At 39.6% G+C, this 72,089-nt stretch overlaps 1 protein-coding gene across 1 annotated transcript; it reads right to left on the reverse strand.

The window, feature by feature from the left end:
- Window positions 1-21,416: 21,416 nt before the first annotated feature.
- Window positions 21,417-60,505, reverse strand: IRX4 (iroquois homeobox 4). Its single transcript, XM_077491936.1, has 6 exons — window positions 60,275-60,505; window positions 54,480-54,628; window positions 53,713-53,964; window positions 52,946-53,052; window positions 31,036-31,364; window positions 21,417-22,987 (listed from the first exon to the last, which is right to left on the reverse strand). Exons 2-6 carry the CDS (start codon window positions 54,522-54,524, stop codon window positions 22,239-22,241), a joined length of 1,482 nt encoding a protein of 493 aa, XP_077348062.1. The 5' UTR covers window positions 54,525-54,628; window positions 60,275-60,505; the 3' UTR covers window positions 21,417-22,238.
- Between the last annotated feature and the right edge of the window lie 11,584 nt (window positions 60,506-72,089).

Below are 72,089 nucleotides of genomic sequence, written 5' to 3' on the forward strand. Positions count from 1 at the left end.
GATGAACTCACTTACTTAGAGGAACAATGTTAAGATCAGCAGTATCCCTGAGTCTGTCCAAGCATCTAGCCTAACCCCATATTTACAGCAGTTTTTTAATACCCTGGTCCCCATGCTATCTTCGCTAGATTTAATCCTACATTGGGCACATCGCCTCCATAAACCAAAACATATCTCAGACACGGCTCTACATGATAGCATGTTAAAGAGCACATACTCTTGGTGGCTAAACTGGCTACCCCCTTTCCTCAACCCTACTTGTAATTAGTGGTTTTCACTGATATCTCCCCAGATACAACACAGGGGTAAGGAATTTGCCCCATAACTAAAGTTCTTCGTGACCATCATGTTCCCTACAAATGGGGTCTCCATAAGAAACTTCCCATTAATTTTAAAGGCAAGACTACCTCCATCTCCCATTCTATAGAGGGAACCACACTGCTACATAACTGGGGCCTGTTAACTGCTTCCTCCGCCAACACTGAGCCTCATCATTGCAACCATCCTTCTCAGATCTCTGTTTCTTTGGAATCAGCCTCTCCTATTTCAGCTAGTGCTTTTACAGTATTCACGCGCATTCTTTTTCTTCTTAACATGTTGCTCAGATTTAGATTCCTCTGGCAGTTTTGGCACATGTTTGATTTCTCTCCCCCACCACATAAAAAAAATGAATTCTTTAAATTACATGTTTGTGCGATGCATTTATTATGGTGTTATGGAACATCACAAATTTCACACAGTGTCAACAACACTGTATTCTGGAATCAGATACTGTAAGTTTGCTTGTATCAGGACAGTACACAAGCACAAGTAGGCAGCAAAAAGAAATGGACAAAGTAGATTTTATCATGCAGTAAAAAAGGATGTATTACCTCAGAGACAATAGCCACAAACATTTTCTTAGTGATTGGATAGTATGTAATTCATTTGGTTAGATGGCAATATAAGAGGGAGAGACAAGGCAGTTTTTCTTTAAAGTAAAGTGAATTATTTGAGAGACAATATTGGCAAATATTGTAAAGTGTCTGCACAGCGCAGCTCCATCATTTAGCAACTATATTATAGCCACCCACTAGTCTAGTGATCAAAGTCCAGCCCCACCTGCAACCCCTCCCATATCATTTAGTGGACATTTCCTGGCCTAGATTGCCCCATAGTGGTAGATTCCCAGCCACATTTTTAAAAATATTTTTATGTTTTTTTAATCATTTTTCTGGTACAAAATAGTTTGCCTCCCAGGTTCTTGGCAGCCAGTTGTATTTTTTGTACCATTTATTTCATTATAGTTAGGGTACTGGAGGCATAGCTGCTTTAAAATTTACAGCCATAGGCTGCCCGCCTCACCACACTTAGGGGAAAAGGCAGGCAGCAGAAATAATTAAATGTCGAATAATATGGCCATAGGCTGCCCACTCGTTCCTAAATAAAGGCTGTCCAAAAAATGTTAAAAATTACGGACAAGCCCAAAAAAGAGAGGTATAGGGGCTGTCACATGGAGGTAGTAGGTGGCGAGCCTTTTCCTTACCCTCTCTTCCATCCTCCCTCTAATTCTCTTACCCTTTATCCATCACCTCTTCTTCCACGAAACATAAAAAAGACGTTTGGACTTTGTGTGAGGCAAATGATAGGCAGTTGAATAAGGAAATATTTGTATAGTGACTAAATGAGTCACTAAATGAGTTTATTGTCATAAAGATGGTATAGAATCTCACTCAATATGAAATACATTAGGAGCCACTACATATCTGTAAATATTGAATGAAGTATAGTTCATAGGCACATAACCTTAAAAATAACACATTCCAGTTACCAATGTATGGAGAAAATACTCTATATACTCTATATAAGGACATTACCAATGATAAAAGGAATAATAGATATTCATCCCTCTGCTCCTTCTCTTTTTCTTTCCCCTACCCCTCCCCACCTCCCCACCTCTACTCCACCACCTCCTCCTCTCTCTACTCCTGCTCCCCTTCCTCCTTTACCTCTTCCTCCTTCTCCCTTACTTTTATGTGACTATGGAAAGTATTCCTCTAAATTTTACAAGGTAAAACATCCCCCTTTCATTCCCCTTTAGTGCTGCTCGTCCTTCCCCAGTGTAAAGCCTTGAAACTCAAATCAGCATTTGCCAACACCCACCCCACATCTCAATTAATAACCTTCCCATGCAGGTTTTTTGCTGAAGTAGAAGAAAATAATTGTTCCCAAACACCTGTATCCCAATTTGGCACTTTACTACTTCCATACTGGCAAGCAAAGAGTAGCAGCCTTCTTATAGTGCATGGCCTGGGCAGTCCCACATTAACATGTTTCTACCTTTACATTTGTTTGTGTATTTTTTGGGGGTAAAAAAAAGAATTTACAGATTTACGATTTTAAATTATTATTATTTTTTTTTCATTTTTATTTACTTTAAAACCATCCATACCCTGCTCAAGAAACACTGTTAAACATGTTCATTCTAATGGACTACTGGGTTTCAATGCTGGGGGTTGACAACTGGTTGGAGGTGGTCCAGTATGTGCTTAAGGTATTAGCTTGCTCTGCTGCACATGTGGGCAGTCAGTGCAGCAAGGAGAAATACCAAATATTTACTGCAAATAATACTTACATTATTACATTTTATATATTATTAACTTAGAAAAAACAAAAAAACACTTTTACCTGCTAGTCTTGCTGCTGATGCTACTGACAGTATTTGTACCTCCTGACAAGCGGCGGCCAGTCCATAAGGGGAGCAGGGGCGCTGCCCCCTAATCTCCATGCACCAGCCCCTAATCTCCATGTGGGGCACCATCTTCAAAAAGGTTGGGCTCGGGGTGCAGACCACTGTGACCCGAGCCCACCCATTTGTGACATTAGCAAATCAACATTTGCTATTGTCTTCCTGCTTCTCCTCCCGGCCAATTAATACAGGAAGTGATTCTTAAAGTGGTTGTAAACCCTTACAAACCACTTTTACCTACAGGTAAGGCTAGATTAAGGCTTACCTGTAGGTCCAAGAAATATCTCCTTAACATGCACGGTTAAGGAGGCATTTTACAAAAATAGGGCACCGCTGTCTATGGCGCATGCACACCGTAGACAACGGCACAGGCGCACTGGGCGCGCCACAAGTAAAGGCAAACATGCCTTCACTTATGGCTCCTGTGCGCATTCGCCAGCGTGCTGACGTCATCGCTACTCCAGTCACTCACAGCACCGGAGCAGTGATACCCGGAAGAAGATGGACGATACGTGCTACAGGGGACAGTGGTGACATCTCTGGCTCCTGTGTCAGGTAAGTGACACATAGTGGGCTACTATGCATAGTAGTCCATTATGCTTTACCTTTGCAGGGAGACACAGAGGAAGTAAACCCATCAGGGTTTACTTCCTCTTTAAGACCAGATTGGCCCAGAGGGGAAGCGGCAGGATTGGCCAGGAGGAGAAGCCAGGGAAGCTGCCAAAGCCACTAGCAACCTGGATAAGGTAAGTGCGGGGCTGGCAAGTGAATGAGCAATGTATTTGTTTGCTGCCCCTCCTGACACTTCTCCTCCCTCTCCTTCCTTTTGTCCAGAATCAATTTACAGTACCTTCTCAAAGCTGAAACTTTCATTTTGTTGTAAGAAACCTCTCACAGTCTTCTGTCTTAGCATTTGGCCTTGTTCTCACAGTCTCATGTGTCATGCTTACCCCTAATGTAGGTGGTCAGGCACTATAGTTGGCTGCTGTGTTCTTCAACTATAGCAGCCCCCTTACCCATAAGGCAAGCAGGCTTACTGATACTCGGTTGCCCCCAGATCTTATACACAATACTATAGTGCCTGGTTAACCCACTGGGACAGGCACAAACTAAGCACAGAAAACAGGTACTGGTGGTTGGCAGACAGGCAGAGCTCTGAGCATAGTTAAAATCTGATCTAAAGTTGTCAACAAGGGAATCAAAACAAGCTGGCAGGGCTAAGATGCAGGTCTAGGCACAGGAACAAGGCAGGTAAACAGGAAGCTTGAAGCATGTGTTGCAAACACTATTACAAGTAAGACACTGAGGGTTTGTCAAGCTTAAAATAGGCTTGGTCTCCATCCAGAGGCTGGCTACATCAATCACCTTGCACGTGGACAAGTAGACAGGGAGAATGCAGATCAGCCAAAAATTTGGGGCAAATAAATGATGAAGAAAGGTTGATTTGCAAGCAAATATACCCCATCTTTAGATTATACTATATATAAAATACTTTAAGCTGCTTGAATTTTTTGCATAAAGGCTAAAAGAAACATGTAGAAACACACTTATCTTAAAACAAGTAGTAGCATAGGAAGTACATAAATCAAAGTAAAACCTTTTGCAGAGGTTAAAAGAGCTATCTCAGTTGCGTATTATTACATACTTTCAAAACAAAACAAGGAATTCCTTACTTGATTAATGCACTGAAACAAGAAAGATAGGGTTGATATCTTTATTTTGCAGCATTGCATACAGGGTTGATTTACTATTGTAGAGACTATTCACTTGGCAATGTGAATGTTCGACTAGCTTGCTGAATAATTTATAGCTTTGCTTGCTTTAATCATCCAATAGTTACATATTTACATAGTTGGCAAAGTTGAAAAAAGACACAAGCCCATCAAGCCCAACCTATGTGTGTGATTTTATGTCAGTATTACATTGTATATCCCTGTATGTTGTGGTCGTTCAGGTGCTTATCTGATTGTGTGCAAGAAAAAAATCTTATTTTTCAGCTTCCCTTGCACAAGGTTGGACATGTCACCTGTTTTCGCCACCGACCCCCACACGGCTGCGTGAGCCCTGAAGGTGGTTTTATTCGGTAAAGTCCATTAGGTCCACTGACTCCACAATCTAAAGTTTTTTTTAATTAATTTCAAATGGCATTTGCCATGTCATTGAATGTATCAATGAAATTTTTTGGGCTCATGCAAGCATTAGTTTGAAAATCTACCAGTGTTTAGCCAGCTTTGGATTGAAGCACCAAAGCAAATGTTCCAACAGGAGTATGGAGGGTCAACTGTTTTAGCATGTCATTTCCCTCACTGATATCCCATCCATAGTTTTGCAAGAGACTGGACAGTTAAAGCATCCTTCTCTAAAGGTTCTGGTGGTAATATTTTTTTATTCAAGGTCCCAGGCCTGTATATCTGTCTCAGCCATTCAGAGGAAGGTTTGCTATACCTGTTGTTTTTAATTTTTTTGATTTATTTTTTACTTTTGTAGCACCCTCTACTTAAGGGTAGGTGTCATATTGTAGAATTGGTGGTGTAGGATCTAGTATAGGTAAATTTAGCCAGGCCAGCAGTCTTTTTTACCAGGCCCGGTTGTTGTGATTCCAGGTTGGAAGTGTTAGAATAGTAGGGGGTGTGGCCACTACACTTGGGCTCAGAGATACCACCTCTGCCTGATGGTGAATTGTACCAGCAGGAGAGGATGGGCTGAAACCTGAGTGGTAGGAAGTTTAGGTGGGAGTCCTGACCAATCATTAACTTGTGTGGTCAAAAGTAGGTCTCCTATATAAACGGGGGTCACATGCTTCTAAGTAAGGAAGTGCTTGGGGGCCCAAGTGTGGACAGAAGGCCTGGGGCCCGGGAGAGCAAAGAAAGAATTCAGAGTGCTTCAGGAGATTCAGGCCGGATGCCTGGAGTGCAACAGTGTCAGCAGGAAACACTGGGAAAGAGCTGGACATCCCCATGCAGGGATGTGGCGGACGAGTGAGGAGGAAGTAGGAGTAAAACGGAAGAAGATAACTGGGTGATCGACTTTCTGTGAGTGAAACATGGACTGTTGATTGGGAGAGAACAGGTCAGTGGAAGCCCAGAGAAACTAATGCAGAAGTGCTTGGAACTATATACTGTGAGTCTAAGGACTGCAGCGTAACCTATAAGACAGTACATCCTATGACTGAGGGATGTTGGCGTGTGAGTCATGGAAATAGGCGGTGATGGCCTGTGCCTCTATGCCCAACACTCAAAGGAAATCTATCAGTCCAGCAAAGGGGATTATTCAGAGTAATGCCTTCTTGTTTAGCTTGGGAGTGCTGCACTAAAGGAGACAATAGAATCAGGAAAGGATCGTTCTAACGGAGTCTAGTAACAAAGCTATGGCTATGGATATACACTCTCATATAGTGGGGTCTGGTGGAGCATCTCATATCTCTCCGGGAATGACCCCAGACTTATTCCGCGAATAAAGAGTAATAAAACTAAAACTTTGACTGTAGGTGTCATGTGCGTGTTATGAGAGAATGGAAGTGGAGTGATTGGCAAGATGATAATGAACAACCCAACAGCCCCCATGGGGGTACCGCTACACTTTGGAAGACAGAAACCTAGGAACTACAACAGGGGAATTTAATATATGAAGCCCCCAAGTTTTAATGGAGACCTTCACTACCATTTTACTAGAGCTAACATCAGCATGAACAGCCAAAGTTGTTTTAGCCATACTTTTCCTGTTTCTCACAGGAGTGCACTTTTGCACTCCTGTGACCCAGATTCAGCTGACAGCAGACTAAAGTCTACTGTCAGTTGACATCACAGAGCCAGTCCATTATTGCCGGGATCCACCTAGATGCCTGATGAGCAGCTGGCTCAGCCTCTCATCACGCCGCTGAGAGCCTGAGCCAGCCGCTCCCTCCACAGCGATGCACTCCAGTGAGTGCTGGAGGTGCGGAGGACAGAACAGTGACTAACAGAACAAACCCGAGAACTGTGCAATCAGTGGTCTTTGAATATTCAGTTCTCCACGTAGATCTGGTGTGGGAAAATAAATCTACATACCCATTTAGGTGGATGCAGCATTGATCCGATTCTGCATCCACCTAAGGGGGTATGTAGGTTTATTTTGTTGAAATCTCTCACCTCTCTTTTAAAAAATATGTTTTTTGTTTACTTACATTTACTGTTTTCTACTGAGTGAGGCACTGGTGATGTATCCCTGGCTTCACAGGTTCATCCTGGGAAGGCTACATCATCAGGTCACGTGCACTCACAGGTCATGTGCTTCACAAGGTCACCTTCTTCCTCAGGTCATGTGCACTCACATGTTCCAGGAGGCATACCCAAAGTTCTAGGAAGTAAAGAGAGATTGATTCCTCCGCCCTTAGTGAAAATGGTCACTGTGAGAAGAATCAAGAGAAAAAAAAGAAAGAGGTTTGCAAAAAGCCTGCAATTTTCTATAACTATCCATTTGCAGATTGCCATTACTAAACATTTCTAATAGATAAAGCCCCTTTCATGTGCAGTTTTTCAAGCAGACCTGATCAGGCTGGCTCTAATCCAATCTGGTCAGTTAAAAAAAAAAACTGGAAGGGAATCCTTCCACTTCCAATAAGGTGGATCGAATCGGAGTCCATTTACACCCAACCGCCCATACTGCTCTGCATAAACTGAGCAGACACAGACCTGCTGATTTAATCGGAGTCAGCCCCGTGTGAAAGGGGCATAATACCTGCAGGTTCTAAAAAGAGTATACTACCATTACAGCTAGTTTTGATAATATTCACAGTGTTAATGGATGCCTCACAATGGTTTATACGTGTATTCATTAGAGAATATGACATGTAATGCCTTAAAATCAACCTATACGATTTCTTCAAAAATACTGAATCATCAAGATGGTGAGATTAAAAGGTCCTGAAGTATAAAAAAAATAACCTAATGCTGATTTTAAAGTAATTGTAAACCTCTGAAATGAAAAATGAACAGAGCATAACTTTCTGTAGTGTGTAGCAGCCTCAGCACAAAGCACCTAATGTGATTTCTGTTTCCTCTCTCTACCTTCTGCTATCTGCATTACAAAAACTTCCAACAAGTTATTCTGACACCACAGAATTTTGGAAGATGACCCCTCTCCTCTCCAGCACACAGAAGGTGACTGGGAGCCTTAGCTGTGCATGTTTCCCTAAAAGACTGTGTAGAAGGGGGTGTGTCTTTTCCCCCTACTCAGGTTTCAGATTACACTCAGCTCTCCTCTTCATGCTGTGCAGTGTGTGACATCAGATTTCTGCTCCCTGTCTGCCAGAGCTGACAAATAGCCTTTGATCTGTGTGTTTTAGAAAGCTGCAGAAAAAAAGGGAAAATTTATGTAGGAAGATTTTTTTTAATTTGTGTATCACCTGAGGCTACAACCACTTTAACCTTAATGCTAACACTAAGGCCCCTTTCACACGGGACGGATCAGTAATGATCCGCCCCGTGATGATCCGCTTGCTCAGCGGGGATCGCTCAGTTGTCCCCGCCGAGCCAGCGGATAACAGGGCGGTCCCTGCACACTGTGCAGGGACCGCCCTGTCAGCTCTCTGCTCTCTTCTATGGGGGATCGGATGAGCACGGTCCGTCTGTCCGTGTTCCTCCGATCCGCTCTGCAGATGGATAGAAAAATAGGATTTTCCTCCGTCTGCAGAATCGGACAATAGCGGAGGCGGACGATATGGGGTGTCTGCGGATGTTCATCATGTTCATCGGCAGACACCCGCTATCCCATAGGGATGCATGTATGTCCGTATTTCATCCACAAACAGATGGATGAAATACGGACATACGGTCCGCATGTGTGAAAGGGGCCTAAGGAATCACTTACACCATAGTGCATGCATTGATGCGTACATAATATGCATGCTTCATCATGCATTTTTTAACTTGTGTTCAAATGCACTGTACCACACTGCTCTGTGCTGTACTGGAGTATATTTTTAAATTGGAATGTGTTGCACTGTGAGAAAATGCAGGTTGAGGTCAGGACAGTGCAGGCCAGTCAAGTTCCTCCACCCCAAACTTGCTCACCCATGTCTTTATGGACCTTGCTTTGTGCACTGGTCCAAATCATTTGGTGGAGGGGGGATTATGGTGAGGGGTTTTGTTTCTGGGATTGGGCTTAGTTTCAGTGAAGGGAACTCGTAGCATGCCAAGATATTTTGGAAAATGTCATGCTCCCAACTTTGTGGGAACAGTTTGGGGATGGTCCCTTCCTGTTCCAACATGACTGTGCACCAGTGCACAAAGCAAAGTCCATAAAGACACAGATGAGCGAGTTTGGGGTGGAGGAACTTGACTGGCTAACTAAACCTTATGGACAGCCTTCCCAGAGTTGAAGCTGTTATAACTGCAAAGGGTGGGCAAAGGCAATATTGAACCCTACGGACTAAGACTGGGATACCATTAAAGCTCATAGGCATGTAAAGGCAGGCGTCACAATACTTTTGACAATATAGTGTATATATATATATATATATATATATATATATATATATATATATATACACACTATATTTATACACTATATATATATATATATATATATATATATATATATATATATATATATATATATATATATATATATATAGTATATATCATCAATTGCATGTAAGGAATGTTATTAATATCTAATTTATAAACAAATTGATCTTAATATCCCTTTAAAGCCTTGTTCACAAGGGACAGGGTGTACTATTCTGTACACTGATGAGGGACTCTGTTTACCCACAAGGGGATGCACAGGTGTTTGTGCATTCCCATGCAGCCAGTCCCATTTATGTCAATGGGTCATGTCAATGCAACTGGTGTGTCCCTATTGACATCAATGGGAGTGCGTGAATGGGCATGCACAGAACACCCCTGTGTGGGTAAACACAGTCCTGCATGGGTGTAAGGTATAGTACACCCCATCCCGTGTGAACAAGACCTAAGAGTGACCATAGATGACTATAGATGGATATAGGTCTTTCAGAAAATTAGGTAAGGAGGAACATCTCTGCTTATTCCCCACTGCACTGGAACCTGCTATTAGGTGTCCTGATCCTGAGAAAATAGGCAGAAAGGATAAATATATAGTCAGTTTCCCAATCTGGATTAGAAAGCATTGCAGAGATTGTGCAATGTAAAGAGTTTGATTCCAAACCCAAAAGTTGCATCAGGTCATCAAATTGTAAGTAGAATGAGACCATTCTAACAACCACTGATATGAATGTAGAATATGTAAAACATTGTGTAAATGTGAGCACTATATACAGTAAACAGCTGTAATAAATACATAAATAAATACATAAATGAATACATAATACATGCCCTAGAACATGGATGGCTTTGCAGCCTTATGATTAACTGCAAGTTTATGTAAAATAAAGGGATTTATTTACTAAAACAAGAGAGTGCAAAATTTGATGCAGCTCTGCATAGTAACCAATCAGCTTCCAGGTTTTATTGTCAAAGCTTATTCGAACAAACTGAAGTTAGAAGCTGATTGGCTATCATGTACACCTGCACCAGATTCTGCACTCTCCAGTTTTAGTAAATCAACCCCAATATGTCTAATGCAGCCAAGAAAGCCAAACAACCAAAGTTCTTGTTGCTAAAAGCGATCTAGCAGTAAATATAGTAATAGCATATAAACCAAAAAGAAAATCCCAACTGTTCATACATGAAACAGCTTGTCATACTCTACCTTCATTAACTCTGTGACCACTTAATAATAGTATTTAGGATTTCATGTATTACATGAAGGAGGGTTTCTAACTGTCTCCATAAACTTTTATAAGGCATGCTAGCTATCATACACCATGCCTAAGGTTTTTTTTTTCTACTGATGTGTCATAAATAAAATAGCTGAACAAATATGCAGTATAATTTTATGTCTCTCCATGTTATTTAATAGCAGCCATGAAACCCTAATTTATTGCCAGAGCATGCTACAATATGACAGTGACATTCTGTTGCCAGTTTTTTTTTCTTTTTATGAATTGACCTACACCACCATCTCATTAGATCATCAAATATATACATTGCTAATAAAGCCTCTGCATGTTAATAAGAATATCATTAAGCGTAGTTTTTCAGTTACAATCATTACCATATTTTTCCACTGGTCAAGGCTGCTTAGAGAATCAAGGAATAGCAACCTCTGTGACATTAATGACATGTATGTGTCCTCCTGAGGCTTCTTGGGAGAAAAAAAAGAAAAAGAAAAGAAAATAATTGGCTGCCTTTTAAATATCATTTAAAGGATCTGGTTTCCCATAGTGGAGAATGTATTGTGTCAAAGTCTATTACCTTGCTGGACGCCTATCCCTTAAGTTAGGAAAAAATGGAAGCATCAGCAGAGGTTTGAGAGGTCGATAAAGCTTTTAGATTTGGAGATGTTTTCAGGGGAACCATTTCCTGCGGCTAAGAGTTGTTAATGGAGCTTAAGGAATTATCTTATGACTCGAGCTCTGAGAGCAGTTTATTTCCCCGCTCCTGTTCCCTTGTCGAGGCTGAATATGCTGCTGTCAGAGTCGCTTAATGAAAAGTAACGCGTCGCTGATTACAGTTTTATTTGGGCTCTATGTAAAAAGCGCTGTTAATTTAGCATCTTCTCCTCTGTGTGTTTGAATTTGCCTCGACTGAATGATTAAGAGTCTCTCAGTTTCAAACTCTCACTCTTATCCCCCCTCACCTTCTTCCTTATGCTTTATTCAAGCCCCAGTATATTGTGTTCTGCAGGACTGCCCTTCATACAGCAATTGAAAGATAATTACCAGGTTTGCACAATGGAGAAAGAAAGAAAGAGAGAGAGCGAGAGAGAGAGAAAACAGAGAAAGAAAGAAAAAAAGAAAGAAAGAGAGAGAGAGAAAGAATGAATAAAAGAAAGAAAGAAAGAAAGAAAAAGAGAGGGGGCGAGAGAGAGAACGAGAAAGAGGGGGAGAGAGAGAATGAAAGAAAGAAAAGAGAGGGAGAGAGAGAAATAAAGAGAGAGAGAGAGAGAGAGAGAGAGAGAGAGAGAATGAAAGAAAAAGAGAGGGAGAGAGATAGAGAGAGAGAGAGAGAGAGAGAGAGAGAGAGAGAGAGAGAATGAAAGAAAAAGAGAGGGAGGGAGATAGAGAGAGAGAGAGAGAATGAATGGAAGAAAGAAAGAAAGAAAGAAAGAAAGAAAGAAAGAAAGAAAGAAAGAAAGAAAGAAAGAAAGAAAGAAAAAGAGAGGGGGGAGAGAGAAATAGAGAGAGAGAGAGAGAGGGAGAGAGAGAGAACGAAAGAGAAAAAGAGAGGAGAGAGAGAGAGAGAATGAAAGAAAGAAAAAGAGAGGGAGAGAGAGAGAGAAATAAAGAGAGAGAGAGAGAGAGAGAGAGAGAGAAATAAAGAGAGAGAGAGAGAGAGAAATAAAGAGAGAGAGAGAGAAAGAAAGAAAGAAAGAAAGAAAGAAAGAAAGAAAGAAAGAAAAAGAGAGGGAGAGAGAGAGAAATAGAGAGAGAGAGAGAGAGAGAGAGAATGAATGGAAGAAAGAAAAAAAGAAAGAAAGAAAGAAAGAAAGAAAGAAAGAAAGAAAGAGAGAGGGGGAGAGAGAGAAATAGAGAGAGAGAGAGAGAGAGAGGGAGAGAGAGAGAGGGAGAGAGAAAAAGAGAGGAGAGAGAGAGAGAGAGAGAGAATGAAAGAAAGAAAAAGAGAGGGAGAGAGAGAGAAATAAAGAGAGAGAGAGAGAAAGAAAGAAAGAAAGAAAGAAAGAAAGAAAGAAAGAAAGAAAGAAAGAAAGAAAGGAAAAGAGAGAAAGAGAAAGAAAGAGAAAAAGAGAGGAGAGAGAGAGAGATAATGAAAGAAAGAAAAAGAGAGGGAGAGAGAGAGAGAGAAATAAAGAGAGAAAGAGAGAGAGAAAGAAAGAAAGAAAGAAAGAAAGAAAGAAAGAAAGAAAGAAAGAAAGAAAGAAAGAAAAAGAGCGAGGGGGGAATAGAGAGAGGGAGAGAGAGAGAGAGAGAGAGAGAAAGAAAAAGAGAGGGAGAGAGAGAGAGAAATAAAGAGAGAGAGAGAGAGAAAAAGAAAGAAAGAAAGAAAGAAAAAGAGAGGGGGAGAGAGAGAGAGAGGGGGGAAAGAAAGAAAGAAAGAAAGAAAGAAAGAAAGAAAGAAAGAAAGAAAGAAAGAAGGAAAGAAAGAAAAAGAGAGGGAGAGAGAGAGAGAGAGAGAGAGAGAGAGAGAGAGAAATAGAGAGAGACAGAGGGAGGGGGGAGAGAGAGAGAGAAAGAAAGAAAGAAAGAAAGAAAGAAAGAAAGAAAGAAAGAAAGAAAAATGGAAAGAGAGTGGAGAGAAAGAAAGAGAGCAAAAAATAAAGAGTGAATAAGGGAGAAAACAAAGAGAGGAAAGAAGGAAGGAAGGGGAAAAAGGGAAAGAGAGAGAGGGTGAAAAAGAGAGAGAAAGAAAAAGGGAGTGGGAGAGAGAGAGGAAGAAAGACAGAGAAAAAAAAAGAGAGAGAGAGAAAGAGAGAAAAATAAGAAGGAAGGAAGGTGGGAAGATGAATGCAATTAGAAAGAGGGAGAGGGAAAAAGAGAGAGAAAAGGAGAAAGGAAGAAAAAGAAAGGGAGAGAGAAGAGAGTGAGGAGTGAGAAAGAAAGACATTGAGAAAAAAAAAAGACACAATACAAGAGAGAGAGAAAGAGAGAAAAACAAAGAGAGAAAGAAAGGAAGGAAGACGAAGGCAATAAGAAATAGAGAGATAGAATGAGGGAAACAAATAGGAAGGAAGGAAGAAGCTTTACACTTTTTTCATGCAACTGGTGTGTGGATATAAAGCCCATTCATTGGGGCAAACTGATGGACCGGAGGAGTTAGTACTTGATGAAATCAATAAAATCCCACTGGTTTAATAAATAATATCACCAGGATCCAGCGTGTAGTTTTGTAGGAATATGAGTTTTAGTAAGAAATAAATGTATAAATGTTATTACCATGAGTGGCTGGGTGCAGGTCCATTTATTTGCTATATTAAAAATTGTCTGCTTTCATTGCTCTGTCGCATTGGGGCTTCTGAGATCAGAGGAGCATTCTGCATCGCAGGTTAATATTACTGCAATAATATCACTTGTACATTTTGCAGTGTGAATACAAAATACAATGGTATATTGGGCTGGGGTGTACAGGCCTATAATATGTATATGTACAGTCTGCTGTAAAAGGAATCATAAACGCTTATACTGAAGTGTAGCATTAATTGCAATGTGCACTGGCTAGGTTTTGTATTCTCATGATAAAAAAAAAAAAAAAAAGAGAGAGAAAGAGAAAGAAAAAGAGAAAGTGAGAAAGAAAGAGAGAAAAAATGCATTTGCCTAGTCTTGTTTAATTCGGTGATAGCCGAGTCCCAATACAAAAGGCACACACACATTGAAAAGTGAATCAATGTCCTAGCAGATTGTTGTGGTTTTGGACAATTGTGTGACTATTAGCATTTGGAGCAAGGACTGGGTTTAGGTTGTCATCCTGCTGGCTAGGTCAGCATTAACATTCCTCCTTGCCTCCAGCAAGCCCTCTTCTCTCTGGAGAGTACACTTTTGCTATTACTGTCAGGTACCCTTGACTCTCTTTTTTGCCCTTTTATCTGTTACAAGAAATTCGAGTTCTTCTGCCCTTTTCACTTGAAGACGTGGCTTTCTGTAAAGCCTACCCCTGCCACTGAGATCACAAGGTACAGATCCTCTAGAAATTGAGGGGTTTACTGTCAAAATGAAAATTTCACTTCAAATTATCTTGGCTGATGCACATTTTCCAGGGCCGGGGGCTGCTCTCTGAGTCTTTTGACAGCTAGATCAGCGGAGAGGTTCAGTGATCTCGATAATATCATCCAGGAGAGCGAAAGTCAATACAATGACAGCTTATATGACTGCATACAATCCAATTACAGCTACCTGTACAGCTGTGCAAAGAATCTGATCTACTGCTACCAGCTACATTCTTTAATTGCCAGTCACAAGTACATGGAAATAAGTCTTTGGAAATCAATGTTTTAAGTGAGTAAGCATTGTCAGGAGCAAATAAATATGTGAGGCTTAGAATAGAAATAAATCTGATAGAGCCCCTCCATGCCTGTATCTGTACTCTGTACATTGCTGTATACCAGATACAGGGCCAGCTCAGCCCTCTCTATACACTCACATAGTTAGAAAGTGAGAGATGGTCTTAGTGGCTTATTAAGAAACTTGCTCATTCTCTCCAGTCACTCGTAAAAAGGAAAGAAAGAAACACCACAGTCTTTTCCTCTCTCTTGGCTGCACTCTTATTTTAATGTCAGAAACGTTAAATCATCTATCCTGAAATGTTAAAATATTCATGCAGGTTCATGGAAACCCCATATATGCTAAGGGAGGCATTAGACTCAAAACGGTGATAACATCAGGACTTAGGAAGATGTGAAGTCATTGTCAGCAAAGTCTACAGAGGAGCAAGTGTGAGAGGGCTACAAGAAAAGAATACACTATATATATATATATATATATATATATATATATATATATATATATATATATATATATATATATATATATATATATATATATATACACACACATACACACAGTGTGATATTCAGAGTGCTAATATATAGATGGTGAAAGGCAGTGGTGATACTACTATGATGATTTACTCAAGAACACGATGGATAGATAGAAAGGATAGATAGATAGATAGATAGATAGATAGATAGATAACAGATAGATAGATAGATAGATAGATAGATAGATAGATAGATAGATAGATAGATAGATAGATATAGATTACAGATAGATAGATAGATAGATAGATAGATAGATAGATAGATAGATAGATAGATAGATAGATAACAGATAGATAGATAGATAGATAGATAGATAGATAGATAGATAGATAGATAACAGATATATATATAGATTACAGATAGATAGATAGATAGATAGATAACAGATAGATAGATAGATAGATAGATAGATAGATAGATAGATAGATAGATAGATAGATAGATAGATAACAGATATATATATATAGATTACAGATAGATAGATAGATAGATAGATAGATAGATAGATAGATAGATAGATAGATAGATAGATAGATAGATAGATAACAGATATATATATATAGATTACAGATAGATAGATAGATAGATAGATAGATAGATAGATAGATAGATAGATAGATAGATAGATAGATAGATAGATAGATAGATAGATAGATAGATAGATAGATAGATAGATATGCCATTAGGAAGATAGATGAGATAAGAGATATGATATGTATATTTCTATATATACAAATGGCAAGTGATGGAGAGATGGATGATAAGACAGTCAAACACTATCTATAAAGAGATAGATAGATAATATATGATAGGTAGATAGGTAGATAGATAGATAAATAGATAGATAATAGATAGATAAATAACAGGTATATAGATAACAGATAGATAGATAGATAGATAGATAGATAGATAGATAGATAGATAGATAGATAGATAGATAGATAGATAGATAGATAGGCTTTGGTAAGGTGAATGAGATAATTGTTGACAGCTGAATGGCAAGTGTAAGAAAGAAAGAAAGAGACTGGTTGTTCCTGTGCACTGAGATGTATGCAGTCTATATACACATCCATCTCTTCCACACACAATACACAAACCCCCTTGTATACTCTCCCATACACACAATACGCAGACTCCCTGTTTACTCTCCCATACACACAGTATACAGACCCCCTGTATATTCTCCCATTCACACATATACAGACCCCCTGTATATTCTCCCATACACACAGTATACAGACCCCCTGTAAACTCTCCCATACGCACAGCATACAGACCCCCTGTATACTCTTCCATACACAGTATACAGACATCCTGTATACTCTCCCATACACACAGTATACAGACCCCTTGTATATTCTCTCATACACACCGTTTAAATACCCCCTGTAAACTCTCCCATACGCACATATACAGACCCCCTGTATACTCTCCCATACACACAGTATACAGACCCCCTGTAAACTCTCCCATACACACAGTATACAGACCCCCTCTAATCTCTCCCATACACACAGTATACAGACCTCCTGTATACTCTCCCATACACACAGTATACAGACCCCTTGTATACTCTCCCATACTCACACTGCCTCTCAGAAAGAGACCTTTTAAATGGTGAGGACCAAGCCATGAACTCACACTCTACAGGCAGCTCTTGGTCATACACAGCAGGTCAGTGGCTCTGATCTAACAGACCATGATCTGACCAGTAACATACAGATTAGAGTCTGGCAATCAAACAGACTCGCCCCTTGTTTGTTTCTGATACAATTTATTGGAGTGAACAAATAGAAATACCGTTTAAAAGTCCAACATGTGCATGAGTGTAAAGTCAGGAGGAGTGCCATGTGTGAAATGAAGAAAAGGTCCGGATGATCCATTACTAGTCTAGCATGCTTCAACTGATAAGAAAACTCCTTCTTCTGGGTTTGTAAACTTCTGAGTTGTAAACTGCAAAGAACTCCAACACATAGTAGTCCGTGCTTTACACACTGGTATAAATAACTATCACAACACCAAGACTTTTTAAGAAAGAGAATTCAAACAAAGATGAATGGCTGAACAGAATATCCTAAAGCGGTAATAAATCCAAAAACAAAAATGTCATCTATTACCTATCCTAAATGTGGTGGCTGCACTAGATTTCTCTTTTAAGTTTTTTTTGTTCCCTTTATTTTCATCTGGGGATCCTGCCAGTAACGCACTTCTTGTTTAATGGTGGCCATACATGCTTTAATAAACCATTTATTTCTTCTTCATTCAATCTCTTCTGTTAGGAATAATTGAGCTATAATCAGCAATCCTCTTCACTTATATGCTGTATACAGGTAAGTAGGTTTCAGTCCATAAAGTAATATTAAACCCTTAAGCCTTGTACACACGATCAGATTTTTCACAGACAAAACCTCAGACTTTTATCCAAAGGTGTGTGCCTGGATTTTGTCTTGCATACAAACGGCAAGGAATTGTCGGCCAACAAACACCAACGTGGCGTACTACATGGTTTTTCAGCTCTTTAGCGCCACCCTTTGGGCTCCTTCTGCTAATTTCATGTTAGTAGAAGTTTGGTGAATGTCGATTCACGCTTTTCATTTTGCGCTATTTACTTAGCGCTTTTCAGCTCGTGCTTTTCATTTCATGCTTTTCAGTTTCTGAATGGCCATTTGTCAACCAGAATTGGAAGAGAAAACGTGTCATTTATTATTGGCCTTGGAGTTATTGCTTTGACCCAAGTCCAGTCCAGGAACAGGAGGAGGAGGAGTTCTTGGACCAAAAAGTGGTTGCTTTATTAATAGTGACCAATTATGTCATATGCCTTTGCGGCGGGAGCTCCAGGAGAATAATCCAGATAATTTTCGGAATTATCTCCGGATGACGGACCCCTGCTTTCACCAATTCTTGGCATTGTTGACCCCCTATATTAAGAAGCAGGACACATGCATGAGGCTTTTATTTTATTTTTTGGTTGAATTATAATGATTTGATTTGTTATATTTTCTATATTTTTGGATGCATAGAATGCACTTTTTTGTTAAGTTCTATTGGCAGATAGCAGGTCTAATTTTATTTGTTTTCTTTTTTTTAATGCACAATAAAAAAATGTGGGGAATAATACTTGGCTATGTGTTTTACTTCAAATGACAGTTTGGGAGTAGGCAGTTACATAAAAAAAAAAATACAATGTAAAATTGACAAGGGACACCAACATAGTTGTATCTTTGATCTTAAAAAGTATGGGATAATAGTGTTGTAGTATCTTGATGAAAAAAAAGCATATTAATATTATTCTTGATATCACAAAAAAAAATTGCCTTTGAAAATGAGTTTTCAATAACTACTCTATCAGTATCACCAGCAAAGCAGCTTCATTATTATTCCATTAAAGAAGAAGAGAATGTGCGCTGCATTTCATCATTTGCCACGTCATGAATGTTAATTCTCCATTATGAACACTAGTTTACAAGACCGACGGCTTCTGGCTCGTCCTTGCTTCCAAGCATGCGTGTTTGTACTTTGGACTTTTGTCCGACGGACTTGTGTACACACGCTCAGAAAATCAGACATTTGTCCACGGAAAATTTTAAAACCTGCCATCCAACATTTGTCCATGAAAAATCCTACAACAATTGTCCGATGGAGCGTACAAATGGTCGGATTTTCCGCCAACAGCCTGTCATCACATATTTCCCATCGGAAAATCCAATCATGTGTACGCAGCGTTAGTCTTTCTAAAGTGGAACTTCACACTCTATAATCCTTAAGATGCTAGCATTAGTAAATAGATAGGAAAGTATATCATATTTACTTGTTTCAGGCTGAGTTCACACTGCCGCATGGAGCAGCTCACAGCAGGAGTACATCCCTGTTCGCTGTTTCAGGTTCGATTTCAGTCCAAATTTTTGGCTGACTTCAGACCTTAAACAGACCAGAAGACGCACAGGACTCACAATTCGCACAGACAATTCACATCGGAGCTGCTCTGGAGATGTGTGAACTGGCTCCATAGAGAGCCGGTCAAAATCTCCTGACATGCAAATTGGATGCGGGGAAACCTGCATCCAATTCGCAATAGTGTGAACCCAGCCTTAAACTTTTTTTTTACATTCAGTTACTTCCTGGTTTCTTGCCTAGGCAAATGATGTCATACATTCCAGAAGTCTTCAGGAGGGGAGGAGGGGTTTCTCAGCTAAGCACACACTGTCTTGCCTGCATGCCTGAGCTAAAGGCAGATGGATTCTTAAATTCCACATTAATCATTTGATCTTATTCAAGATGGCCATGGGCAGAAATGCTAGGGGGTGATTTCTCAACAAAATAAAGCATAGAGCTCGGGATGGATGGGGGAGTTTCCTTTGAATATTAAAAATTTATTAAATAGTGTTTTTGGTTTGTGGTGCTCAGATGCAGTAAAGATCCGCTTAAGCCCTTTCAGCAGCTGATTTAAAGTGATACTAAAGTCTCCTTTTTTTTTTGTTTAAAAATAACAAACATGTTATACTTTTGCTTTTGCACAGAGCAGCCCAGAAACTCCTCTTCTTGGGTCCCTCTTCGGCATTCCTGGCCCCTCCCTCCTGTTGAATGCCCCCACTGAAAGCAGCTTTCTATGGTGGCACCCGAGCCGAGCTGCAGCTCCGTGTACCCATTCAGACACGGAGCCATGTCCCGGCCCTACCCCTTCTCACTCCTCATTGGATTATTGACTTTGATTGACAGCAGCGGGAGCCAATGGCGCTTCGCTGCTGTCTCAGCCAATGAGGGAGAATCCCAGACAATCAAGTCACTTGTGCAACATCGCTGGTTTGGAGGGAGCTCAGGTAAGTATTAGGGGGGCTGAGGGGGCTGCTGCACATGGAAGGCTTTTTATCTTAATGCATAGAATGCATTAAGATAACAAAAAAGTCTTCTGCCTTTACAACCACTTTAATCTTTTATTGGGTATGCATCTTCTTTATCTTGTATTCTTTGTCAATTTTACAGTTTAAGCTAGTGCCATGGCTGCTGCCCCAGGTTCGCCAGGTAGCTCCTTTCTCTTGCAGCATTCTATGGAGCCATCCTTGCCTGCAGACACTAGAGCTGTGTCTCCTTACACTGTGTGCAGCAATAGAAACACAGCCTAGCTTGGTGAGGCACTCCCCTGCTCCTCTTGCTTCTTCCAGTCTCCAAACAGACTGACTACAGACTGCACTGCCCAATGTTAACTTTTTCCTGGGACAGAAACAGATCTAAGAGAGCAGGAACCAGCAGCATTGAAAGTTGTAAACTATAGGTTATAGGTACTAGGGTAAGTATTTTAGCAAATTGTTTACTGGGGAATGTTTATTTTATTGTGCTCACTGCTCAGTATGTTAAGCTAAAAAAAACTGCTGGGGGTTTAATACTAATTTAAGATATGATTGTAACTTTTGATCAAACATTATTAATCACATCTCTGTTTTCACCATGTAGTCTTATAAAAATGCAACTGCATTAATGAACAAAGTATCTCAGGGTTGCTGATCAATGCAAAACAATCAACAATCTTCTGCCCTGGCTGATCAAACTTAGGTTGATGCAATCTAAATTGATTGGAAGGAAAGTTATGGCTATCCAACTGTTTGCAGATTTCATTCTTTTGAAATAATTGTACATCAATCAGATAAAACAATAGTGTGGATGGAGGAGCAAAAGAGACACCTTAGTATAGTAGCATTTTCACACTGTAGAGAGGGTATTGTTTGATGGACTGGCAGATTTAGACTTGACTAATATATTAAAGTGAATTCCATATCTAGATTCCATCATACGGAGATACCTTCGATATCAATCTGTCACTCGTATTGAACCTCAACATGTTTCAACTCATAAAGAGTCTTCATCAGGAATAGACAATGAAGTAAAAAGCCCAATGATGCATAGTGAAAGAGTCAGTGCAAATCCAAGGGAAACCCTGAGATGTAAAGGTGTAATAAAAGGCATACCAAGCCTAGCCACACCCTCAAAACAAGGATGGAATGATTACCTAATATCTATGAGAGGAAAGCCTCTAAAAGTCAGACCATGGTCATGCAAACAGTGCTCTTTTACTATGCATTATTGGGTTTTTTACTTCATTGCTTACTGCCTGATAAAAACTCTTTATGGGTTGAGACACGTTGAGGTTCAATACAAGTGATAGATTAATATTGAAGATATCTCCGTATGATGGAATCTAGGTATGTCATATAAACTCATGATGTTTTTGATTGCAGTCTTTTATTCTGCCTCTACATATTTTTATCTGTATTGAAAAAATAAATATACTTTTTACAAATTCCTTATTGTTTTGGGTATTGTTTTGTTTTGTATACAGTATCCAACTAGGAATGAGGTACCCATATATGGAAATAGTCTCATAGTTAGTAAGGTTGAATAAAGACACCAGTCCATCCAGTTCAACCTGAGTGAGTGTCTACAATTGTCCCTATCCCTGTACACTCACATCAGTCCCTACCCTCAAGGAGCCCACAATCCAAGGTCTCCATTCATATACTAGGGCCAATTTTGGACAGAAGCCAATTAATCTACCTGCATGTCTTTGGATTTGGAACCATTTGGAAATGGTTTGGTGAAAGCAATAAGATTATAAAGTGAACTCCAGCTAACACGTTTTAAGTACCTACAGCAACAGTTTTTTTTCTTTTCGGCTAAAGGATTTACATAAATGAATGAAAGCTAACCATCCTGTCAGTGGTTTGTCTTAACCATCCAACTGCCACTTTTTCTAGACAGCTTGGTCTGTTAAACAAGGTAAAAAAAGCCTATAAAAAGAAACAAATGCAGCCACCACTTCAAGAATTGGTAAGCTGCAATATATCACATTTTTGTTTTTGGGTTTAAAACCACTTTAACAGTCACTGCAAGGGCTTTACTCTGGCCCCAATTTGAGATTAATGTTCTCTGTCTCTGCTATAAAGTTTAAGCTTCACATTTAATAAAGTTACGAGCAAAACATTTTGCTGCCAGATTTGGGGAATGCAATAAACTCTTTGTTTGTGTCATGTCCTTTAGTTATAGTGCTAGGGTTCCCAACAGAACGTCCTAAGGAGCCAGCTTCAAGAACGCTTCCTTTGGTGGTGGCCCAAGAAACAGTGGTGTTGGTGAGGGCCTGGTTTAAAGTGCTGTGTCTGAATAATGGGTCATGAAACACCCCATCGACCCAGTTTCTGAGACTGGTTACAGGGGAATCTTGACGCCTGTCAATAACACAGACTGGTGTGGAAACAGCAGAAGAAGATGAGGATGAAGAAGGTGAAGACAACCCTTGGTGCTTTAGCATACATGATGGGTATTCAGTTTGATTTAAGGAGGTGGCAGTGTGAGCTAGTGACCATATTCGTGGTTTAGAATCCAGTAGTTGTTGACTCTGCTGTGGAAAACATAGTTTGGATTCACAGGCTCTCTGTCTTGCTCTCATTAAGTCTTGCTCACATTCATCAACAACGCTTTTGAGGCAATTCTTAGCCCGATCAAGTTCTTGGTCTACCGTTGATGCCCTTAAAGGCATCTTAAGCAGTACATCCTTGCAATGTTCATTGAGGCAATCTCTGGTCCTCATTTGGTGTCCTTCCTGGGACTGATGATGAAATGGCTGTTTCAGTTCACATTCAGAGCTTTCAGACTCTATTGCATCAAAGTCATCAAGGTCACTCAGTTCCAGGTCTTTGTCTTCTCTTCCGCCACTTTCTTCTGCTGACAGAATTAAAATTGACAATTAAAGCTCCAATAAATCAGCTGATATATCATACTTAAAACTGCATTATCCTACAAGGATTCTACTTCTATCTAGCACCTCACATTATCAATACACTATTGTTCAAATTGGACAACAATGCAAGGCAATGAAGTCATATTTGATCAAAATCAAACAATAGCATTAGTCAGGAGTCAAACATTACAACCACTAAATGATTTATCCCATTGATGTGCATGCTTGAACCATCTTAAAGTGGAAGTAAACCCATCAATTTAAACAGTTTAAAAAAACAGCATGCCGGGAATACTAACTGCACATTGGCTGTGCTCTCAGGCAAACTGTCAAACCACCCAATGGCTGGTGTCATAACGGATCACGTGTGCAGCACCGTGGCAGCTGAAGATTAAACAGAGGCAAAGATGGCAGCTTCCGTGGATGAAAACGATAGGGGAGTTTACTTCCACTTTAATGTGCATGCTTATGCGACTGGAGGAAGCAATGAAACCAGACATCAATAGCATTAATTTATTCTCTTAGTATTCTGCTGAAAACATAACATTTAGTGTGCCTGATTCTAGCCATAGACAAGAAAATGATGACCGAAATCCATTGAATAACATAAAGCTCTTCCTAGTGGTGATCTAAAGTTAAAATATATCTGTTATGCAATCTCTGACTTCAGTTCCTAAAATCATGTTTGTGCTAGCACCGTCTCACCTCCTACGTCTTGCTATTGAACCAAAACAATGGTGAGTGGCCTCACTAATCAATAGTAGGTCATGGGAGAGTTTGAGGCTTGTAGGCAACTTTGGAAACCATCAAATAAGATGTGCCTTTAGATATGGAATAGCATTTCTTTATGCCATTTATAAGTGTCATTATCTCCCACCCAAAGTCAGCAGTATATTGTCTCTGGTAATATCACTCCCTCCAATACCTGACTCAGTCAACCCCATCTCTGCACAATAGTGCACTTAGAAATGTTCTTATCTCTGGATCCCCAAATGAGCTGCATATTTATTTATTTCAGGTACTTATATATTGCCATCAATTTACACAGTGCTTTACATATACAGTGCTGTGAAAATGTATTTGCCCCTTCCTAATTTTTTTTTTTTTTTTTTTACATATTTTTCACACTTAAATGAATCAGATCATCAAACAAATGTTTAATAGTACACAAAGATAACCCGAGTAAATCTAAGATGTAGTTTTTAAGTTATTATTTCATTTATTAGGGGAAAAAAGCTGTTCAAACCTGCCTGGCCCTATGTAAAAAAGTAATTGCCCCCGTCCATGTTGAATCATGAATGAACTGTGATTAACCACAATTGTTTAGAAAGCTAAGTTAAATTTCACTTGTCACACCCAGGCCTGATTATTGCACATTAAGGTAAGGTGGCCTGGTATAAATATAAGGCAGGCTTATCAAAGCGAGAATCAGCTTTGTCAGAATTATTACAGTACAATTTCCGCTTCTTCATTTTTTACCTATTGATTAAATATGGGATATTCTATTTTGCTTAACCACTTCCCAACCAGCGCACAACGATGTACGTCGACAGAATGGCACGGGCAGGCATATTGGCGTACAGGTACGTCCAATATTCAATGCCGCCCTGCCATCGGGAGCGCGCCGCCGGCGGCACGCTCCCGCGCTGGTCGGGACCCCCGTGAGTCCGGTCGCGGGACCCGCGGACTCGATCGCCGCGGGCATCCCCGGGATCGTCTCACGGAGCGGCCGAATGGAGAAAATGCTGTGTAAACAACATTTCTCCATTCTGCCTAGCAACTAGTGACGCTGATCTCTGCTCCATGTGATTGGAGCAGAGATCAGTGTTCACTAAATGAAAGCCCAACCCCCCCACAGTAACACACCCCTAGGAACACTTAACCCCTACACTGCCACCCACTGGTTAACCCTTTCACTGCCAGTGTCATTTACACAGGAATCACTGCATTTATATAGCAGTGATTAATGTATAAATGACAATGGTCCCAAAAATGTGTAAAAATGTCCGATGGGTCCCCCACAATGTCGCAGTCACAATAAAAATCGCTGATCGCCGCCATTACTAGTAAAAAAAAAAAAAAAAAAAAAAAAATGCTATAAAACTATCCCTATTTTGTAAACACTATAACTTTTGCGCAAACCAATCAATAATCGCTTATTGTGATTTTTTTTACCAAAAATATGTAGAAGAATACGTATCGGCCTAAACTGAGGGAAAAAAATGTTTTTTTTATATATTTTTGGGGGATATTTATTATAACAAAAAGTAAAAAATAATGCGTTTTTTTCATAATTGTCGCTCTATTTTTGGTTATAGCGCAAAAAATAAAAACCGCAGGGGTGATCAAATACCACCAAAAGAAAGCTCTATTTGTGGGAAAAAAAGGACGTCAATTTTGTTTGGGAGCCACGTCGCACAACCGCGCAATTGTCAGTTAAAGCGACGCAGTGCCGAATCGCAAAAAGGGGTCTGGTCTTTGACCAGCAAATTGGTCCGTTCTGCAAGTGGTTAAATTAGGCAAATCAGACTTTTAAAATTCCAATATGACTTATGGTTTGTATAGGAATCTTGAGTCTTTTTTGCCCTGGTATGAAGAATATCAATAGGAGTATGAGGGTTAAAGGAGTCCATGAACATAAGATGATCATCTGATCCTGTTGATTAAATTAGGATAGGAAACCAATAATTGTCTGACTATGGGTATGTCAAAACCACTGCAAACATACTTTGTATGACATTGAGTAAAGAATCGGTTGGATTTTAATGACCAGTTGTTTATTTCCTCCTAGAGATGGCCAATATCAAACGTTTCTGCACAGTGCATAAACATACATTTTCACTTGATCAGGCATCAAACATGCTTCTGAACACCATTTTTTGTCTTTGTCAGTTTTAGCTTGTAGTGTTGAGATTATGGATTCCATGCTCACTAGGAATACAGTCTGCGTGGATTTTGATTTCTCCGTGTTTGCACAGGTTTTCTTTGGGTGTGCCAAATTTTTTAGCCAACCCAAAACAAAGACTTCTATCCAAAATTTGCTGTAAAGTATGTGCATATGCTTTACTGAACATTGCACTGTTTATTCCATCTCACAGTAAGAGCTGTGAAAATGTGGAATAGACTCCCTCCAGAGGTGGTTATTTCCACCTCAGTAGATTCCTTTAAAAAGGCCTGGATTCTTTCTTGAATGTACATAATATAACTGGGTACTAACATTTATAGGTGAAGTTGAGTTGATCCAGAGAATATCCGATTGCTTCTCGGGGGATCAGGAATTCATTTTTTCCCCCACTTTAGTAAATTGGATCATGCTTTTCTGGGGCTTCCTCTGGATCAACTGTGCATATAGGACTGTGTATATGGAATTGGTTTTTTTTTTTCAACTTGACTAATTATGTAACTATGGTAGAGCTACTGATGTTAATTTGAGGAGATTATATACTAATAATTATGATTCACATTTTAATATAGGATCTAGGGTCATTGCTTCCCTAGATATTGAAAAGGCTTTTGATACCTTGAAGTGGCCCTTTTTGTGGGAAGTACTCCGCAGAATGGGCTGTCCAATGATATTCATAAAATAGTTTCAGGTCTTATATAGGAATCCCACAGCTGCAGTGAAAATGGAGGGAGGACTGTAATTTCCCTTTTCATTATTTAGGGGGACTTGGCAGGGCTGCCCTCTCTCTCCAACCCTTTTTGTGATTGCTATGGAGCCAGTGGTGGAGGCATTATGCACTTCACCCAATATTAAGGGATTGCGGATTGACTGGTTGGAGTAGAGGGTAGCCTTGTATGCAGACAACCTTTTATTATTTTTGAACAATGCTGGACCCTCACTTCAAGGGGCCTTGGAGATACTGGATTCATTTTAATGGTTACAGGATTGAAGGTAAATTGGACTATTGGGCTTCTAAGTTTATTTCTTTGAATTTGACTCCTATTCTAGGAGACATTGGGTCAAAATTTAAAGCATGGAAGTCGCTAGCATTGTCCATATTTGGATGTATTAATCTCTTAAAAATGAAATTATACCAAAATGTATGTATTTATTTAGACATTCTGCTCAGTGGCTCCCTGTATCCTTTTTTACAAGATTAAATCATTTTTTTTCATCTTTTTTATGTGGATCAGAGAACCCCGGGTATAAATTAAGCACCCTGATGCACCCTTGTGAATAGGGAGACTTAACTTTTGCGGATTTATATAAATACTTTTTGGCCACTCAGCTGGTTACGGCCATATGGCCATATGGTGGTTAAGCCCAGATTTATCTAACTCCTCCACTCTCCTGGTAGGTTCCATAGAAGCAGCATTGGTAGGTTCCATAGCTCTTAAAGTGGTTGTAAACCCTTACAAACCACTTTGACCTACAGATAAGCCTAGATTAAGGCTTACCTGTAGGTCCAAGAAATATCTCCTAAACCTATACGGTTTAGGAGATATTTGCCCGAAGACAGGCACCGCTGTCTACGGCGCATGCGCCGTAGACAGCGGCGCGCAGGCGCACTAAGCGCTGCATTTCCAACAATGGAGCTGCCGCGCGTGTCGGTTCCCGTGCGCATGCGCGGGAGTGATGTCATCGCGGCTCCGCCGAATGACAGCAGCGGAGCTGCGAGACCCCACCGAAAAGATGGATGCGCCGGACTACAGGGGACAGCGGTGACATCGCTGGCTCCTGTGTCAGGTAAGTGACACATAATGGACTACTATGCGATGCATAGTAGTCCATTATGCTTTGCGTTTGCAGGGAATGAAAGAGGAAGTAAACCCATCAGGGTTTACTTCCTCTTTAAGGTACTTTTATTTAGGGGCCGTAGGGCATCCTACCAGGTGACTACTCTCATGTTAATACAATTCAAGCCCAGGAGGCTGGTGTTAGATGCGAGTGTTATCCAAAGGGTGCGATTTCTCCAAATGCCCTTCTATGGTTTAATCCTACTCTTCCTATTGCATGGACTAAATAGAATATTAACCACTTGCCGTCCGCCCTATTACAAATTGACGGTGGCAAAGTGGTTTTATAATCCTGACCGGACGTCATATGATGTCATCAGGATTATGAGCTGCTGCGCGCCCCCGGGGGCACGCATCGCGGCGATCGTTGTTGCGGGGTGTCAGTCTGACACCCGGCAACTATGATCTCGGTAAAGAGTCTCCGACGGAGACTCTTTACCACGTGATCAGCCGTGTCCAATCACGGCTGATCACAGTGTAAATGGGAAGAGCCGGTGATCGGCTTTTCCTCACTCGCGTCTGTCAGACGCGAGTAGAGGAGAGCCGATCGGCTGCTCCTCTGACAGGGGGGTCTGTGCTGATCGATTATCAGCACAGCCCCCCCAAGGATGCCCACACTGGACCACCAGGGACGCCACCAGACCACCAGGGAAAAGGTAATCCTCCCTAGACCACCAGGGATGCCAGTCAGCACAATGGATGCCAATCAGTGCCCATAATGGATACCAATCAGTGCCCACAATGGGCATCACTGATTGGCAGGCATTATTGTTTGGCACTGATTGGCATCCATTAGTACAGTATAACACCAATGCCGCCTATGAGTGCCCACCTGTGCCGCCTATGAGTGCCCACCTGTGCCGCCTATCAGTGCCCACCTGTGCCGCCTATCAGTGCCCACCCATGCCCATCCGTGCCGCCTATCCATGCCCATCCGTGCCGCCTATCCATGCCCATCTGTGCCGCCTATCCATGCCCATCTGTGCCGCCCATCCATGCCCATCTGTGCCGCCCATCCATGCCAATCCGTGCCAGCTATCAGTGCCAATTTGTGCCACCTATCAGTGTCCATCCGTGTCGCCCATCCGTGTCGCCCATCCGTGTCGCCTATCAGTGCCGCCTATCAGTGTCCATCAATGCCACCTCATCAGTGCCACTTCATTGGTGCCCATCAGTGCCGCCTTATCAGTGCCCATCAGTGTAGCCCCATCAGTGCCCATCAGTGAAGGAGAAAACGTACTTATTTACAAAGTTTTGATACTGAAACAAAAAAAAATTATTTGTAGCGCAAAAAATAAAAACCGTAGAGGTGATCAAATACCACCAAAAGAAAGCTCTATTTGTGGGAAAAAAATTATAAAAATGTCATTTGGGTACAGTGTAGCATGACCGCGCAATTGTCATTCAAAGTGCGACAGCGCTGAAAGCTGAAAATTGGTCTGGGCAGGAAGGTGTTTAAGTGCCCTGTATTGAAGTGGTTAAATTACTTTCTCAAGTGGTTACTAATCAGAAACTATCTACTTTATCTACACTTATCTCAACTTTTAATTTACCAAGTTCCCATCTATTTTGATATTTCCAGCTTCTCCACACTTTTCATGCAGTTTCCCCAGGATAGTTTAATGTTGATACAATCCACTCTGGAATCAGTACTTAGGTCTGAGTGCCTGCATAAGCCTACCTTGAGACTGTACTCTCATCTTACTTTGATTTATATTTTGCCACTAGAGGGTCTTCAAGCTAGGTGAATGCGAGATATACCAGATTTGGATATGGAGTATTGGAGGGGTGAGTGGGATTTCCCTCTGTGATCTCTGGTATTCTTGAGAGACCTCAGGATCCTATTTAAATTTGTACATAGAGCATATATTACGCCTTATAGGCTTCAAAAGATAAATCCTGGGTGCTCTTCTAAGTGTTGGAAGTATGGAGAATCTCAGGGGGATTTCACACACATCGTTTGGACTTGCTCATATATTGTTATTTTTTGGGTGGAAGTGATGGATTTATTGAATTCTATTACCTCTGCTCCTTTAACGGTTTCAATGCCTGTTTGCCTGCTGGGTTTGGTAGAAGCTATTTTCCCTACAGTGTCCAAACAATTTGTATTTGTTAATACAACATTATCTATGCAAGAAAAGCCATTGCTTTGAATTAGAAGAAACCTTGTTCTTCCACTCTTTTATATTAGAAACAATGATAATCTCCCACTGTATATAGTTAGTACGATAAAGTCTGGGCAAAGTGGCTGGATAAATCATACATGGCATCTAATACAGACGGGGATTAATGAATCATAATCTGGGTGTTTCTTTATAGGGGATGCTTGGGGCTACTGGTGATAGAAGGGACTAAGGTTTGCTTCCTCTTTTTTTCTTACCATATGGGGTGAGGTCTTATATTTGAATGGATACACGGGATGGCCTAGATCTAAGCCCAGATAAAATATCCTCTCTGTTAATTATTATATTCTTTCCATTTTTTATTTAGAATTTAAATTTTGGATTGATAGCTGCAATGATCTTGACATTTCACTAATATACTTTAGTTCAATGTGTATGATATTTTGTTGTGTTTTGTTTTGTCTCTTTGTCTAAGCCCTTGTACACACAGTCGGACATTCCGACAACAAAATACGTCAGATTTTGTCCAACTGATTTTGTCCGAAACTTGTGTTGCATACACATGGTCGGACAAAGTTGTCGGAAAATACGATCGTACGTAACGTAACAACGTTATTTCGTTACGACAGGACTATGTTCAGGCTAGTAGCCACTAGCTTTGGTCTAGGAATTTGATCAGAGCATGCGTGGCACTTTGTCCGATCGGAATTCTCTACACACAATCGGACAAAGTCTGATTGGATCATGTTGTCGGAAGGTTTTATAGCCCAGCTCTAAAACTTTGTCCGTCGGATATTCCAACATAAACAGTCCGATGGAGCCCACACACAGTCGGCTTATCCGACAACACGGTCCGATCAGAATGTCCGACCGTGTGTACAAGGGCTTAGAAATTGAATAAAAAGATTAAAAATAATAATAATTATGTAACTATGGAATATTAATGTATTCTGGGTTGCACTGTGAAATAAAATATGTTAGCAATATATAAAATAATAAAATAGGTAGGTGTGCATTTATGCTCTCAAAGATATTGTATGACTATTGTCTATTTATCACTACTGTTTACTGGAATGTTTTTACATTTTGTTTCAATAATGATTATATTCCATTGTGTGCCTTATTTTTGTGCACTTGTGTTTACTGTTAGAATTAAATGTACAAACCCTCTATTTTTTTCTCATTCTTTATATTATCTTTGGAAGATTCATCTTCTTCTTCTTCTTCATCATCCTCCTCATATGGCCTCTTCTCATCTGAACACTTGTTTCTTGGAGGCCAAGTCATCTTGTTCTCCTTTTTCAGCCTCCTCCTGGCATTAGCAAACCACGTGGAGACCTGGGTGAGGGTCATCTTGGTGATGATGGCCAACATGATCTTTTCACCCTTGGTGGGGTAAGGATTCTTCCTGTGCTCCTGTAACCATGCCTTTAATGTACTTGTGGTTTCTCGGGTGGCATTCTTCCTTCGAGTACTCCCATCCATGGTACCATACCTGTAGAACATATTAACATTGCTCATATTTACCACTTTGTATGTGATTCTTTGAATTATTCAGAGAAAAAGCACAGTGATAATATAAGAATTGCCTTTTCAGTAGAACCTCAGTAACAATGTCATACAGGCTTTTGAACTGCGTGATACTGTATAGTTAATATCTTAGTGAGTGAACGTCATTTTGCCCAGGATATCTGGAGACTGTTTTTAAGAAGAGAAATTTGAATGACCTAAGGGTATGACTGTTAATATAAATATTTTCCTTTGTGCTCCTTTATTAGGCACGTCTCATGCTTTTGTTGATGAAATTGTAAAAACGTATAAAGACAGTGGATTGCAGCTGAATATTTAATGCATATCATACTGAAAGGTCACCGGCACCCATGTGGTCTTAAAAAAAGGGTTGAAATGGCTTAAGTGGTTTTGTGCTGCTATAGGGATAATAGACGCAGCAAGGTAAAACTGTTCTAAATCCCTTCAGGGAAGGTGGACGCAGAGCACTGCGTACTTCTGAACATATGAGATGGCTACATTATGATTCACCTAATACAAAGGCATTAGATGGTAGGTGAGAAGCGTTGCATGGCTGTTCATTTATATTGCATTGTGCTGTTCCCCAGCCACCGGGGCTTCTTAATGCATGAGATGAAAGCTGGTTAATACACTGTGAAACTCATGCATTTAATTCACATTGTTGTAGTTAATGGAGCTATACTTAGCATTCACTACAATATTTAATAATTGTAGATAAAAGTGGTATATTTAAATCATTAGCAAATGTAGGGCCTACTGTGAGATAGATAGATAGATAGATAGATAGATAGATAGATAGATAGATAGATAGATAGATAGATAGATAGATAGATAGTTAGATAAGCAACTATTTAACTGCTCATAAAAATTCCCAACAGTGTTGATCGCTGCATCATCTCAGAGTAGAAGTCAATGTGAGATTAATCCTGTCAGACATGCAGCATTTTTGGGAGAAGGTCCTATTGTGTGACAGGATCTCAGGCATGAAATTACAGGCTTGAAAAGTCATGATGTGACACAAGCTGTAAGAATGCAGCATAAGGTCAAATCCAAAAGTGCCGGACATCAGCTCAGTAAGTAGTTTGCATGCAGATTATTAGAATGAAACAAAACAAAAAAAGTCACTGGTATGAAAAGCTGTTGTATAAACCTGTCCCGCATATGAAGTGGTTTTATTGCCCAAGCCAAAGATTTGACTATGAGGCGGATACAACCATAAGAATCATAACAGTGTTTCAGGTTTAGAAATACAACTGGCTGCTGTTTGAAAAATACAACAAATTTCTAATTATTTTTTTGTAATTTCAAATAAATGTACTGTGCCTATAGAGTTTACACCGATGTCACATCTATTCCACTATCCACTCTTTTTTACGCAATTGTTCACAATGGAATTGTCCATCAATAAGGAGTGTCTGTTGAGAATGATTTTGTCAGGTCACAAAATCAGTTTGTTATATATTTACAGATTATCATCGCCCATCAGTTTGTTATATATTTACAGGTTATCGCCCTTGTATGATTGTTTTTGTACATAAATTTAACCAATTATTGTTAGCAATGACTTTCTGTATCAGTTGTCTGAACTGAGCAAATCAATCAGATCTTGTGGTTTACTTGGGGATTCCTGTTATTAGATTTAAATAGCCTTTTTTTTTTGCCACGCATTGAAATTTCAAGTCTTCATTGCATTAACCATGCATTGAGTAATAAGACTGAAACAGGCAGTATCTGAGCAGACTCAATGATATAACTTATAACTATTATCAAGCATATTAGGATTAGTTCTAAATTGGTAACTATCTCGTCATGTATGGATTGCAGATTGCAATGCTAAAAAAAATTTAAAAAAACATCCAAGAGGCACTGAGACTTTGATTTGAGTTCATACAAAGTAGTGGGAGGACAAATCATTTCAGAGAGCTCACTGGTTTCAAGTTAGGCTGCCCACAAAAGACAAGGCTACCCATCAGTAGGTACCCAGCAGGGTATAAAAAAAATGCACCAATGGAAGGAGAGCCAGATCAAAGGATAGAAGGGGCAGATAGATAGAGGCAAAATTAATTTATTGGTTTATAAAAAAACAGCCAACGTGTTTCGGGGGTCAGAAAAAAAAACTTTATCAGAGCTACAACAAAGCACACTATAATATAAATGTGACCATGAATGTTATGTCGCGTACACACGATCAGATTTTCCATCAGAATTCTGCTCAAGCTTGCCTTGCATACACACGGTCACACAAAATTTCTCTGAACTTTCAACCGTCAAGAACGCGGTGACGTAAAACACTACGTCATGCCGAGAAAATTAAGTTCAGTGCTTCAGGGCATGCACCAAATTGTTTCCAAGCATGTGTAGGAATTTTCCGCATTGGAATCGGTACAGACGATCAGAATTTCTGATTGGAACTTTTTCCGACCGAAAAATTGAGAGTCTGCTCTCAATGTTTTGCTGGCGGGAATTCCTCCAGCAAAAGTCTGATGGAGAATACACACGGTCGGAATTTCCGATCATAAGCTCACATCGGACTTTTGCTGGCAGAATTTCTGATCGTGTGTACGGGGGCATTACAGTGGATCAGTCATTATATTATGTTGTGTAATTACTGTGTTTTGTTGTAGCTCTGATGAAGGGGAATTTTTCTGACCCCCAAGACACTTTTATCCTTTGGTTTAGCACTTATTCCATTAGTGCATGTTTTTTTCATGTATGGATTGCAGACAAGTTTGGAGGCCTTCTTTGATATCAAACAGGTGAGAAGATTCACATATGATGACCATACCTGTATGTATGAGCCATCAACATACACCCCCTTTAATTGTCCTCTGCAGGTAGAATGCACAACTTTACATAATGCAATATATTTAAAACTGACTAAAAATTACAGATTGTCTGTTCTTTGTGTTTGAAATGTAAAAAAGTCCTACATATACTGTACACTGAGGTCAACATGCAGATCAACAGATTACATAATAACTGCGTGTGCACTGACTTTGTGTAGGTTCCCTAAGAAAACTCAGAATAGACTACGCACGCAGTAGTTACTAAACAAAACAAAAAAAGTTTCAAAGTAAATTACTTTTCAGTTTATTTACTGATTTAACTAACACTTGGCCAAGCTTCACTGAGGCAAGTGCATTTTTTTAAAAGCTGACATACATTTGCATCTATAGTAGCAACTGTCTGGATATGGATATATACTGTATAAGGAGGATTAAATTATTACAGGTGAAGAACAACTCCTGTCAAAAATAAAAAGAAAGGAAGACAAAACATTTCAAGCAATTAAAGACCACTTCCTAATATATATCTAATACTGTATATAGTATATAATATACCCAATGTATACTGTGACATTATAAGATGCTGCCACTGTGACATTGATCATTTAAAGGACACAGAATGTGTACATTGGCTCAGTGCAGGACTACAGAGCATAGATGGGGAGTGGAGAAAACTGCCTTTTGCAGCTTTCTACAGGTTTTGACATACTTGGATGGGGTGCTGTAGTTTGGAGATTCCATAGTGTCTTGGCTGGAAAAGAATCTGCAAGCCAGTGTCTAGGTTTTGTGGAGGGCCAGCAAGGTGTGTGCTCAGGTGTACTCAGTACTCCTCTAGTTATATTCAGAGCCCGTACTTACATATCTGTCACAACCCCAGCTTCAGGCATATGTTTAGGGCACTACACTGAAACCACACTCATTCCTTTTCTAACTTATCACTTAACTGTACACACAGTACTATACTTACCTTTCCTGCCCAAGCCAGTGTTCTGGATTCCATTCATTTAGGAACATTGATCATGACTCTGTCTGAACATATGTTTCTTACCCTTTAGAAAATCAGCAACACCGAACGCCTGCTTCCTTTTTCTCCCTCTTGCCCTACTTCACAAAAGAATCAAAAGACAAATGCTCTCACATTTGATTACATAATCATCTCAGGAGGGAGACTGGTACACCAGAATCTGCAGTAAAGAAATGTATAATATCAGGTATTTTACAGTATATGAATTTATAGGGAACAGAATTGGGAGGGGGCAATTTCAGTATACTGTAGGTCTGAAAAAGCCTTCTGACTGCCTACTTAAATCAGACCTTCACCCAAAAAGGAAAAAGTAGTATTTTGTCCATGGACTGGGCACTTTTTATAACCAGCACCGAGTCCTACCTCCTCTATCCTCACCTGGGCAAGAATGACATGCGCTTGTTTCCCCTCGTCCATCCGTTTCTCCCCCCACTGTCCGCAGCCTCCTGGGATACATCACACATCTCAGGAGACTGAAGGACCAGTCTCACTGCATTGTCATGCCCTGTGCATGCACAGCCACCTGTGAGACATCAGGACATGACAACCAGCTCCCGAATCCAAGATGGCAGACGCAGACCTGGAGCGTGGTGAAGAATCGCTGTGGGGAAGACAGTACTGGACTCCGTGGACTGGTAAGTATCTCTTTCCTAAAGGTCAGCAGCTACAGTATTTGTAGCTGCTGATTTTTTACATTTTTACAACTCCAGTGAAGTTCCTCTTTCTGCATTCTTACTCTTTAAGAGTTCTAACATTGTCACATGGCAATATCAGAACTCCACGATAGGCTGAAATTTCTGAATATGGTTTTGGGATATAATATACACATTCGATTCACTAAAAATGCCGGACTGCAGCTGTGCAACTAAGTTTGCCTGTCAATCTCCTGAGCCGTCAGAATAGATACAGGATCATCCCAGTCACCCATGAAGAAAGGTTAACAGCTTCCAACTCAAACAATACAATCATTGTGCAATGTTGGTGATCACTGGGAATTTGGATCAATGTTCCAAATATTATACGTGTGTGTTTATGTGTGTGTTTGGGGGCAGCCACTTACCAATAAGAATATTAATAATATTTGTTCTCAGCCTACTGGAATAGGGATTATTACTGTTTTGCAGCAATTGGTTGTAGATGCAATTTCTACCAGGGTACAACTGTTGGGGAGGGGGGGTTGCATTAGAATGTAAGCTACTGATAGATACTGATGCGATTGGCACCATGTTCTCTTTACAGCACTGCAGAATACGTCAGAATTATGTAAATGTATTATAAAATATTGTGCAATTTTGGGGGGAATGGGGTGGGGGTTGATTTGGTCATTAGAATGTACTCATTTTGGGTGCAGAGATTGACTGGCCCAGTGATCTCTGAAAAGCAATGTGGAATATGAAGGATAATAATTTGTGACTGTGCTGGTTTATTGGAGTTTAAGCTACTGGGGTGCAGAGAATGATGTGAATGTCTTAGTGTTCTGCGGACAGTACTGCAGAATATGTCAGAGCTATATAAATGTTTAATATGACAGTGTGTGACTGTGGTGGGGATATTAAAGTGTAAGCTCCTATGGTGCAGAGACTGATGAAGGTGGCTTAGTGTTCTCTGCCCCCCCCCCCCCCTGCCCCCTCTCTCTCACCCTTTGAAGCAGGAAAGAGAAAACTCAAGCAAACTCCATGCAAATAGCTTACTGCTTTAACCTCCCTGGCGGTATGATTATTTCAGATTTTAGGTGCTGAAAGCGGTACAATTATTTTGCATGGAAATTTAGCATTTTATATTGTAGTCCTGTAATTCTTAGGAATAACTCATTTAAATCTGTCTAAACCAGAGTCTAGCAGACATCCCGGGTATGATAAAGTTTGAAAAATTTAATCATAAATTATAATATAATAAATAACTAGAAATAATTATACCAAATAATAATATAATAATAATAAAAATTATTCAATAATGTAATGAAATCAAAAACACTGAAATTTGCTCAGTTGCAGAATTGTCACTGTCATTACTTTTCAGTATTTGATGGCGGATCTCCCCACAAGTTGCTATCGCTCAATTCTGCGAGTGATTCTAATTTATTATCGCTGTTTTCTAGCTGGTCTAAAACCACTTTTGCTGTAAAGGGACAGTTTTGGTTGCTATGGACAATCTCCAGTTTCCAGACAGAAAGAAAAGTATTTATATTATAAAACTGCATGCAGGACACTGGGCAGACCACCAGGGAGAAAGGGGATGTGAAATAATTACATACAGCAATGTAATCTGTAAGATTACATTATACTGTATGTAATGTGTGTGTTTCACTTTTTGAAATTGTTGCCGTTCTCCATCCCCGTGAGTCGCAACGCTCACAGGGAACGGAGCTCGGCTCCGTGATATATCGAGCGGAGGACGAGCCGCTTGCACAGAGGGGGGACATTGCTGGATCCAGGGCATAAGGTAAGTAAACTCATCCTGGATCCAGCGATGCAGTCCCGAGTCTGGCTCGGGGTTACCGCTAATGGTACTGATTTTTCACCCCGAGCCTGACACGGGAATACCGCCAGGGGGGTTAAACCAAGGACCCCTGTACAGCAAATCAGAAGTGGTATTATATCTGTCTGTGTATCACAAGATAAAATAAAGTGTATACGTGTAGATCAATCTCAAAACTTTTCAACTAATTAGTCATTGTCTGTAAATACTTATGACCTGTGTGTTACATATCAAAAATTTTACCACAGCTGCTCCTTTTCATTCACATTCATTATACTTTGTACATATGAGTTCTACTCCTAACATTTGTATTAATTACAGGTTGTAACTATATAATTAAAAAATCTTGTCAGAGGAGAACTATGGAGGTTGGTATAGTTGACCTCTTCTAGATTGTAAGCTCTAACGAGCAGGGCCCTCTGATTCCTCCTGTATTGAATTGTATTGTAACTGTACTGTTTGCCCTCATGTTGTAAAGCGCTGCGCAAACTGTTGTCGCTATATAAATCCTGTATAATAATAATAATGCTAGTTGGCTGGCTTCTGCAGGCTTCAATGGTTTTTGACTACGCTGGAAGTGACTGATTTGCATGTTTGCAGCCATTTGAGTCAGTGCCACAGGAAGTATAAACGTCAGAAAATCAGCATGGTAGCCAAGTGTTCAAGCAAGTCAGCATATATTTTTCTTCCATTGCTTTCTTCTTTCCTGTGAAGGCCAAGTGAATCAATTTGGCTGAATACTTATTCACTTTTATAAGTGTGTGTTGGCAGGTATAAGTGCACTTTGATTGTTTCTCCTCCTTTGGTGATGTAGTTGGTGGAGTTAGTGCCTCTTCATATGCCAGCTGTGGGTGGAGCCCAGTGGAGTTGGGGTATGGGAGCAGGACACCCCTTGTCAGTAAAATGTATTGCTGTGCTGGAGGGAGAGAGAGAAAGAGTCCTCTGCTGGGCTGGACTGCCAGGGTGATCAGAGGAGGATACATTGGGGGAAAGATGGAGCAACCTTGCCACCCCTGACCTTCCTGTAGCAAGTCCTGTGGCTTAGTTTAGGCTGGCCTCAAAGTGAGGAGCACTCTATGGGGTTGATTTACTAAAGGCAAAGGGGTTGATTTACTAATGGCAAATAGACTGTACACTGTGAAAAGTGCAGTTGCACTCTTCAAGTGCATTTGCTTCACAACATAATACATGAGGTAAAGTTTCACTTTGCAAAAAGTACCCAATTATGTTCAACCAAAATGAAAAAAAAAAAAGATTTTTTTCTTCCACATGATTGGATGACGGAAGTCAGCAGAGCTTTTGCACATTTACTAAGCTCTGGAGCAACTGCTCCTGCAGAATGCAATTGCACTTTACAAAGTGCACAGTTTATTTGCCTTTAGTAAATCAACCCCAAATTGTCTGTACACTACAAGTGCAGTTGCTCTAGATCTAAGGGGAACATGCAAGGGAAATACAAAAACATGCTTGCACATGATTGAATGATAGAAATCAGCAGAGCTTCCCCTCAGATCTACAGCAACTGCACTTGCACTGTACAGTACATTTCCTTTAGTAAATCATCCCCTATGTGTGAGAAAGGAACACCCTGTGTGTGAGCCCCTATGGAAAGAGTCTGGCAATATCTGGGAAGATGGCTGTTATGGTTTTGTGACTATTCTGAGTGTTCTGCACTAAAGAGGCAACTGTCAGGAAGTCATGATAGGGAGACTACTGTTAGGAAGTCATATAATAGAGGTATGGTGTTCTGCACTAGAGACTACTGTCAAGAAGTCATGATAGAGAGACTACTGTTAGGAATTCATATAATAGAGGTATGGTGTTCTGCACTAAAGACTACTGTCAGGAATTCATATAATAGAGGTATGGTGTTCTGCACTAGAGACTACTGTCAGGAAGTCATGATAGAGAGACTGCTGTCAGGAAATCGTGATAGTGACTGTTATAAAGAAGAAATGTCATTGTGCCAGTGTGAGGACTATGCAGTCAAGCACTGAAAATTCTTTTGGGGTGGACATTTTTTATTCTGGGTAATAGGCCTCAGGCCAGGAGAGTGTAACATATTATGCTGGAGCATCTCCAAAATGACAGATGGGTGACTATCCCACCCAAGAAGAAGCAAAGTGGGTCCAGAGTCAGCTTAACAGGAACAGCCTTACACGTGTGTCTTAGCCCTGACAACCACTCGCCACAACACATATTTACATCTGAAGTGAAAGGCATAGTATTCTTGCAAATGGAAGACTAGAGACTAGCTTGGTGGCAATCAATGAACCATTGCTTAGAGCGTTCTATGGTCATCAGTCTTTCATACTTCCTTTCAAATTGAGAGACCAGTAAACAAGTGGTTATTAGGCAGTTCTGAAAGATTTATAAAACCTCAGATAAAGTAAGGTTCCAAAGTTAGAAGTGCACCAAAGATCACAGTGTAGTCATAGGAAGTAGGGGACCGGAGAAAAGAGCAGTTCACTATTGTGTCATTATTATTTTATGTTTACTAAGTGAGCAATTGGCCAGAATTTTGGAGGATTTCTATCTGCTTTCTAAATGCTTCATGACTGCTTGCCAGACACCTGGAAAGGCTATAGATGTTTGATAGGAAGTCAAACAAAGTCTGAAGAACCAGCTTTTAGAATCTCCCTGTGGGATTCTCAGGCAATTTCAACCATGTTTAACCAGCATTCAGTCATAAAAACAACTGAACAGATCAAAGCAATCTACCACCAACCCTTTAGATCCGTTAACAGCGTGGAAAGTAACTGTTGATGGTAGGTTGCATTAATTTTGTTGTCATTTTTTAGATTGAAGCAGAAAGAATTAGAAACAGATTTTAATGTACCCCTGGCTGGAATCTTAACACCTGTTGTTGAACACCCATAAGGTTCAAAGTGCACTCAATAGCTATTTGATATAGCAGTTGTTAATCATTTGCCAGGCTTCAGCGTAGCCTATCATACACCAGCTGAAAGACTTGTTGTTTTGCAACAATCAATCAACAACGTATAAAGTGATGTTGGGTACAGAAAGGGCATGTGCCATAAACACAATTCCATGATCATCTAATGCAGTATGTGCTTCTCCTAAACATTCTTCTTGTCAGTCTTCCTGATAACAAAATACACAGGTTTCCTTACATTCTTTACCTAGATAAATATCCCTAGGGCATGGCTCCATAGACTTGTATACGGTGCCGACAACTAGGCTGGACCTTTGAACTCGGGAAATCTCAGGAAGTTCTACAAACATATAAGAATTCATTTTCCCCAAAAGCTTTGATAACTTTCCTGAATTTGTTTAAAAGATTTTCAAAAAAGTTAAATACTTAAAGTTTAGTTCCAGCCGAAAATTGTTATTTTTTGTTTCATTGTTTTTTTTGTTTTGTTTTTTGCAGGCTGTGTCCATTCCCCCACATATCCCGATGGGTAGAGGTGTACAATTTTGATAATATTTTATTGCTGTCTGTGCTTCTTCCCATTATGGAGATAACAGCTCTCCCCATTTCTCCTACAGGTGCCACAGGATACAGAAGGCAATAATCTACCCAATGAGGGTGTGAAAATTAAAATCTGATAAAAATATAAACTTCCCCCCCCCCCCTCTATCCAAAAGTTAAAAAAAGAGAGAAATATTTGATTGGTTTTAGGTTCTAATTTTAAGAGAAATATGTAATCTGCCTTTGCCTTTGCTTGCCTCCGCTTGAAGATGCCATTCGCGTGTCTTTATAGCCTACTACACACATGCCGAATGTCAAGCGAAATTCAGCCCGTGTATATGGCAGCCACTCCAACAGAAGTTCAGCCGACTTTTGTTGAAGGGTCATGACCGGAAAAGGTCTGCCAATGGCTAAGAGCGCTGACGGGAGTGTTCTTGCGCAGGGACGTCCCCCTGTCAGAACACAATAGCGCAGTGGGGGAGATCGCCATACTAACATTGGATTGTTAGTACAGCGATTCCAACCTGAGCTGACAGTTTTTTCTTCATTTAACCCACTGGATTGACTGGGGGAAAAAAACTAGTAGTGTGTACGAGGCTTAACACAAAACAATTACGTATCCAGTAAAGTCAGAACTCTTGATCTGAATACTCTTTTTTTGTACAGTTATTCAAGGTACTCATCTCCAACCAGCATCTTTCTTCCTCTTTTATGAAGATACTGAGACACACAGTGAGGAGCAAGCTCTCCACTGGAATACCAGAGAGCACTAAAAATCTGATAGAGGTTCCACCTAACTCTTTTTTTTTTTTTTTGGTGGAGAATGCGGGCAGCGATTCACCTAACTCTTTTAACAACTATAACAGTTGTAGCTGAAATTGGTTTTACACCATTAGATTAGCATTATGCAGCAGGAAGCTAGTATATTCAGAAGGAGTGGCCATCCTACATAGTTACGTCATATTCAATAAAATCTAAACTCAGAGAAGATATAAAAGACAGAAAATAAAGCAGCTCTATATTCAATAATACATCATTAGGTGTATTTTTTTTTTAGTTAATACTGTGCTGTAATGCAAAGAGCATACTGATAGGAATGGATAGCTCATCAGTCTGCTACTTCTCCTTTCACTGTCCATTCATATTTTGGGGGAGGGGCATACCCGGAAGTCCAATTCAACAGTAGCAGAGAAAATCAGGTCTCTACTAGACAAAGCTGCACTATGCAACATTGTTGTGTAGACTAGACTACGTGGACAGGAATACAAATCCTTTGGCAGACAAAACAGCTCTCGTATATGTATTTCATATGTATATTTAGCCTGGAATTTAGCATTATAAATACAACAATTATTGGAAAGTATCCTATATTTAAAATCTCATAGAAAGCATTTACTCTCATAGAACCATAGGCAACACTTATTTTTTTCATTTTGAATAGAGCTAGGAAAGGTTATATATTTTTTTTTTTTACTTTCACTTCAATGATAATGGTAAACAGAAGAGGGGGAATCTCCTTAATGGGAGCTCAGACAGCAATAAAAACTGGTAAGAGTTCTAATCCCTCTCCATTCTATCCAAAACAACAAAAAAAGTTTGACCTTGAGTTATTCTTTAACTGCTTGCCGACCAGCCGCCATCATTATACTGTGGCAGGTCGGCACGATCCCGCGAGATGTTGTAGCTGTACGTTGGCTCCCTTAAGCGGGACAGCAGGCGCGCATGCGGCCAATGTGCATGGCCGGCGATCGTGATGTGTCAAAAGTGTCCAATGTGTCCATAATGTCACAGTCCCAATAAAAATTGCAGATGGCCGCCATTACTAGTAAGAAAAATAATAATAATAAAAATCCCATCAATATATCCCCTATTTTGTAGCGGCTATAACTTTTACGCAAACCAATCAGTATATGCTTATTGTGATTTTTATTACCAAAAATATGTAGAAGAATACTGGTCTCAGCGAGGGGCATCGATAGTTTCAAAAAACTATTAGATAAGCATCTGAACGACTGCAATATTCAGCTATATACAATGTAATACTGACATATAATCACACACATAGGTTGGACTTGATGGACTTGTGTCTTTTTTCAACCTCACCTACTATGTAACATAGGGTTCTCCACTGTCAGCAGCGATGTGCTGTTTTTTTTTTTTTATATCTGCAAAGCAGGGAGTAAAAACTGACACTTCTCTTATTAAAAACAGCACACACTACACACAGTAAACATTGTTAGGCATGCACTTAACCCCTTCCAAAGCCAGTGTCATTAGTACAGTGACAATGCATATTATTAGCACTGATCACTGTAATAGTGTCTCTAGTGATGTCAGTGGCAGTTAGTTCCCTCCCAGGGATTGTAAAGTGAATTTTTTTTTTTTTTAAATAACAAACATGTTATACTTACTTCCACTGTGCAGCTCGTTTTGCACAGAGTGGCCCTGAACCTGCTCTTCTGGGGTCCCTCGGCGGCTGTCTCTGCTTCCTCCCGCAGGTGCTTCTCACGTTCATGCGAGCTCCCTCACATGGTGAGAAGCATCTGCGGGCGTGCTCCCATGATACAGCCGGTGGCTATAGCCGCTCGCTGTATCACACGGCCCCGCCCCCCGCGCTCCACGTTAGTGGATGTGATTGACAGCAGCGTGAGCCAATGGCTGCGCTGCTTTCCATCCATCCACTCCAGCCAATCAGCGGCCAGGCTGAACGGTGGAAAGGATGTCGGGGGACAAGCGCGTGACCTTCGAGGGGTGAGGTAAGTAAAACGGGGGGGGGGGGGCTGGGGGCGCAGGCACTGTCAGTTGTTTTTTCACCTTAATGCATAGAATGCATTAAGGTGAAAAAACATTTGCCTTTACAACCCCTTTAAGCTCTATTTGTGTGAAAAAAAATTATACAAATTTGTTTCAATTTGAAGATTCGTTTGAGTACAGCGTTGCATGGCCTGGTCATGAAGGGGGTAAATCTTCTGAAGCTGAAGTGGTTACTATGATCAGTAAAACATTAAAAGACCAACATATTAGCATTTGTACAATTGCCACTGCTTGCGCACAGATTCCAATTTTAGTGTTACAAAGCCAGACCTGGGCTGGCAATCAATCAGACAATTTAACTACTGGACACAAGAGCTACACTATCTGAGAAAATGTGTAGGCTGGTTTAAAGGCGCCCATAAATAAGTCAGATTTTTTTTTGTTGAACCAGCAGGTTGAATGAAAAAACTGACCTGATTCCCTGATCGACACACTCGATGTGGATGAGGAAATCCTCCCCACTGAGCTATTGTACACTGATAGAATACATTGATCGCGGTTGCAGTCTATGGCGTGCAATGCTGACTGAATGTGGAAAGTCCGAGAGGGCACTTGTACATCGGTAGTTTGACTTCTGTACAACTTTGTAATAGAAAATTGAGAATCTGGTCCCCAACCAGACCCAACAAAAAAAGGGGGAGCATGTGGACTATCTTGGTACAGGTAAATTATGTAAACAAACAAATATATATACAGCACATATGTAAAAAATATAACAACATTTATTGCTACAAAAACAACAACATTGATATCTAAAATTGCAGATAGTATAGTATTTAAAATTTAAATACTATACTATCTGCAATTTTAGATTTCAATGTTGTTTTTTTTATCAATAAACTTTGTTATATTTTTTTACATATGTGCTGTATATATATTTGTTTGTTTACATACTTTGCCTGTACCGAGATAGTCCACATGCTCCCCCTTTTTTTGTTGGGTCTGGTTGGGGACCAGACTCTCAAACTTCTATTCCATTTAATTTGGATGATGGTACAATAGGTATAATTCTTGACTTCATTTTTTGTTGTGAGGCCACACAATTATTCTGTACAACCTTAGTTACCCAGACATGGATCAAAATTGGGCTGGTTCCAGGTGAACCAGCTGAATTTTGATTTGTGTATGCCTTGCTTAATCTTCTATGGGCTTCTCAACCTCGCTTGTAATTAAAGGGCAAAATTCACTGAAAGCCTATACACTTCTTGCCCTTAACCAACTAAAGCTAGAATGACACCAGAAAAACATACATTTACACACATTGGGATTTATTTAATACTGAAAAGTGGCTGTTCACCTACCAAAGGGAATGTTTACTTCAAAAAGTGTACATTGGCCTTGCAAAGTGAAGGTTAGTAAAAAAAGACGAAAAAAGATTTTGGCTTTAAATATCCAAATATATGGAAAGAATTAAAAAATATATATTTTTGCTAGCAAATGATCAGTATTTACAGTGAACACAGGTTTATCCAATTCATAAACACTCAATTTTCAAAGTGTCAAAGTGAACATTTACTTTTTTATTTTGAAAAGTCTATACTCAAACTGACCCCAATGTCTTTAGTTCAGAAACTCAGCAGAGTTTCCAAAGGGCAGAGTTGCCAAAGGGCAGAGTTGTGGCCTACTGTACCAGAGATACTTTGATTTCTACTCTAACACTCTACTCACACTATACGTCCAGGGCAGTGTCTAAGACACTCTTTCGACATGCCTTTACACAACAAATATCAGTGCTGGCAGCCGAATCATGTACCTGTTGTAGATAGGTACAGGAATCTGAGGCATGCATCAAGCATGTAGGTGCAATACAGACACCCTGCCCTCAGTGTAACTGCACATTGTCTCCATCACTGCACCTGTCAGGGAACGCAGTGGTCAGGAGTTTTGTACATGGGGGCGAAGCCTGATGGGGATTCACAAACACTAGTTTCGCATCAAGTCTGCTCCCCCTGTGAATCTGCCCACTTCCTATTGTGAATTACAAGGTGAGAGCACACCTGATGGTGAATGGTTGCCTCATCTTCCCCATCAGGCTCTGCCCAAAGCAGCATCACTGGTTACCAACAGGCTGACAGCTGTAAAGCAGATCTTAACAACCAGTGACAGGGAGAGGGTATCAGAGGCAAATATTCCACTCTGCTACACTGCGTACAGGGACAAGCATTCTGCCTGTCTCTTTACACCATGTTAGAGTAAGCTTTAATTACCTCCAATTTTGTTATCTATGAATTGGAGGTAATTATTTTGAATTTGGTGCATTAATAGCGTCATGTTTACAATGTGAACAAAGAACTACATGAATCTGCCACACATTTCTGAAAAGTCACGGAAATGGGTGGTAGGGAGTTTTTTAATCTGACATAGGCCAATTTAAGGGCCATAACGGTAGAAAAATGTTGGCAGCACTTCTTCAGTTTTATCTCAAGCTATCCTTTCATCCTGTCCAGTTTACCTCTGTGAACTACAGATCCCCTCCCCCTATGTTATGGGCATGAGGAATATGCGTTCTATAGTCCTAACATAGTTCCTGCCCTAGGGTGACAATACTGCTCCTCCATAGATACAGTACAGTGAGTGAGTGTTGTCACCCTAGTTCACTGCATAATTATTATACAGCCATAATGTGACTAGTAAGATACTACATATTATTATTATTATTTATTTTTTTTGTTTACACTTTAAGTGCCTAGGATCTAATAGGGAAAGTTACCCTCAGCAAGTAGCCACAAGTCTTATGGTAAAAGGTGCTACTATGAGTTCTATATATAAAAATGTTCTCAGAGGAAGAGGTTTACTTTTATTTTTTTATCCTTAGCTTATAATCATATGCTTCTTTTTATTTTCAATCCTACACATACAAAACAACATAGGTATGCAAACTGGGTCATAAGAATTCATGTCACTTTGTAGTAGTTCTCTCTTCCCCAATAAAGAGGCCAAGAAAAAGAGAATTTTCCTAAAGGTCACCTCCAATTCTGTGACTGATGGATGAGGTATTATCCCATGAACATTGACATGCTACTAGTAATGACACTAATAAAGCATTCTTTATGCTGATCTATTGGGAATTAAATGAATGTGATTGATATACTAATTGTTGCAGTAGTGGTATACATTTCTACCAGAGGAATGTCTGGTAGGCTTCGTAATTAGCCTGACAGTTTGTGTTCTTGGTCTTTAACACCTTAGCAAAATGCTTGGCTTTCAATATTTAGTGCTAGTCTCCCTAAGCAACCAATCCACAGCCATGATATGACCAAAAATATAAAAATATTATTAAAAATTGAAATTTACATTTTAATGATTGTATCATTGTTTATGGAGCTGTATAACCTAACAGAATGAGGCTATGAACTCTAATGCCAGTATTGTGACATTGAGATGAAATTAGTCTTTACCAAGAGTAGGCTACAAGTCTTTTCCAGGGGTAGGTAACTTCGGCACTCCAGCCGTGGGAAAACTACTAATCCCATCATGCCTCTGCACCTGGAAGTCATGCCTCATGTGGCTTTTAGTTCCACAACAGCTGGAATGCCAGGGTTGTCTACTCCTGGTCTATTTTATAGGCTACCTACTTACTGCATGTAGCAAGTGGTCAAGCGATGAGAGGGGTCTGCTTCCTCTTTGGATCTTTATTGGCAATGGGCGGTTCTTGATAGGGCCAAGAACACAGATGATGTGATGACATCAATGTCATTCCTTCCATCCTTACACTGTAAGTGCAGGGTGTCATAATAATGCTCAATGAGGGGGTAGGTCCTGCACTTACAGTATGTCCTCAGTCTTCAAGGGTTGAAGGACACTGGACTGAGGACATCTTTTGATGCAGGGGAATAACTGTGGGGAAAGCTCCGTAGAGAAGATAAGTATTGCAGCTTTGGAAAAATAAAAGCTGGACTTTAACCACTTCTCGACCAGCGCACGACGATGTACGTCAACAGAATGGCACGGGCAGGCATATTGGCGTACATGTACGTCCAATATTCGTTGCCGCCGTGCCATCGGGAGCGCGCCGCCGGCGGCGCGCTCCCGCGCTGGTCGGGATCCCCGTGAGTCCGGTCGCGGGACCCGCGGACTCGATCGCCGCGGGCATCCCCGCGATCGTCTCACGGAGCGGCCGAATGGAGGAAATGCTGTATAAACAACATTTTCCCATTCTGCCTAGCAACTAGTGACGCTGATCTCTGCTCCATGTGATTGGAGCAGAGATCAGTGTACACTAAATGAAAGCCCAACTCCCCCACAGTTAGTAACACACCCCTAGGAACACTTAACCCCTACACTGCCACCCACTGGTTAACCCTTTCACTGCCAGTGTCATTTACACAGGAATCACTGCATTTATATAGCAGTGATTACTGTATAAATGACAATGGTCCCAAAAATGTGTCAAAAATGTCCGATGGGTCCCCGACAATGTCGCAGTCACAATAAAAGTCGCAGATCGCCGCCATTACTAGTAAAAAAAAAAATAATAAAAAATTATTAATAAAAATGCTATAAAACTATCCCTATTTTGTAAACGCTATAACTTTTGCGCAAACCAATCAATAATCGCTTATTGCGATTTTTTTTACCAAAAATATGTAGAAGAATATGTATCGGCCTAAATTGAGGGAAAAAAATGTTTTTTTATATATTTTTGGGGGATATTTATTATAACAAAAAGTAAAAAATAATGCGTTTTTTTCAAAATTGTCGCTCTATTTTTGTTTATAGCGCAAAAAATAAAAACCGCAGGGGTGATCAAATACCACCAAAAGAAAGCTCTATTTGTGGGAAAAAAAGGACGTCAATTTTGTTTGGGAGCCACGTCGCACGACCGCGCAATTGTCAGTTAAAGCGACGCAGTGCCGAATCGCAAAAAGTGGTCTGGTCTTTGACCAGCAAATTGGTCCGGTCTGAAATTGGTTAAGTAAGGTTGCTAGTTAAGTACACATGACTGCACCAGATACCATTTACGGAATTGTATAAGAAATACAGAACAAAAAAATAATAATTAAAAAACAAGCAAGTAGACATTTAAAGGCCACATCAAAGATTACATTCAGGTGAATGTTACAAGACATTTAAAAAATACTTTCCCTTTACATATAGCAATGGTTACTATCAAGACAACATTTTTTAAGCCCCAAGTGATCTTTTCTGAGTCTGTACTTCATAGCAGCTATACGGGTAGTTAAATATTTTGCCGAAGTGTAAAAAAAAAAAAAAAAATGATGCTGTTTGCTGTGAAATGTTATCAGCCCTTGCCACATCTTCCCTGCATATGGAAAACCTTTAATGGAGTACACACTTGAAAAGGTCCTCCTTCAATTATAATGCCAGATTCAGCAGAATGTGCAGTTACTGCACCGTTTTTATTTGTGACAGACTACTTCACCATTAAGTCACTGATTTGAAGTGACTTTCTTAGATTTCCCAGACAAGTACCGTATATATCGCATCAAGTCAATTGTGAGTACAGGAGCACACAACAATTTTTTTGTATTCATAGAAAATGTACAAAGTTTAAAATGTATATTTGCAGGAAATTAACAGACTAATAAACTGCATAAAAAAATTCAGACAATGTCCTCTGTTTTTTTTTTTTTAAGGAATTTGGGCTTGTTCTTGCTACAATTAGGACCTATGGCCATAGGGTCATTTAAGAGTTTGCAGCATTCCCAGTGTGTCTAGTGCTCGGCCAGGTGTCCATAAGTAATAAAGGATTGGATATTTCCAGCTATGTGCACCTACCTTTGCAAAAAATAAACTCCTTGTTGGAATTTGAAAAAGCAAAAATACCAAAAGGTGGGTGGAAACTTTAAGTGAGGTGGAAAGTGAGCCAGGCATATGTTAGGGAAAACTATCCATAGGTTCATAGGATAGATGATTGGTTAGTAACTCACCATACAATTGCCAGGCCAAAACTAAAACATCACATTTGGGTGCAATTACTTTTTAGCATACATGGAATGTGCTTTCCTTGCACATTCTGGTGTTCAGCTGAGAAACGTTTGAGGTCCTCAGATGAACAGGTGAGAGCTACCCAGCTAAAGCCAATGGGGCTGATTGGCTAGTGGAGAGACTTCAATGAAAATCATATAAAAAAAAAATCATATAAAAAACATCTACACATGATTGGGTATTTAAAGTGGACAAGATTTTGCTTATTACATAATTTAATAATTGAAGTGGATAGTCCATAATTTTTTTGTTAAGTTTCTCAACTCCTTTAGTATTCAGCCTCACTGTATTATACAGTATGAACTTTTCTTCTCATTGAACTAAACCAATACTGTGCCTTCCACATACATTTGTTTTTTTACTTTAACAGCCATATCTGACCTACATAGAAAACAAATAAAAAAATCTGTGTTTTTTGGGGCCTGGTTTACTAAACTGTAAAGTCTGGTGAAATGAACTTGTATTCAGTTAATCATCCAATCATGGGCAAGAGAAGTTCCATTTTTAATATGCTCCTCCACATGACTAGATGTTTATGTACACGTCAATTTACCCCAATTCACCTACCTTTGTAGTTTAGTAAATCAGTTCTATAATGTTTACACTATATGCGCAACTGTGCCAATCAGAATGCTCACACAATATAGACATAGCATGAGATGCTTGGGTGTATCAGTCCCTTGGCAGGTCTATGTATACAGACATACCCCACGTTTAATGGGGATTATTTACTAAAGCTGGAAAGTGCAAAATCAGGCTCACTTCTGCATATAAACCAATGAGCTTCCAGGTTTTATTACCAAAGCTGAATTAAACAAGCTGGGATTAGAAGCTCATTGGTTTCTATGCAGAAGTGAGCCTGATTTTGTACTTTCCAGCTTTAGTGAATAAACCCCAATGTGTACTTAAAAGTGGGGTATGCCTGTATTGCTACATTTTACTATAAGTAAGTTATTTTAACCCATTACTCCGAATATGATGCAATTTGAGGTAAACATAAAAATACAGCTGATCTCTATATAACCAAGTGACAAGTGTGAAATGCTAGCATTATTACAGTTAAATAGAAAATATAACCTGATTACATTTGAACTTATCACTACTGAAGACATATTGAATGGCTAGATGATAGTATGGACAGTAAAACGTTGCATGGAGTCTGAACTTTTTTAGAATATTTTATCATAATTTGGGAAATATTTAAAAAAAAGACATTAATAGTATGAGTTTGATCATAGCAATCATTGCTTTTTCATATCAAAGCCAATGTGTTTATTAAATGATGATGTTAAGATAAATGTAAATGAATGAGCACTTTTAGAAATGTTCTTAAATAAAGGAATGCAATGTGCCTATATGTTTTAGCATATATTTTTTTATCTTGACCTATGCCTTTACTATTTCTTACAATAAAGTGGTATTATTGTCAAAAGTGTGTCTTGCAAAGGTTCTCGATACTGTGCAGTTGTCAAAAAAAATATGTTTTGTTGCTCTGTGATTGCCTATCCCCCCTGGCAGGATGCTGACACAAACCGCCTCAAAATGATAAGGAGAAAAGGCATTTTGACCATTGGAAGCAGTTGTCAAGTAACAATTTGCACCTGCTTCTGAGGACAGCATAAAAATCCAAAAACAGCTCCCAGTAATTTCATTTTATTTTCAGCAATAATTTGGAACAACCTGGAATTGATAAAAAATTTCCAACGAGTTGACTTTTGTTTGATCACGGTTATCTTCTATGACAATTTTAACCATGAGCGTTATCAAGTTTTCAGGTGAACATGTTAAAATAGTGATGGGCAAATAATGTAATAAAAACAAATGAATAAATACATAGGTAAATAAATACAAACCCTTATGCTGCTGGTTTTCAAGGCTCTGTACAAATATGGCTTTGTAAGGTTAAATGTTACAATAACTGCTCAGTTATAAGTTTTTCAACCTTATTAGTGAGAAATGACACTGTAAAGGTCAAGCACTACACGTTTTTGTCAGTAGAATTTCCCATTAAGGTTAATAGGACAATGACGGCCAACCTGCTAGACTTTTGAGGCCTTTCATTTGTTTCCAGATTCCTCCAGAAGGTTACAAATTATCATTTTAATTTTAGACTTTTACAAACAAGGGTAGAAAAATCAAGTGAACTGCAGACCAGACCTGCTGTAAGGAAGATATACTTCCAGAGATATAGAAGCAATGTTTAATACAGGCATACCCCACTTTTAAGTACACAATGGGCTTTATTTACGAAAGCTGGAAAGTGCAAAATCAGGCTCACTGCATACAAACCAATCAGCTTCCAGGTTTTATTACCAAAGCTTAATTGAACAAGCTGAGGTTAGAAGCTCATTGGTTCCTATGCAGAAGTGAGCCTGATTTTGCACTTTTCTAAATAAACCCCCATTGTGTACTTAAAAGTGGGGTATGCCTGTAACATTTTAGCAACTGCAATAGGGCCTAGTAACAAAGTACATGGAGTAATAGTAATGTTACGTGAAAAGAATGGGCCAACAGTAATCCATGACACTTAAGCTGCATACACACTATACAATTTTCTGTAGGTTTTTTTCTTTCAGATTTAACAAAACCATATAATATGAGGTCAAACCTTAAGAGTTTCAATTTGTATGCAATCAGGCAGACCCTTGGACTACATGGTTTTGGTAAATCTAAAGGAAATCACACCACAAAAGTTGTATAGTGTGAATGGGGTCTTAGTAATAGGTCATTATTTCTGATTGCACTGATCACTGAGAAAATAACAGCCACAACTTTAAAAAAAAAAAAAAAACACAAATTTTGTTTGTAGCTAACACCAGCGGGGCACATAAATAGACACTGCGGTGGAATGCTATGCACAGAACACAAGCTACCAATGCAAGACCACAGAACTTTAGTAGCATGAAAAGAACAAACAGTAGTGAAAGTGAGTAATAATGGAAAGCTATAATAAGCCTTAAAAGACAAAGAGTGCATTTCATTTCTGTTTAGTGGTTTGTTTATATTGCTTTTTGGGAGTATAATTTATTACAAATAGCAAGAATATTTAGTGAATGATTTACCTGTCATACTGGTACTGGCTGAGGGTATGATCATAAGGATAGTAGGCAGCAGTCTGAGTGATGCCTGCATGTGCAGATCCAGTGCCATCTTTCGAATCAAATGTGTTCTGTAAACAGAAGGTCAAGTGTGCTTTATATGGCTATAGACACATATATTATCTGATTTACTGTTCATGCCACAGCAAGACAGACACATACCCCATATTTACAATCTCATTTTTTTTTTTTTTATCAAACCATTGCAGGCACTGTATAATAACACTAATATAACACTTCTAAACACAAGACAAATTAGCTCATTCTCATGACAGATTTGGATATGACCTGTGTATATATAATGAATAGCAACATTATACATTTCCTTCCAGAACTCATTTTATGGTTAATATGTTTGTAGATAAGAGAAACAATTCATACACATTTAATACATATTCTGCTCTACAGAAAAAAAAAAAAAAGATAAAGCGACTGACAACATCCATCTCCTGCTGTCACATCTTGTTTATCTTTTTGAGAATAGGGAAGATAAATCCTCTATGCTAATCTGAAGAATAACTGTAATACTAGCTGATAAGGGAAACAGCAAGCAGGGGTGTTCTTTCTTTCTTTTTTTTTTTTTTTTTCTTTTTTATTACATTGTGTGTGTGTAGGTGTGAATAATTAATGTGTGTGAGTGTGAAAACACACAAAGCACTACTTTTCTATTCTGTCAAAGCAACCCCCCCCCCCCCCCCCCCCTATAAATATAAGGGAAGCAATGGTCTTACCAGGGAATAAAAGGCAGAGGCATCAGTGCCATAGGTGACATAGTTTCCATAGCCCTGGGATCCGGTGTAAGGGTTGCTATAAACTCCTAAAGCAGCTGCAGAGTTGAGCTCATGCCTGGCAGTGGCCAGTAATCTGCTCTCATATACAGGACAATAGACTGGGGTCTGAGCAGAGGCGGCCGCAGCTGTATCTGTCAGAGTCCTTCCACTAGATTCACAGCAGGTAGACAAGGAATTGGTGGTCATCAAGAACTGGGGAACACATAAAAAAGGCATGCAAAAAAAGATCAGCCACACCATAGCAAAATTAATAAAAAAAAAAAAAAAAAAAGAGTACTAAATAAATAAATAAAAAAACCCTAAAGCCCTAAATAAATAAATAAAAAACGCCTAAAGCCCTAAATAACTAAATAAATAAATAAATAAAATAAATGGGATCCGCTAAAGGTTTTTTTTTTTTTTTTTCAATAAAAAATTGCAATCACACCATCGCCCTAATGCATAAATGTGACATATCTGCGATCAGAGGAATATATAGAAATCTCCAGTTCTGATAAAGAAATGTATTTCCGTCAGCCAAAATGAATGTACAACCTTGTAGGACATAAAATACTTGGGTTTGGACAGCTTTGTCCTGTATAATCACTTTTTTTTTTTTTTTTCTTTTTTTGTTCCCCCCTCCAGATCCTTACTATTACCTTAGATCGCGATGTGTATCACGACAGTGTTTTAAGTGTGCCAGGTGTGTGATGAGGACAAGGTCTTACCTGTGGGGTGGATGAGTAAGGATAGCCAAACTGAGGATATGACATGATACATCAACTCCTGGATCCCAGGGAAGGTAAAGAGATGCTGGAGCTACTACAGCTGTACTCTCTTCTCTAACAATAGCTCGGTCACCACAGCTTTCCAGATGCTTACAGGAGAAAGAAGAAAACCATTTTTTAATATATATATATATATATATATATATTTTAACCCCCTTTAAAATCTTCCAAGCTACACTTCTACTAAATTCTTGAAGTCCCTTGAAAAGTGTCCAATAGGACACCATAAAAACGTCTCTGTCATAGAGCAACAACAATCAAAACACTCAAAAACAAAGCAAGAATATAAAAAAATAAATATATAGAAAAGGCATCAGGTCAGAAGCAAGTTGCTTTAAACAGTGCTTGGAGTGACGTCACGAGACCCTTTAATTCCCAGAACTGTTTTTTTTTTTTTATTATGGATTCGGATGCTGTGCATCCAAGGGTGCAAAATACTAGTATACAACTATTGCTTTTATGGATCGTTCAAGTGATCTTACAAGCTAATTATAGGTGTTCCTATAGCACTCAGGCAGGTTGAGAAAATGAATGATTTGATCTAAACAATCACCGAAACACCCATTAATGATTTTTTTTTTCCTCCGTATTCACTGAAGGGTGGTAAGCAATTTAATTAGAAATTAATTAATGAGCATCTGTTTCTTCCCACCTTACTCTAAATAATCAGTCTCAATTACAAAGGAGAGCCATGTAAGGACATAAATGGGACTTTTTCCCCCTGATCCTGATACATACGAGGACTTTCACTCATTTAAAGGTCTCGGATTAAATGTCAAATCCGTTTCTTTCTTTTCTTTTCTTTTTTTTATGCTTTCCTGTCTTGCAACTCGACATTTGCCGATAATTAATTCTACTTTTTAATTATTACATTTTATGTAGGAAGGACACTTATTAGCTTAAAACATTTGGGTCAGTACGAAGTTTTGCATGTGTTTTTGTGATTTTGTTTATTATTATTATTTATTTTGTTTGAAACAAGAATGGTTTTCTTATACAGTAACATTCTATATTAGATTTTTTATTTTTTTTGTATTTTTTATTAATAATTAGTGTCAAACGTATGAAATCACATAATGTCCCAGAGTCGGGCGATCACTCTCCAGTTTATTATATATTATATAACATATATTATATATTCAGGACACCTCTTTTTTTTTAATATATTAGTTTTGGCAGAAGTCACTGTACAGGCATACCCCATTTTTAGGTACACAATGAGGTTTATTTACTAAAGCTGGAAAGTTCAAAATCAGGCTCATTTCTGCATAGAAACCAATGAGCTTCCAGGTTTTATTACCAACGCTTAATTGAACAAGCTGGGATTAGAAGCTCATTGATTTCTATGCAGAAGTGAGCCTGATTTTGTACTTTGCAGCTTTAGTAAATAAACCCCATTGTGTACCTAAAAGTGGGGTATGCCTGTACAGTGACTTCTGTCAGAACTAATATATTTAAAAAAAAGAGGTGTCCTGAATGTACAATAATTCATTAAAAAAAAATTAGGACGAGTTACATTATATTTTGAGAGTCCTTTGGGCTTAGCACTAGTTTTCAGCAAGTGTCATTATTGGAAAAGATAAGCTGTGTTCAATGAGTGTGAGGATGACTGGTTGGAGAATGAAATGTGGGAATAAAAAGAAGTGTCCTGAACTTACAAGAGGCAATAAAAAAAGTATTGGTTACAATAGATTTTGATAGTCCTTTGGGCTTAGCATTAGTTTTCAGAAAGCCTCTCTATAGGAAAGGGTTAGCATCTTTCAATAAGTATGAAGATGACTGGTGGGGGAATTAAAGATGGGAATAAAAAAGAGGTGTCCTGAAGTTACAAGAGGTAATAATAATAATAAAAAAAAAGTACTGGTTACAATATGTTTTGAGAGTCCTTAAGGCTTAGCACTAGTTTTTTCAGCAAAGCTCTCTATAGGAAAGGGTTAGCCTTCAGTGAAGATGACTGGTGTGTCTGCCATGTATTGCCCTGACACAGGACAGGCTGGGCCAGGACAGCAGAGGAAGTCTTCTCCTAGGCATGGTGTGCTGACTTGCTGAGATAGCTTCCTGGGTTCAGACATGTGGATAGCCCCAGGGTCACACTCTAATTAATGACGGTGTTCTCTTCTTTTCCCCAGCTGGAAGACTACCTCCCAGAGACGAATCTGCCCACTCCTGACAGCTCGATTGAGGGTGATTGATGACTATCTGGAGACCACTGTACGTCTAATATAATATATACCGCTTAATTGCTTTCATTTACAGATGAAAACACCTCTCATCACATTTAAGTTAAACTGTCCAAGCAACATGCTAGATCGCTAGAACTATATTTCATAAAGTGCCACTTAGGAAAGTTCCCCTCACTTGCTCATATTAGACTATTGGCTTCACTGAACTGGATCAGCAGATGAGTATTGAAAATCATCTACTTACTAATTAATCTATCTTAATGGCCCTTAATATGTTTACAGCAATTCCACGAATACATTTAGATATATACAAATTGACAGTTCCATAGATTCGCTGGATGGATGGATGTATTCAGTGCTGTATGCAGGATGATATATATATATATATATATATATATATATATATATATATATATATATATATATATATATATATATATACACTTTGTGAGCTGTAAGGACCCCACTTCTAGGTTTTCTCAGGGGATTCCTCATCCTTCTGATAATAACATATGAAATCAACACAGCTGACAAGCATGCCATTTTAATAAGTGTCTTCCCTGACATCTGCATAACAAAGGCTGTCAAATGGAAATCACTGAGAGCAGAAAGAGGGAAATAAATGAAATAAGTGCCAGCTTAGTTGGTCTAAATGTGTACATGCCAGTCTGCTTTATCAATGAGAACTCTGATACGGAATAATCCAGAAAGCAGATCGATACGGGTGGTCTTCTGATCCCTGTATCTGATGGGAGAAGAAGCTTTAACACAATGCTTCCTCCTTAAATTTCCAGGCAATGCCCAGGACAGGACGTGTTCTCATGTAGGTTAACATTTCAGTTTGCAAATATATGGTAGATCAGAGCATGTCAAATGTGAATGGCCGGGGCCTCTGCTTAGTATACACAAGTACCTGAACATGGGCTCTGATCGCCAGACATCAAGATAAGCGAGCCCTGGAAATGCACCGATTAATTCATCTGTCATTCCTATATTTTATTACAACGTTTTGATATATAGGTAATATTATCACTCATCTGCACGGAATCCCAAGCTGGCCTGATCGCTGACAGCAGGCAGTCTATGACTATACCCCCTCACTGTATGGGCATACAGAATACACATACAGACATATAAATAACTTACTTGGAGTTTACATACCTATTATGCATCTATACATACTGTATACTCTGTATCCACATATAGAACAGATATGCACAAATATAAATAACTTCCTTGGACTTTATATTCCCAGTATATATCTAGACATATACACTGTATCCACATATAATGAGGACATATAGAATAGATATGCACGAATATAAATAACTTCCTTGGACTTTAAATTCCCAGTATGTATAAAGACCTATACACTATATCCACATATAATGAGGACTTATAGAATAGATATGCACAAATATAAATAACTTCCTTGGACTTTACATTCTCAGTATATATAAAGACATATACACTGTATCCACATATAATAAGGACATAGAATAGATATGCACACATATAAATAACTTACTTGGACTTTACATTCTTATTATACATCTATACATACTGTATGCACTGTATCCACATATAATGAGGACATATAGAATAGATATGCACAAATATAAATAACTTCCTTGGACTTTACATACCTATTATAAATCTATACATATACACTACACCCACATACAATGAGGGCATATAGAATAGGTATGCAGAAATATACACTACTCCCTTGGACTTTACATACCTATTATACATCTATACTGTGTCCACATAGAATGAGGACATATAGAATAGATATGCACACATATAAATGACATCCTTGGACTTTACACACCTGTTATAGATCTATTGTATATATACACCACATCCACATATAATGAGGACACATAGAATAGATATGCACAAATATGAATAACTTCCTTTGACTTTACATACTTATTATACATATACAATGTATATGTACAACCTTTATCCACATATAATGAGGACGTATAGAACACACGTGTACTCCATTGGACTTTACATACCTGTTATAATTATATACATATACACTCTGTAGAGTGAGGACATTTAGAACACCCATAGACAAACATAAACCCCTTTATTGCACTTTACATACCTGCCATACATATGTACATGAGATGTATACTACACATATAATGAAGACATTTAAAACAGCAGATATCCACAATTCGAACTCACTTCATTGGACTGTATATATATATATATATATATATATATATATATATATATATATATATATATATATATATAGATAGATAGATAGATAGATAGATAGATAGATAGATAGATAGATAGATAGATAGATATACACACACACACACACTCACACATACAATGAAAACATTTGAGAAAAAATGAGAACAATTATAGAACACTTCATTGGACTTTACATACCTGTTCACTGCCTTTGGTAAGTAAGAATCGATTCTCATTTATGATATTTTAATATTATAAAGAATGATCAACCCACATACTAACAAATTGCCTTCTGGGTGTAAGCAGCCTGCCCCAGCACAGTTGAACTCAATTTTATAAAAAGCCATAAATAGAAGCCACCAATAAAGGTGACCATACCTATCATAATTTGATTGTACAATCTCTTCCCAAAACTTTGTGACATAAGGATAAATATTAACAATCGATTCAGTTTGAATTCGGTGTGCAGGCCCTTATATTCCTTAGTTGATGGTAGATCTAAAGGAGATTGCACAGTCAAATAGTATAGTGTATGGTCTCTGATACTGTAGTTATGTGAGATGGCCATACATGCTTCGATAAATGGTCAATTTATTTTCCAATCGATCACTCCCAATAGGAATAATTAATCTACAGCATACGATCCATTTAATCAAAGTGCCACACACAGCAAATTGGATTCTGATCGACAGTTAAAAGACACAATCGCAAGTTATCATCTCTGTTCTCACTATGCAATCTCATAATCTGAGTGATTGAAATACGATCAAATTCATGAGCAAAGTGTCTCGGTGCTGTCATCAATGAAAAACCATCGATAATTTTATGCCCTGGCTGATCAACTCAGTTTGATCAAATCTGGTCTAAATCGATTGTAAAGCAAGTTATGCCCGTGCAATTGGCTGCTTGATCGGATAATAAAACCAAAGCGTGTATGGCCACCATAGGAGTTGAAGAAAGTTTTCCCCAACTACATGTAGGCAGCATAGAGAGCACACAGCACATGGGATGATAGGCATCATACTCCTTAGTTATTGTCAAAGCCAAGTACCAAGTTTGTAAGATTTTCTATCTGCCATAAGCTTCTTGAACTTCTAGCTGACCTCCATACAGAGAACATAAGTAGAGGTCAGCTAGAAGAAGTGCAGTCATCAGAGCCAATGACACTATAGCAATGCCTACAATTGCCATACCTAGAAGTAGTGACTATTCTTTGTAAACAGCTCTCCATATTATGAATGAACCTGCTTTCTCTTTCCTCTCCTCTACCAGTCCTCAGACCCCTTGTAGCCATTATTGTCTGAAAGCAGCGAATAAACTCAAATATATTACCTGGATGGTGGCAGACTGGAGCCAGTCTTCTCCCTGCTGGCTTTCCTGAAGACTAGAGATTTCCTCTCGCCTGCTCTGTCTCACTTGGTAAGGAGATGCGAGGGAGTAATGTAGACATTTCTGCGTGTATCATACCTGACTAGTGTGGAGTAGAGCTCAGTCCCCAGGCACCGCAATCACTTCACTAACCCTCTCTACTCCAGTGACGTTATAGTGAGTGAGCAGCTCCACTGAGCACGGGGCTCCTCTGATTAACACTGAGGAGCCACTGAGTGAGGAGCCACTAAGATCCTCAGTCACTGCAAACTTCCTACACATCACTAACCATCCATTATCTATCCATCATCAATTATCTATCTATCTATCTATCTATCTATCTATCTATCTATCTATCTATCTATCTATCTATCTGTTATCTATCTGTTATCTATCTATCTATCTATCTATCTATCTATCTATCTATCTATCTGTTATCTATCTATCTATCTATCTATCTATCTATCTATCTATCTATCTATCTATCTATCTGTTATCTATATATCTGTTATCTATCTATCTATCTATCTATCTATCTATCTATCTACCTACCTATTATTCTACTATCTATCTATCTATCTATCTATCTATCTATCTATCTATCTATCTATCTATCTATCTATCTATCTCTGTTATCTATCTATCTATCTATCTATCTATCTATCTATCTATCTATCTATCTATCTATCTATCTATCTATCTATCTATCTATCTATCTATCTATCTATCTATCTATCTATCTATATCTGTTATCTATCTATCTATCTATCTATCTATCTATCTATCTATCTATCTATCTATCTATCTATCTATCCATCCATCTATCTATATACCTACCTATTATTCTATTATCTATCTATCTATCTATCTATCTATCTATCTATCTATCTGTTATCTATCTATCTATCTATCTATCTATCTATCTATCTATCTATCTATCTACCTACCTATTATTCTATTATCTATCTATCTATCTATCTATCTATCTATCTATCTATCTATCTATCTATCTATCTGTTATCTATCTATCTATCTATCTATCTATCTATCTATCTATCAATCTATCTATTATTATATTATCTATCTATCTATCTATCTATCTATCTATCTATCTATCTATCTATCTATCTATCTATCTATCTATCTATCTATCTATCTATCTATCTGTCTGCCTTTTATCTTTGCCATCACAATTCCTGTCTGCATTCACCGAGACAAAATAGACGTTTTCTAGTTACCCCAGTCTACAATCCACAAAAAAAAACTACATTAGATTTTTGTGAACCGGTTCCCTGACATGAACACCTTGCCATGCACACACAGGGTTATAAGGTGAGTCCTGATTTGCATTGGCCTCATTTAGCAGACACAGTAAAAGTGGTTAGTTGAACATGATTTGATCCAATTGTACAGTGTATGTGGTTTGTACCTTTCCTTCCCCTATTAGTCCCTATACTTTCATGCTATAGGATTCAGATATACATAGCAGTGGAGCTGGAAGAGATGTCTGTTAAAGGGCACAGTGTTAAATCCTGTTCCCCTAAATGAAATACGTCCAGATGATGATGATGATTTGCTCTATTAGTCACAAGGCCATTAATCTTGTGACTTGTAGCAGATTTTGTCCTGAGGGATGTGTGTTTATTTATTTATGTCTTCTCCTGGTATAACAAAGGAATGCTGTGTGTGTGATCCTGTGCCTACCTTCAGCATGCTCATAGTTAATGTGTGACATGGAGCAAGGTGTTTGTATAGTATTTGCAGGGAACAGACAATAAAAGTCCCAGGAACACCAGCTAGCTATTCACACAGCACACTCCACCAAACAAATGCTGCAGTGCAATAGAAAAGGACTGCCATGTACAATACATTGCTTTTAAAATGACACTTTCCTCCAGAGTTCACAATGCTGAGCCTAGGGTGAACCCCAGCACTTTTTTTTAAAGCGTGTTGAGAAGCCTTATGTAATCTCTGAACAGAAATTCTGATGTAGCTACACAGGCTCAGTCTTTTATGGCTGAGCCCACATCATCTATCACCATCACAAACACAAATGATGACAAGCTGACAAGGGGCAAAATAAATGAAAGCTGCTGCTAGCATGTTATATTTGGGTGGCTGTAGATTTCTTTTTTTTTTCTTTTTTTTTTTTTACTCTACACTGTGCACTACCATGCAGGGATCATAGAAATTCACACCTCCATTTACATTGTAAGCAGGACTCTCCTAACCATCTTATGTTTAATTATATTGTAACTGTACCAGCTCCTTTTATTTTGGGATGCGGTGGGAAGTGTTGGTGCTGTATACATCTTAAATAATAATAATAATAATAATAATAATAATAATAATAATAATAATAGCAACCTGATAAAATAAATCTGGCATTAATTTGATTTAAAGAATCCCACCTTTGCATTTGAGTACAGGCATACCCCACTTTTAAGTATACAATGGGGTTTATTTACTAAAGCTGGAACATACAAAATCAGACTCATTTCTGCATAGAAACCAATGAACTTCCAGGTTTTATTACCAAAGCTGAATAGAACAAGCTGGGGTTAGAACCTCATTGGTTTCTATGCAGAAGGGAGCCTTATTTTGCACTTTCCAGCTTTAGTAAATAAACCCCATTGTGTACTTAAAAGTGGGGTATGCCTGTAGTTATTTGAACCTTTTCACTGCAGTCACCAAAAGTGTTTGTAAACGCTAACAATAAATGTTTTGCCTGTTAAATATGAATTTGAAAGCATTTTGGGGGGGCATTTACTAATACTGGTGCCCACAGAACCTGATGCAGCTGTACAGAGTAACTTTCACGTCCAGGTTTTATTGTCAAAGTTTAATTGAAGTTAGAAGTTGATTGGTTACTATGCACAACTGCAGCAGATTCGCTGTGCACCAGTTTTAGTAGATCTTTCTCACCGTGTTAGGACTAACAATGTAGCTTAATTGAATAAGCTAACGTTCCATGCTGATGGGTTACTATGCACAGTTGCAGCAGATTCTATATGCACCAGTTTTAGCAAATCCCCACAAGTGTTATACACGCTCCCTGTCTTAAGGTGACAAAGCTGCTCAGTACAGTTGCCACCCTAGGACAGAAGGTGTGTTAATGGCAGGATTACCAGGTTAAAAAATGGGAGGAGGAAAAGGTTGGGGAAAAAAGAAAACGAATGCAGCCACCACATCTAAGGACCAGTAAGCTGCAATACTATCAATTGTTGTCTTTGGGTATAGATACTCTTTTACTTAGGTCCAGCTTGTCCAATGCCTGCCCCCTGTGTTCCCTGATCCTGCACCTTATACATCTCCAGAAGTAGCACCTTAGTCCAATCTCCTTGTATAGGAGATGCATTTGTTCCCATGATCCTGCACCTCTCCAGAACTAGCACCTTAGTCCAATCTCCTTGTATAGGAGATGCATTTGTTCCCATGATCCTGCACCTCTCCAGAACTAGCACCTTAGTCCAATCTCCTTGTATAGGAGATGCATTTGTTCCCATGATCCTGCACCTCTCCAGAACTAGCACCTTAGTCCAATCTCCTTGTATAGGAGATGCATTTGTTCCCATGATCCTGCACCTCTCCAGAACTAGCACCTTAGTCCAATCTCCTTGTATAGGAGATGCATTTGTTCCCATGATCCTGCACCTCCCAGAACAAGCACCTTAGTCCAATCTCCTTGTATAGGAGATGCATTTGTTCCCATGATCCTGCACCTCTCCAGAACTAGCACCTTAGTCCAATCTCCTTGTATAGGAGATGCATTTGTTCCCATGATCCTGCACCTCTCCAGAACTAGCACCTTAGTCCAATCTCCTTGTATAGGAGATGCATTTGTTCCCATGATCCTGCACCTCCCAGAACTAGCACCTTAGTCCAATCTCCTTGTATAGGAGATGCATTTGTTCCCATGATCCTGCACCTCTCCAGAACAAGCACCTTAGTCCAATCTCCTTGTATAGGAGATGCATTTGTTCCCATGATCCTGCACCTCTCCAGAACTAGCACCTTAGTCCAATCTCCTTGTATAGGAGATGCATTTGTTCCCATGATCCTGCACCTCCCAGAACTAGCACCTTAGTCCAATCTCCTTGTATAGGAGATGCATTTGTTCCCATGATCCTGCACCTCTCCAGAACAAGCGCCTTAGTCCAATCTCCTTGTATAGGAGATGCATTTGACTATGTGTTGAAATCTTTAAACACTGCAATGCAATCGCTTACATTGTAACCAAGTGCAGAAATCAGTCAATAGCTGAAAAACACACAAAGATCACTCATTCTGTTTGACTTCTATACCTGCTATCAGTTGTGTGTAAAAGGTCAAGTTGGATGTTATTTATCAAGAAGGCACAGCGGGGTAGAAACAGCAAATCCATTAGAAGGATTGCCCGGAATGCACTATAAATGAAGGCATAGCCCATATATCGCTCGCCAGTGTCACATTAAGTCTCCGCAGCCTGCAGAGCATCCAGGTAGCAGTATGAGCAAACACTTGTAAGCTCCAGCCTGTCTAATAATAATGTGCTGATATTGCACAGATCCCCATGCAGTGCCTCAAGTCAACGGATTTACAGTGACTTGTTCAAGGTCACCCTCTAATGACCCATATCTAATACCATGGTTGTTAAGACTTCAGTCATTGTCTTCTATAACTAAACTCATCCTCAAAAACATGACCTTCTCTATTGTATATCTCCTTGTACTAGCTACTTTGCAAATGTACTTAAAGCAGAGCCAAACCCTTAATGGGTGACATTTGATTCGCTAAATGACTTTTATGTATCATACATAAGTGTCATGGCTCTATTTTTTCATAAAATACACAGTTTTCATCTTTTTATTCTCATCTCAATGCTGCTGATCTCCTCCAGCCTCCTTCAGCTACTTCCTGTCTTCATGCTTTTGCTCCGGCCTGGGATGGACATCATTGCTCTGGACCAGTTTGGAAACAATGACAACTGTGGACCATTCCTGAGCAATATGTGTTGGCAGGACTGCTTGTGGTCTCCATCAAGGCTGCAGGCGACAATGCTGGAGCACAATCAGGAAACAATAAGTGTCTTCATTTGGACTTGATGGCATGATCACCAGGGATTATTTGAAAGAAAGCTGCAGATTTAAGAAGATTGAAAGCAACTTTTGGAATGACATGAACTTGTTAAATCTTAGATTTTAGTGACTGGATTTAGACATACTTTAGACTCCAGTTTAGGCTCATATACAAGGGTACTTTGTTGGAGAATAAAAACCACACATATAGCTTGAACTGGGTGGACCTGGGTCTTTTTTGTCAACCTTATAAACTATGTAACCATGTAACTTTTCTTCCAGCCTTGAGGTTTGTGCGAGTTACTTATTACTACATAGGTCCATCTACCACTTGCTGTTGTTACAAGCATTTCAACAACAATGTTAACAAAAAAAAAAAAGATACACTTCATTGCAGACACATGGGAGTTAGGTCCATCTAGTTCAACCAAAAAAAAAAAAAAGAATACACTGGATACTTCCAGATACAGAACCTGTTATCCACAGATGACTCAATGGATGTCATATTTACAGATGTCACATTTACAAAGCATATTATATTTACACTTGTCCTATTAAGAAAGGATATTATAATTATAGTTGCCCTTTTGACAAAGGATATTATATCTACATATGTTCTATTGACAAGTCATACTATATTTACAGATGTAGTATTGACAAGTGATATTATATATATATATATATATATATATATATATATATATATATATATATATATATATATATATAGTTGCATTTTTGACAAAGGATATTATATCTACATATGTCCTATTGACAAGTGATATTATATTTACAGTTGTCCTATTTGAAAAGGATATTATATTTACAGATATCCTATTTGAAAAGGATATTATATTTACAGAGGTTCTATTGACAAGTGATATTATATTTACAGATGTCCAATCTGCAAAAGATATTATATTTACAGATATCCTATTTGAAAAGGATTTTATATTTACAGATGTCCTATTTGCAAAGGGTCTTATAAATACGAATGTCATATTGACAAAAGATATTATAATTACAGTTGTCCTATTTACAAAGCATATTGCATTTACAGTTGTCCTATTTACAAAGCATATTATATTTACAGTTGTCCTATTTACAAAGGATATTCTATTTACATTTGTCCTATTTACAAATGATATTGTATTTACAGTTGTCCTATTTACAAAGGATATTCTATTTACAGTTGTCCTATTACAAAGGATATTGTATTTACAAATGTCATAATTACAAAAAAAACATCTTGCACTGATCTGTAAGTACAATAGAACAGCCCCGATGTTCTGGATATCCAAGCAGCATATAATGTTACAGGCTAGGTTAGGTGCATAAGATCTTGAAGCTGCCATAGCTCATTATGAATTTGTTACTTTTAATTTCCCCATTGTGAATTCCTAGGAGTCCAGAAGCCCTAGAAATGACCGGGGAATACAAACTCCTCTATTTGCGGTAGGTGATCCTGCACCCTGCCAGCTGCATTGCTTTACTTCTATGGAATTTGCATCCATGTAGAAATGAATGTTGCAGGCAGTGATTGCACACCTTTGCTGTGAAGTGCTTCTGATGTCCTCTTCTTCTATAGACAATGGTGTCCCTAGCCCGTACAGCCTGCACTCCCTTCTATAGACACAGATCCCATCCACCTACTTATGGCTTCATATCCTTTATGCACAAACTTCCCCAGCCTTGTTCCATAGCACAAGCCATTTCCAAAACACAAATTACTGACAGCTTTACTTTCTATCTTATAGTCTGCCATGTAGGAGACTACAGATAATGAAGCTATTAGTAGACATCATATTTACATTCACCCAGCCCTGTCCTTGTGACTTAGAACACAGTACATATAATAAAATAACAGCTCTTACCGTGCTTTACAAGTGTTGCAGTCTCAAGTACAATGTATGATTTTATTTAAACCATAGCTAGAGGCTGACAGTACTGCTTGCAATGACCAGGACATGACGCTTTTAATTACTGTTACAGTAAATCACTTACTACCAGGCTACAGGAATTCGTTTTTCTAAAGAAAACTACATTTTTTTTTTTTTGGGCTTTTTGCAATTCAATTAATTGAGAAAAGGAGATAAAAGGCGCATGTGCTTAATGACTACAATGAAACCCTAAGGGTTTTCTATCTAAAGAAGAGGACAAAAGTATCACTTCAAACACTTGATGCCACCTACACATATCAGACACGACCTATTTTGAATGACCTGGGTGCATGTATATTTAGATCTTTTTTTTTTTGCCTTTAGAACAATGCATAAGAAATGTCTCATTTTTACAGTGTCAAGCTGCAAAGACATTTTAATCATAGCGAGTCTCCGCTGGAAATTGCATTGATGTCATTTTTGGATTACAAAAGCTACAGAGGAGGGGGAAAAAAGAAGAAGAAGAAGAAGAAAAGCGCTGACCAAGCCATTTATTTTATTTACCATAAAAACCGAAAAGGGTCATGTCATTCTTTTAAGTCGAAGTGCTTTTTCTTTCACCCTGGAGAAAGCAGCACTTGACCTGTACACAGAACTGAATAAACATCAATAGAACTCAATTAAAGCAACAGTTTGTGACCATCCACTAAATCACCTGTTAGCTATGGCCATGTTCTTCTAGAAACTGAAAATGGAAAGAACATAACAAATGAATACAACATATTCCACTTCTCATATACAAATCTGCCTTACTAGGAAACTGACCATGTTTCTGGTTACTACATTGTTTTTTTTTTTTTTTTTTTTTAAAGTTCTGGATGGTGATAATAAACCAAAAAGGTAATTCTGGCCATACACTATACATTCTGAGTGTACAATTTTTCTACACTCTCCTTTAGATTTACTAGATGGATATAATATGAGGACAAACTTAAAGCGGAGTTCCAGCCTGTTAAAAAAATAAAATAAAATAAAAGTCAGCAGCTACAAATACTGCAGCTGCTGACTTTTAATAATCAGACACTTACCTGTCCCAGGGTTCAGCGATGTAGGGGAATGAAGCCCTACTCATCTACCCCTCCTCTCTGCGGCACCAGCATTGTCACTGTGGGCGCCCGGTTTTAGCTTCACAGCTGGGCCACGCACTGCGCACGAGCGAGCCGCGCAGCATGCTGTGACTGGCTGGGCAATCATCTGGGACCTGTGACGTGTCCCAGATGATTGCTGACAGGGAGGGGGGGGGAGAGGTGATCTCTCATCCGGTGCTGCGGTGTGCTGGGAGGAAGTGGGAGTTGGAACCCTCTAAAAAGAGGGTATCTGCTTCCTCCTGAAAAAAAAAATGGCATGCCAAATTGCATTTGGCATGTCAGGGGGTCACCTTACCTTAAAGCTGAAGTTCCATTTTTGGGTGGAATTCCGCTTTAAGGACACTTACCTATCCAGGGATCCCGGGATGTTGCAGCCCCCCCGAAGCCAAATCGTCTATCGGCTCTGGTGCAGGCTTCATCATTGCAACTAGGGGAAACCGACAGTGAAGCCTTCAGGCTTCTTACTGCGCATGCAAGAGTCGCGCTATGCTTTTTCAGGGATTCAGGAAGTGTGGCCGATGCAAATTCAGAGAGGACGTACCTCACCGTGGCGGTGTAGGACAGAAGCCCTGCTGTAAAAACCAAAAAAGTTACAAAACAGCCAAAAAAAAAAAAGGATATCCAAATACGAGGGAAGTTGAGGTGCTTGATTGGATTACACCTTGATTTTTGCCTGGAACGCCGCTTTAAGCTGACCATAGATGACTCATTTGTTTTCATTTAGGCTTTGTGTACACTGGACGTTGTTTAACTTCTCCTGAATGATAACTTGACAACTAGAAACCGATATCTAAAAACGTCCGTTTAGCCACGTTGAGTGACCGTACTTAGCAGCGTTTAAAAGCTGTTATAGGCATTTGGCATTTCAAATGCCTCTGAATAGTGATGGACGAACGCGGCCGATAGTTCGCAAACTGTAACGTTCGCGGCGGGCCCCATTGACTTCAAAATAATTACTAGCCGTGCAAACATAGTCCCACCACATGGCCAATGACATAACACATGTATGAGGTGAATCTGGGATCGACAACTACAAGCATTCTTTTTTTATATGTGAAATTGTTGTGACAATTCAGGACTGTGGAGCGCATGAAGGCAATGGAGGAGAGGGAAGGTCGGGGTAGGCAAAGAAGAGGATGCAGGAGATGATCACCAGCAGCGTGACATACAGCAATGACACCTGCACCGTGATAGAGTGATCTGACACCAGCACCGTGATAGAGAGCACTGACACCGGCAGCGTGACATACAGCAATGACACCTGCACCGTGATAGAGTGATCTGACACCAGCACCGTGATAGAGAGCACTGACATCAGCAGCGTGAAATAAAGCACTGACACCAGCACCGTGATATACAGCACTGACAGCAGCACCGTGATAGAGAGCACTGACATCAGCAGTGTGACATAAAGCACTGACACCAGCACCGTGATATACAGCACTGACACCAGCACCGTGATATACAGCACTGACACCTGCACCGTAAGCAGCCCCAGGAGGAAGTCAGCATAGCACAGGGATGGTGGAAGCCCCTCATAATGAGCATAGCACAGGGATGGTGGGAGCCCCTCATAATATGCACAGCAGAGGTACAGCCCCAGGAGGAAGTCAGCACAGCACAGGGATGGTGGGAGCCCCTCATAATAAGCAGCCCCAGGAGGAAGTCAGCACAGCACAGGGATGGTGGGAGCCCCTCATAATAAGCAGCCCCAGGAGGAAGTCAGCACAGCACAGGGATGGTGGGAGTCCCTCATAATAAGCAGCCCCAGGAAGAAGTCAGCATAGCACAGGGATGGTAGGAGCCCCTCATAATAAGCAGCCCCAGTAGAAATATGACACCGTTCAACCTCTTCAAACAGGAGAGTACGGGCATATAGTATGGTGTGCTTTTTTTGGACAAGGAAGTGAGCCAAATGAAGAAAGAAGGTCTGTGTGCTCGATTAAAAAAAAACTTTTTTAGACATATACACGGTCTACTGGTCACATGTGTTGAATTCCTCCGAGATCCATGCCTCATTCATTTTTAAAAATGTGAGGTAGTTAACACTGTCATGAGCTAGATGAGTACGCTTATCGGTCGCGATCCCCCCTGCTGCGCTGAACGTCCTTTTGGACAGGACACTGGACGAGGGGCAAGCCAACAGTTCGATTGCAAATTGGGCAAGCTCTGGCCAGAGGTCAAGCCTGCCCACCCAGTAGTCCAGGGGTTCATTACTCCTCAGAGCGTCCACATCGGCCGTTAACCCGATGTAGTCAGACACCTGACGGTCTAGGCGTTCCCTGATGCTAGATCCGGATGACACCTGTCGATGGGTCGGCTGAAAGAATGACCTCATATCCGAAGTCACCAACACATCTTCAAACCGGCCTCTTCTTGCAGGCGCTGTTGGATTGGTACCCGCAACTCCTTCTCTGGGAGTGGGAATTGCTCCTCTGCCAGCGCACGCAAAAGCAGAATGCAGCATTTCTCGAAGCAAGGCCTGGAAGTGCTCCATTCTGACAGCCCTCTGTGACGGTGGTAACATTTCCGCCATTTTGTGTTTGTACCGGGGGTCTAAGTACGTTGCCACCCAGTACTGGTCCTTGACCCTTATGCTTTTTATACGGGGGTCCCTGTTAAAACACTGGAGCATGAAGGCCCCCATTTGCACTAAACTGGAAGCAGTGTGGTGGCCTGGCTCCTGCTAATCATCCAGGATAATGTCATCCTCTTCATTCTCCTCTCCCCATCCACGCACAACAACAGGGATCCCAGAAAGGTTTAAAGCATGCTCTTCTTGCCCCTCCTTATCTGCCCCGGCACCATCCTCCTCTGACTCCTCTTCAGACTCCTGTTGTTCACTTGTCTCAGATAGAGTAGCCCCCCCTGGGAATTCATCCAGCATTGCGACTTCCTCATCTTCCCGCTCCTGCTCCTCCATAGCTTGATCAATGACACAACGCAATGCACGCTCCATAAAGAAGGCATAAGGTACCATGTCACTGATGGCGCCATGGCTGCGACTGACCAGTTTGGTGATCTCCTCAAATGGCCGCAGAAGTCTGCATGCGTCGCGCATGTGCAGCCACTGGCGCGGTGAAAAAAACCCCATCTCCCCAGAACCTGTTCTGCTGCAGAGTTCATACAGGTAGACGTTAATTGCACGTTTCTGCTGGAGCAGCCTATCAAGCATATAGAAGGTTAAGTTCCATCGCGTCGGGCAATCGCAAATAAGACGTCTGACCGGCAGATTGTGTCGCCACTGAATGTCAGCAAGACGAGCCATGGCCGTGTAAGATCTTCTGAAATGGGCCAAGATTTTCCTTGCCTGCCGCAAGATGTCCTGGACCCTAGGGTATTTGACAACGAATCGCTGCACGACCAAGTTTAAGACGTGTGCCATGCATGGCACATGCGTGATTTTGCCCTGTTTCAATGCGCTAAGCAGATTGGCACCGTTGTCGCACACCACTTTACCAACTGTCAAATTGAGCGATGTTAGCCACTGATCTGCCTGTGAACGCAAAGCTGAAAGGAGTGCCGGGCCAGTGTGGCTCTTGGCTTCCAGGCAACAGACGCAGCACGGCATGGCAACGTCTCACCTGGCATGTCGAATAGGAGCTTGGGCAGCACAGCGGAAGAGATGCTAGCAGCGGAAAAGGAGGAGTCAGCCGAGGAGGAGAGGGAGGAGGATGGAGTAGGAGGAGGAGGA

Source organism: Lithobates pipiens, unplaced genomic scaffold (assembly GCF_037356315.1).
Source record: "Lithobates pipiens isolate NorthernLeopardFrog02 unplaced genomic scaffold, aLitPip1_a1.2 Scaffold_19, whole genome shotgun sequence".
Taxonomy (NCBI): domain Eukaryota; kingdom Metazoa; phylum Chordata; class Amphibia; order Anura; family Ranidae; genus Lithobates; species Lithobates pipiens.

Excerpts from the sequence above, each read along its gene's own strand:
- IRX4 (XM_077491936.1), bottom strand. The coding sequence starts at position 54,524 with ATGTCATATCCTCAGTTTGGCTATCCTTACTCATCCACCCCACAG. Across the intron at positions 53,965-54,479 it reads CTTACTCATCCACCCCACAG|TTCTTGATGACCACCAATTC; the intron begins GTAAGACCTTGT and ends TGTGTTCCCCAG. Across the intron at positions 53,053-53,712 it reads CCTCTGCCTTTTATTCCCTG|AACACATTTGATTCGAAAGA; the intron begins GTAAGACCATTG and ends TTCTGTTTACAG.